Below are 63,810 nucleotides of genomic sequence, written 5' to 3' on the forward strand. Positions count from 1 at the left end.
GTGCTTCTCATGCGTGCTTGTTTTACATCAGAGCGCATGCGCATCTTTCAAGCAGCATACAGGTGTTGTGCATTTTGAGCAGGAGCTGATGGGAATACTCTTAAAATGCATTCCAAATTCTGAATAATTTGTAATGTATATTTATTCACGGTATTTAGAAGTGCCCACGATAACAATATTGTACATATTAATCACCGCAATATATAGCGCATTACCAAATACCGCACATGTTTAATGGCAACCAGTGAGGGACACTGCCAAACCGCGCTTTACATTTTCTTCCCATTTTTATAATAATATAAATGAACCGTTTAATCTTAAAGTTTTAGTGGTCAGATTCAGACTCGACGCAGAGCAGAGAGCACAGAGATGATAGCAAATAAATAACGTCAGCGGCCATGGCACTGAACGAGCAATCGTTATTATAGTTCAAAAGGGCAAACAGTCGAATTTTATTATGCGAGTTAACTCGAGGCCAGAATGTACATGTGCACAGCTGCATTTTGTCATCCGTCACCATGATATCAAGTTGACTTTTGAAGCTGAAATAATGAGTGGATTAAGCTTGGACTTGGAATAACGAGGAATAACATGGATAACTTTCTTGTCGGAGGATTGTAATGCATCACAGGCAGTCAGGTAACGTTACAAGGAAGAGAGACTACGGCTCCTTAAATTAGGGAAGACAAAAAGTTTTTCGCAACAGGTTTTTATTGACTTGTAATAGCAATTTAAGGTGGAATATTTGACAATCGGGTCCCAGTCGGGTCCGTGAAATAACAGCGGGTTCGGGTCCAGCTTTCAAATAATAGACGGGTCCGGGTAGACATTTCTCGGATCTACACGGGTCCAGCTTTTGAAATTACAGACGGGTCCGGATCGGTTCGGTGTAGTACATTACTGGTCTCTTTCGGGTTCGGGCACAAATTTTTGGACCCGTGAAGACCTCTACTTCAGGCCTGTTTCATAAAACAAGTCTCAAGTACGAGTTCGACCAAGTAGCAGAAAGGTAATCTTATTTTGGATTCAATTTAGACTAATCTCCAATTTAATATAACGGAATGAAAAAAAAAGAATGTCCAGTCTTAAAGGTGGGGTGTGTAATTTTTCAAAATCGCTTTAGAAACTGAATCGGGGCGAACAGCAAAACAAACTTGTAGCCAGTTAGCAGTAAGAGGCGTATCTACTTAAGATGTGGAGGAAAGAGCCTTCTAGAGCTGCAACTTACGATTATTTTTTCTGTCGACTAATCTAGCGATTATTTCCCATAATACTACAAAAATAAAAATATTTATATTATTTAATTATTTATTAATAAACTAATCATCTTTTTATTATCAGCAATTTAATCCTTTGGATACTTCACAAAAAAATGACAAGTACAACTTCTAACATAATATTTCAACTTTTATTACATTTTTTCCAAAAAAAACAAAAAAAAAAAAAAAAACAAAAAAAAAACACTTCAATGTGGTTGAAGTTTTTACAGTACACAAAAATAAAGTGCCAAAAATAAAATGCAAACAGCACTTTAGCATCAGGCAATGATGGCATATAAATTCAAAAGCATTCAAAATGCCATTTAAATTCAAGTAAAGCACTGCTCAACACTGTGCAAAAATACATGAAAGACATATTCAAAAAATAAAGTGCCAAAAATAAAATGTAAACAACACTTTAGGGCATTTGGGGCGTGCAAACAGTGACATCCTTTTTATGAAAGAAATCTTGTACACAGCCTCTTCCTGAGAAAAAAACAAACACAATAATAAACATTGGGAACAAATTTAAACATGAAATCTATGAATGCTAACAATATATAAACTGTGCTGTATTTCAAAGAGGGTAGTAAATCTGTATATTTTTTTAAATGAACTGAATGGGATTAATTACAATGTTTAATATGATTACTTTGATTACAATATTAATTGTATTTCAGAGAGTGTAGTGAATTTGTCATTTTATTATGAAGACAGAAAGCATATTACAGAAATCATTTTAAACTTTTTAACTAATGAGATAATTTGTTATTAATCACGTACTTATGATTGTGATTTATTTAATTGTTTGTGCCAAAAGTAAACAAAAATGCACTAGTAAGTTAGCCTATTTATCTATATGTTCATGTACACTACTAAATTACAGCGTACTGTTAATGTAAATCTAGTAGTTAATTTTAACCCCAAGTGTGCAAAAACAACTTCTAACAACCGGTAAATGTAAATTAAAAGTTAAAGTTTGCTTTACTGTCGCCAAAGTAACCTATACAGTAACGTATATGTTTACAGTTTATACCGTTAGCATTACCATTATTACCTAGCATATATTAATTAATTTTTGCCCAAAACACAGCAGGTAAGAAGCAACAATGGCTTCCAAAACTAATTGTAATAATAAATACTTACACAGATGGCTGGTCCTTTTGGGGTCGGAGAGCGCCAGGATGTTTTCTTCTGAGGTGCTTGTGCCTCGCAGTTGTGCTGCCATGGTACGCCATTTCGGTTTTGCAAAGGGAACAAAGGACCGTTTTATTTGGCCTCTGTTTAAAGTATTCCCATACTTATCTTTTTGTGATAGACTGGACCTAACTTCCTCCATTCCAGAAGCCGCCATTACACGAGATGAATGTAAACAAACAGTGTGACGCGTCGACGCTTTTCACGCATGTCGACGTATTTTTCGTATTGGTTTTGCTTGTAGTCGACGTAATCGATGACGTCGATGCGTCGTTGATAGGGGCAAGGCTCTTTTGGCGTAGCTACCAAAATAATTGGTTTTGCTTTGTTTCACAGAACTAATCGTTGCCTGGGTTACATACATATGTGTGGGGCGGAGCTATCAAAATAGGGGCAAGGCTCTTTTGGGGTAGGGGCGTGTTTGTTTTGGTGATTTTAAATATCAACATTGGCTACCAGAAATCGCTTACCCTGCCTTTAAGGAAAAAAGTGGATGACAAGCTTGTAAGGCTAGTCTAAACCTTTTATGCAACCAGACCAAGTTTACCAGATAAGCCAGGCTTATTTTGGTTAGTCTGACTCCTTGTCAAATGATTTGGTTTCATAAAGTAAATTTAACATAGCTCAAGCTCAGTCACTGTGGCAACTTATGCTGGGAAACTAACCTGGTCCGAGGCAGGCTAAAGGTGCGTTCCCGCCATATCATTCACGTCCTCGTAGAATAAATGCTATCCATGTAATAACCTAAAAAAAATTATAAAGTGTAATAATAACGTATTTGCTTAGCTGCCAGTAACAACTTTCACGTTGGGTTAATTTTGTTGACTGTCGCTATAGAAACAGATAATCCCCAGTCCGAGGACGTGAACAGCAGCGAATTGAACGTCACGTGTTGTCATCTTGAGTTACAGTAATCACAACATGGCACAAATATTTGCTGTTTTCCATGGTGTATCGATTTGATCCCTGATCTACATTAAAGGGGTTGTATGATGCGATTTCAAGTTTTCCTTTCTCTTTGGAGTGTCACAATCTCTTGGTGCATAAAGAAGATCTGTGAAGTTGCAAAGACTAAAGTCTCAAATCAAGAGATATTCTTTTTAAAATTTAAGAGTCAACCACGCCCCCCTAAAATGGCTCATTCTAACACACCCCCACATCTCTACGTCACGAAGTGGGAAGATTTGCATGACGCCGCCCAGATGTTCACATAAAGAAATAAGGCGTGACTTTTATTCTCTCTGTTGCCGCCAGCGCCATGTTGTGGAGACGCTGTGTGTTTCGTTGAAGTGAAACTTTGTTTGTTCTTTCCAAAGTACGCAAGACTAGAAAATCAGTGGTCAAGTTGTATTTCAAACACTGTTTCTCAGAACAGTTCAACCCAAATATTCAGATGTGTGCTGCGCATTTTATGGAGGATGAGGAACTGTTTCCTGAACCAGTAGCCTGCAATGCGTCTGTGGCACAACGGCTGTTTCTATAAAGTTGGGCAGTTCAAACTTTGCAAGGACAGTCTAGCGCTTCTGATTCGCAGCCTGTAAGTACGTTTTTTTTATATTTAAATAATTTGCCAAAGATGATTCAAACATGAGAGTAGCGTTTGTTTGGGGGTAATGCATTACAAGTAACGCGAGTTACACAATCAGATTACTTTTTTTCAAGTAACTAGTAAAGTAACGCATTACTTTTTAATTTTACAAGAAAATATCTGAGTTACTTTTTCAAAAAAGTAACGCCAGTTACTTTGTATTCCCATTTTTTGACTGACAAGCCTCCTGTTCCCATATTGGGAGAAATCGGAAGTATGGAGGCGTTGTGTGCGCTGTGTGAACATGATGTTACTGTAGTTCTAGACTAAATGTGAATGTGCATTAATTCATCCCACTCACAAAAAAAAACCTTTAATGATCCAGTTCAACCATACTAATAATCAAAAATGACTTTAGATAAAACTTGTGCTTCATTGTGCTTTTGTGCAATTGTGCTTCATTGTTTTTTTTTTTTTTTATTGCTGAAGAGTGTTGAACCTTCTTCTCCTGTGTTCCTACTGTACAGACGTGAATTTTACTTTTCCTTCAGCCTGAGGTTTATTCATTACACTTTTTGGTGTGAAAGGGCTTTTACATTTGCTATAAATAGAACTTCTTATATTAAAAACAATCAAGCCCTGCTCATATTTAAAAAGTAACGTGAAATTAATGCAAAAGTAATGTAACACATTACTTTCCATAAAAAGTAACTAAGTAACGTATTTAGTTACTTTTTTAGGGAGTAATGCAATATTGTAAGGCATTACTTTTAAAAGAAACTTTATAAGTCATTATTCTTGAGCAGTGTAGAGTAGCGTTTGTTGTTTGTTTCTCCGATCACAAATGCAGACATGGTTTTATGTTTACGCAGCGCAACGCATAAAAACATGGTATAAGTCATTATAATCAGTAATTATGTCCCCACTGGATGCAACAAATGCCTCATTTGTAATGGGTTTTATTTGTTTTGTCTCGTCTAGAAAGATTTGCAAACGAATCTTTCTATTTAATCGGATCTTCTTAGTGAACAGGTCTGAATTGAAATCTGAATTGTTTGAAACGGTTTGCGTCTCCAGTAAGCACTAATCCACAAAAAACTTAAGTTATTTGGTTTATAAACGTGCCTGACACTAACCTCTGACGTGAAATAAACCAATATCCTGAGTTATTCAGTTACTCCTAACAGTACATTTACTGAACTACTAAAAGAAAGCGATGATGGGATGTGCACGAGCAGAGCAGCTGGACTGAGTCTCGTGCTGCTGGACTGGGAGACGGCATCACAATATGTTAAGAGGCATAACATTTCCGTTGCACACTTGAGGCATTTGGCCAATCACCACGCACTGGATAGCTGACCAATCAGAGCACACCTCGCTTTTTCAGACGGATGAGCTTTGTAAAAATCGATGCCTTTCAGAAGGCGGGGCATAGAGGAGAAACAATAATGTACAGTATGTGTTTTTTTTAACTTTAAACTGCATAAACAAATTGCATTACACCCAATACACAAAATAACACAAAATAAAGCAACTTCAAACAACCCCATAAAAAACAAATTAAGAGCTGCTTAAGAATAAGTGTGCACATCAAATTATCTTGACTCACTGACCCTGGATCAGATTAGTGGGATTGTGTGAACTTAAATTGTTGTTTATGGAACCGGTTTTGCCCTGACTGATGTGTTAGGTTTGTCAAGTCAGGTGTTGGACTTTAATCCTTGCTTTTCTTAGCTTCTAAAAACAAAAAAATACTACAATAACAAAAAAAAAAAATAACAAAACAACAACAAACAAAATCTACAAACCAATTACAAAAAAAATAATCAAAGTATAATCTAATGAATGTTATCTATAGATCATTCAGTACCTAAATAAATGCATATGAAGTCTGTTTATTATTGCTCATAGGCTGTTTTAGTCATTTATATAACATTGTCAGTGCTGGCTTGTTTAGCTTAATATTGACCGTTATGAAAAGTGAATAGTGTAGCCTGCATAAAAGCATTGAACATAAAAGAACAGGACAAAAAATATAGTTGATGACTAGACATGTTCATTTCATGTCTCTAGACACTTCTTTGTGAAGACAGTAATATAATACAGTGAAATATATGTTCTTTAGCCATATAAAAACAGTTGTCATGTGCGTGGGTAAAATTACAGCAACCTCTGGTGGTTCTAGTGTTAAGGCTATTAACTCTCACTCTGACTGACTCTCTTAGCAGTGCGCTGACTGCTAAACTAGGGAGCTGATTTGATTTGAGATTATTATTTTTCCTGTTCATTCACACTATTATAGAGATGGCGTTTATTAAAGAGGAGAGTGAAGACTGGAAGATTGAAGAAACATTCAGAGTGAAACAAGAAGATACCAAACAACAAACATTTCATTCTCAATTCTCACTTATTAAAAATTAAAACTCTAAATAACTAAAAAATAAAAATGAATAATTTAATAATTTCACCAAATTCCTAATTTAAGTGCTTTTGTTTGACATGAAGCCTTCATGTTGAGACATGTTGAGAACACATGACCAGATAAATACTATTTCATTTGTTTACCATTCAAAATGAAACGGTGACTCATTCATCCAGCAGATCGCTGGTTAATGTTTTTTGTTTTCACCATAGTTTGCTACAGTCAGAAAAGTGATGAGTCATCTGTCAGTATTTACCTGCACTCGTGTGAGTTCTGTGCGAGTTAGTTAAAACTACAAAACAACATTGTGACTGAGTGATTTATTAGTGAAGTTGTCTTCTGCACACAAAGAAGAAAAGCCCTGCATGAACACAGCGTAATGAAGCGAGAGGTTTTTCCTGATGGATCTCATACCTATAAGATGAATTTCTGTGTGCGAGGTTGCAAACGTTTGTTCCTGTCCTATGCGCGTTTCTTAAAAATGCACTTAACACAAACGCGCAAGTTTGCATCCGGGATAGTTTAAAAGAATTTGTGTCTTCGAGTCCATTTGGAAAAAGCACATTTATTTTAAAGTACCTGAGACCCGAGGCTGCTAATACCGAACCTGACCCTTGTCCGAGGCACTCGTAGAAGTTTTGGACCCGAACCCACTTGGGTTGGACCTCGGGTTTTCGGATCCAAGTGCCCAGAGAAGACCTCTACACTGCAGGTCTTGATGCCCAATTCTGATTTGTTGCCTGTATCAGATTTTTTTTAAACCATCCGTTTACACGTTCTTTCAAATGTGACCCATATCAGATTAATCAGTTTACACTTGCCATAGCTTCACTTTTCCTGCGTTGTTGTCATTTCTACTACCTCCCAGGGTTGCTAGGTTTTTCACAACAAAAAACCTGCCCAATTTCTACTCAAAACTAGCCCAGTTGTGTTTCGAGGGGTCCCCTGGCGTTCCGGGCAGTAAATATCTTGTTATAGGAGTCGCTTTAACTAGCGGACATGAAAAACAACCCATGGCTACAGTGTGAAATATAACTAGATTACAAGTTTAAACTGAAAAACATATTGTTGATATGTTGATTCACATTAACGTATAAGGGCATTTCATGGTTAACTTTATTTTCAAATCGGTGGGATTAGGAGAGGTTACTAGTTTTATTTAGTTGAGAGACTCCTATTCGAACCTGAGCACCCTCCCTAAGTGTTCATGTAAGCCGGCCTGAGAGGGAAGAGGGTGCTAGTACTAGGGCTGCCCTCAACTAAAGATTTTTCTTGTCGACTAGAAGTCGGGTAATTTAAAGCATTAGTCGCCTAATTGCACGTTTATAATGGTTAATAAACCATTTAAATCATAATAATGATCCTTTAATTGCCTACATTGCAATAAGCACTCAAGCACATGCATAAAGCACACCGTGGCACCACCGGCAGAAGTAATGATTATGATTGTGTCAGAAAAACAAGTACTGGAGGCTGCATTAACATTTAAATAATTCATTGAGAAACTAGTGCTTTCTTTGTTTTCAGCTTAAGAGATGAAGTCGGCGACACTGACTCATCTCCGCAGTAGTGGATGCTCCTGTATGCATGTTTCATATGGATTACATAATCGGAGAATATTTATCTTCTATTTGAATTGGTTTATTTAAAAGTAGACATTTCACTCTCTCTCTTTATATATATATATATATATTTATTTTCTTTTCTTTTTTTTGTTTTTCATATCTGCCAAACATAGGCAACACACAGAGAACACGGAGTTTCACGCTCAAGTTCACAGAGACTGAGACAGTGTTGAAGATTTTTATATGAATTAATAAAGTATAATCAAGATGAATCTAGCCATTTATATATCCAATTTTTATTCCATTATAATAATATAAGCCTGTGTGTAAAAAAGAAAAAGCTTGCATAGCTGAAATATAAAGACCCCCAGATAAGAAACATATGGAAAAATACAAGTGGGCCTTGTTCCTTACCTTAACAAGTCTTGGGGTCCCCTTCTCTCTAGGGAGGAATAGAATTGTATGCATAAGGGAAACTCTATGAAATGTTATAGAAACATACCTTACCCTGTATAAACAGAAAAACTGTATAAAAGGAAAAAAAACAAATAACATTCGAGAGATTTCCTCTGCAGAGAAAACTCTCGGCTTTAATTCTCTTTGAAATAAAGTCTATCTTCTGGAAACAAAACCCCAGCAGACTGAGTTTTCGATTCTTCAGAGCCACGGCAGATGACACTTCAACAGCAGAAAGCGCATCCTTTTTTGTTTTCATTATTTTTACAAAAACACAATATTTTGTTGTTATTGTGAGTGCACCAAAATAAATGTAGGTTTTTTGCCCCCATTTTTCATGAGCTGAACTCAAAAGATCTAAGACTTTTTCTATGTACACAAAAGGCTTATTTCTCTCAAATTTTGTTCACAAATCTGTCTAAATCGGTGTTAGTGAGCACTTCTTCTTTGCTGAGATAATCCATCCACCTCACAGGTGTGGCATAGATGCTTATTAGACAGCATGATTAATGCACAGGTGTGCCTTAGGCTGACCACAATAAAAGGCCACTCTAAAATGTGCAGTTTTATCACACAGCACAATGCCACAGATGTTGCAAGTTTTGAGGGAGCATGCAACTGGCATGCTGACTGCAGGAATGTCCACCAGAGCTGTTGCCCGTGAACTGAATGTTCATTTCTCTGCCATAAGCCATCTCCAAAGGCATTTCAGAGAATTTGGCAGTACATCCAGTACATCCTGACTGCAGTTCGTCGACGTAACTGAAATTGAGTGGGCAAATGCTCACAAAATGCTCACATTCGATGGCATCTGGCACTTTGGAGAGGTGTTCTCTTCACGGATGAATCTCGGTTTCCACTGTACAGGGCAGATGGCAACACAGTGTGTATGGTGTCGTGTGGGTGAGTGGTTTGCTGATGTCAACGTTGTGGCTCGGTTTTACTGGCCCAGATGGTGGCGGTGGGTTTATGGTGAGGGCAGGCGTATGTTATGGACAACGAACACTGTGCATTCAAAAATGCCATCAATAAAATGCACCTGAGATACTGTGACGAGATCCTGAGGCCCCATTGTTGTGGCATTCATCCATGACCATCACCTCATGTTGCAGACATGATAATGCACGGCCCCATGTTGCATGCAAGGATCTGTACACAATTCCTGGAAGCTGAAAACATCCCAGTTCTTGCATGGTCAGCATACTCACAGGACATGTCACCCATTAAGTATGTTTGGGATGCTCTGGATCAAAGTGTACGACAGCGTTCCTGTTTCTGCCAATATCCAGCAAACTTCACACAGCCATTGAAGAGGACCAACATTCCACAGGCCACAGTCAACAACCTGATCAACTCTATGTGAAGGAGATGTGTTGCACTGCGTGAGTCAAATGGAGGTCACACCACATACTGACTGGTTTTCAGACCCCCCAATACAGTAAAAACTGCACGTTTTAGAGTGGCCTTTTATTGTGGCCAGCCTAAGGCACACCCGTGCAATAATCATGCGGTCTAATCAGCATCTTGATATGCCACACCTGTGAGGTGGATGGATTAACTCGGCAAAGGAGAAGTGCTCACTAACACAGATTTAGACAGATTTGTGTGAACAATATTTGAGGAAAAATAGACCTTTTGTGTACATAGAAAAAATCATAGATCTTTGAGTTCAATTCATGAAAAATGGGGGCAAAAACAAAAGTGTTGCCGTTTATAATTTTGTCTCGGTGTATATGACAAAAAATGAGGGATTATTTAAGATCAAGTGAGTGCAACCATGCCTCCATCTGTCCTGCATCGAGCGCTACTGTTCACGTCCACTCTTCACAAAGACACTGAATAGCACACACATTTCTCTAGGTTAACCTTAGACTTGAGCATCCATGTAAAGTTGCTAATACCTATATATGAAATGAAAGGTGAGCATTTGGATGTCCTGTCCGATGTACTACCACATAGACTAGCCGTAAAAAAAGGTCTGCGTGACTTCCCAATGTGGATTTTTTTTTTTTTTTCTGCGAGTATTAAAATTTTGGTCGACGAAGCCGTTCTGGTTGATTAACGGTTTAGTCGACTAATAGGGGGAAGCAGCCCTAGCTAGTACATATGTATATTTGTTATGATACTGAAGATTATATGATTTTGTACGTTATTATTTAAGTTGTGTTAATACTCTGTTAATCATAGAGTGGTGGGGAATCCAGTTTAAAAGCCAAACCTGTGTATCTGTTCAGTGTAGGGACTGCATTGATCCGATACTTGGGGATGGGATCGGCTTCAATACTGGCATTTTTTGCTGATCGGGTATCGAAACAAACGAGACCGATCCAAATCTGATATTGTGCGTTATACTATTGCGTGTTATTGTTGAGCCACATGAAAAGCACAAACACATTATAAAGCACCAAAACATTTTCGTGCACATATTTCAAGTGTTCTAAAAACGTTCCATAGTTCAGTGGCAAATGTACAGATTAATATTGAAGACATTCTGAAAAAATGGTATCGTTGCATCCCTAGTTCATTGTGGGTTGTAGTTGGAGGCAAATATTTGAGTTTCTTGTGCAGTACCTTTTTGTGGAAGGTTTTAAAAGCAAAGTGCTGTGTTATATATTTTAGTAAAATTTCCCCCTTTTCTGTCTATTTTTACATATTTTGTCCACTTTTGATGCAAACTATACAGAGAACTTGAATAGGAATGGACATTGTCAATAAAACCCACCTTTGAACAAGAAGAGCTGTTGCGGCCTTGCCATCATTTCTTGTGACCAATTTTTCCAATCATGCCCTCATCACACTCGTGATTTTCCTCATGGATTTGCTCCTGAAGGTCATAAGGTGTCTCTTCGATCATTAATCTTGGTTTGCTTGCCCCAAATTTGACAGTGGCCTTTCTGAGTTAAAATTATCTCTTTTGTTTTAATGTTGCAAGCTGTTCAAAGCTGTAATAAAGTTGATTAGGCTTAATTCAGGCTGGCTGGTGTTAGGATCTGATTTATGATATCCATGTTGTCTTGGGCCTCTTTGTGGAATTCAGCTTTGTGGTTCAACACTGTTCTGATCGAATCTTAAATTGTCTGACTCTCTCTGATACACTACATCATGCTGTCCAAGAGAATGTTGTGCTGGAAAATAAACCAGCTCTCCTTTGAACAAGCTGTTTTGCATAGCATTTGATAACTACCAGGTTGAAAGTTTGAAAGCAAAGTGTTTCTGAGATTATAGAAAACACCTTTTTTCAGTAGATTTAGATGCATTACATCTTGTTTTGATGTCTCCTGTTTCTATGTGCCATTAAACTGGTTTTGTATGTTTTTTTTTTTTTTTTTCACTTTAGACCTTAGTTGAGGAGAGTCAAGAGCAGAAGGATATGGAAGAGAAAGAGCAGAATGAGAAAGATCATGATTTCAAAATTGGAGAAAAATCCATACAGACTAAAAAGTGCTCTTCTCAAAAAAGTGACCAGAAGTTTGAATCTAAGAACTTTTTTACCTGTCAGCAGTGTGGGAAGAGTTTCACTACCAATAAAAGCCTTAAAATACACATGAGAATTCACACTGGAGAAAACCTTTACATCTGTCAACAGTGTGGAAAGAGTTTTCAATCAAAAAGGAAACCTTGAAAATCCACATGAGAGTTCACTCTGGAGAGAAGCCTTACACTTGCACTCAGTGTGGAAAGAGTTTTACTCATGAAAGCACCTTTAAGGTCCACATGAGGATTCACTCTGGAAAGAAGCCTTACACTTGCACTCAATGCAGAAAGGGTTTTACTCACAAAAACACCTTTAATTACCACATGAGAACTCACACAGGAGAGAAGCTGTTCACATGTGATCAATGTGGAAAGAGCTTCATGACAGAACAAACCCGTAGATATCACATGACCATTCACACCGGAGAGAAACAGTTTATATGTAGTCAGTGTGGAAAAAGTTTCGCACACAAAGTAGGCCTAAATTACCACATGAGAATTCACACAGGAGAGAACTGTTTTATATGTCAGCTATGTGGAAAGAGTTTTAGTCAAAAATATAGCCTAAAAATTCACATGAGAGTTCACACTGAAGAGAATTCCTTCACCTGCAAACCTGAGTGAACGTTCACTACTGCTGAGTGTGGGACAAATCAGACTGTACACCTTCATACCCACTTCTTTTATTTTCATCATTCACCTCTATTTACATTATCCACCTACATTATCTAGAGGCTACATCTGACCATCTCCTTTGCTGTAGTTTCAAGTAATAAGCATTTATATTTACATCCAGTGTTGCCAAATTCTTTTAATGGAAAGTAGCTAAAGCCATCTTGAAAAGTCGCCAGATGACATCATGTGCTAATTAGCATATTCATTACATCATTGCATTGTAGTGCCTTTTACATTTGTTTGCCTCTCTGTGCTCGTACTGTATTTTAATGCAGCCAAATTTTCAAAACTGTTTTCATTTGTATGCTTTACTGTTTCTGTTGTCAGACAACGGGACGAATATGAAATAGTGACTGAAATGCGGCCCTTTAAGACTACACAGCTCTCCCTTTCAAGACGTTAATCTGCACAAAAATCCTGATTTATAATTGAATCATCGTCTGATAAAATCAAATACACATAAGACGTGAAAAAGGCATATACTATAGTAATTTATAGTAAATACTGTAGTGTTTTTGAACCATACTAGAGTAAAGTGTATTATACTAAATATATTATAGTATTCACAACACTTAATGAATGCTACACAGCATACTGTTGTATTAACTATAGTGAACTGATAAACTGTAATAAGTACTGTAGTATACTTTAGTTTTTACTACTGCAATAAACTACAGTTTACAGTATAATATACTCTATAGTTGTAGAAAACGTCATACAGTATTCAAAGTAATTTGTTTATATTACTATAGTTGTTATACCACAGCAACTATAGAATTACCACACCAAATTAATTTAAGTACTTTACTATAGTATTGTTCAAAAACACTATTTTATTTACTATAAATTAATATAGTATTTTTTCATGTGGGCTGTGCTGTGATTTCGGCTATATGTGCATGTTAAATGACTAAGGTTTGTCCATTAGACAAAGAACATTTTACATTGATGTGAAAGTATTCAAGGCGGAATGTAAGAGTCGCCAGAAGTCTCCAATAACACCAGAAAAAGTCATTAGATTTGTCGCAAGTCGCTTTTTCGAAAATGTGTCGCTAGATGGGTCTGAAAACTCGCCAAAAATATCGACAAATTCACCAAGTTGGCAACACTTTTTACATCTAGTCATTTAACAGACCCTTTTTTCCAAATCAACTTCGAAATTTTGTAAGAAACATTTTTTTAAATAAATAAAAATAAAAGTGAATAGAATAGAAAAGAAAAGGAATATAGAACATATTTGTGGTAGACTGCCCTATAACTTTGATTGTATAAAGCAGGCACATTGAAATGGCGGACCGAAGTGTTTTGTTTTTTGTTTGTTTTTTTTAATTTAGAGTGCAGCATGCTTCATAAGCGTTACAATACATACAAGTGTTGAGATACTTTTGTTTTGATCGCTACTGTAGAGAAGATGTGTTTATACCCAATCTGTAAACTTTTATCCCAGTACTTGTTGCTTAAATGTCTGTAACACAGAAATAATAATGTGTGGTAGAAAAGACGGTGTTGCTCTTTCTGGATCAGCAGCAGCATGAATGATGCATTAACATGGGCAGCGACAAAACGTGCTTCTCATGCTCCTCTGCCACTCGCGATGTGAAAGTCATAATAGACATGACTGAATCATTGTCATTCAGGAATAAGATCGTGTGGGTGTTTGAATTGAGATTGTGATCTTTAAATGATTAATTGTTCAGCTCTAATGTAAACACTGCAAAATGTTTTGCTAGGATATCATCACGTTCTCACGAGACCAGTCTGATCTCACGAGACACATCGGATCTCGCGCCACAAGATCTCATCACATCCCTAGTAATTATTGATTAACACTTAACTCACTACTGCTAACTACAAAGGAATATGTTAACTAATCAGTATGTTATACAATTTTATGATAGTTATTGATTGGCTAATATATTCTGGTGTACCTCCTGAAGAACTACTATTAATTATCTGCAAGTTAAGGTTCAAGAAAAATAACTATGAAATAACTACTAATGAAAAGGTTTATGCAAATAGTCACTATAATAATCAGGCTGTTGCCCTCAAAATAAAGTACTTGAGTAAAAGTATAGATACCCCAATAAATATTACTCCAGTAAAATTAAAAGTAAGCCTATTCATTTTTAAAATTACTTGACTAAAAGGACAAGTACAAAGTACTACTACAGTAGCAACTTTGTTACAGTCCACTACTACTATTATTAGCCTATAATGGAAATGAAATATGCATTTTGTTTGCTTTTAATTGTTTTACTTTTATAAAATGTTTGTTAATTTAGTTTAAATGTGGGCAGTATACATGTTAAAATGGAATAAAATATGCTGTATTAAGAAATTTTTCATCTGAAATAAAGATCATAAACAAGTTGTGTTGTGTATTTTACAAAGATTATGATTAGTTTTATAGGTTTTTTTAGAGTGCAAATTTGATTTGAGTCAAAATGATGTAGTAATTATTATTTACTAATAGGTTCACTTTAGAATACTGTTTAGGTTCTAAGAAAACCAATCAAAATCACAAAATAATACTACAATAACTACTAATGGGTTACCTGTATTTTCACTTTCCCTCAGTCCATGCATTACACTGATGAATTGAATTAATGATAATGTGGTATATGCTGAGGAGGCACACATACAGTACTGTATATAAAATATAAAAACTAAGGTAAGTTATCGCAAGGCACAGGAGTGATATTGGGGTTCCTATCGGAATCTGATTTCCTACAAAACACACAAAAGAATTCACTACACAGGCAAAACCTCTATAAAATGTATTGCATTAATTAATATTGCATTTTCATGCTACTACTGCTAATAACATTTATATGAAAGGGTCACAACTCAATGTAATTGTAATTAGTAGTCAGTTATTTAACTTGAACCTTAACTAGTAGACAATTAACAGTAGTTCTCCAGGAGGTATGACAATACTTTAATTATTGATTAGCTAACTGTTACTTAACACTATCATAAAGTTGTATTACATACTGATTAGTTAACACATCTTCCTTAGTAGTTAAGATTTCTATAAATTTCTCATTATAATGCTGTTTATGGCAGATTTGTGCTATATTTTCATCTACATTATCAAGTGATTCCTAAAATCGCCTGCGCGTTTTCGAAGCCATATAAAGTATGAAAACAATTTTAATTGAAGTATGCTAACTGGTGAACAAATATGACAAAAAAAAGCACTGCTGCATTATTATAACATCGGTATTTTTAAACATTTAAAAATAATATGACCATCTCAAATAACGGGCATAGCATTTTAGCATGAAATTGAACACTGGTAATTTGCAGCACATTCAGCATGTTAATAAATGTTAAAGGGGTCATATGATGCTTTTGTATTTGGTGTAACAATATGCTGACATGCTTTAATGTTCAAAAAACACAATATTTTTCAAATACTGTACTGTACATTATTGTAGGTCTTCTACTGTTGGGCTGTCAAAACTGTTTTGAAGATTCGTCAAATTTAAAAATGCAAAAATGTTGCATTAAAAAAAAAAATTGCATTAAAAATTTAAAGCTGCCACTTGACTCTACCCCAGGTGATCCACAGTGCAAAGTTGATGTATTTTCTCAGCGACCAGCACGGATCAGCCCCAGGCATGACGAAGCGGATTTATCCTCTTTTGGAAGGCCAAACAAAGTAGTTTCTTTCACAGTGAAACACAGTGTCTATACGACATGGCAGCGGCGGCAACAACAATACTACAACGAGAATAAAAGGTACGCCTTATTTCTTTGTGTGAACATCTGTGCAGCATTATCTTCCCACATACTGATGTATAGATGTGGGGGCGTGTTAAAACGAGGCGTTTTAGGGGGGCGTGGACGAGTGTTAACTTTTATAAAGAATATCTCTGGATTTGAGACTTAAGTCTTTGCAACTTCACAGATCTTTTTTATTCACCAAGAGCTTGTAACACTCCAAAGAGAAAGGAAAATTTTGAAATCGCATCATATGACCCCTTTAAGTGTGCGTTAAGGAGGCAGCCTTTTCAGTGGTGCAAGAGATGCAATGACGATGTAAGTGTCGCTGCATTATAATGAATTTATCTTGTCCAGTTGAAGCTACTAGATGCGGTGCTGCTGCGTTATTGATTACAAACATTGCAGGGAAAGAACATCAATGCGGAGAAGATATTGTTTACATCAAAACTGAAACCAAGCCATTCACACAGAGGGTCTTCTACTGTTACACTGGCATCTCGCACAAGAGAACCGCATGTTTAGAAAGCCATGTTAAATGAATGCAACTTTGAAAAGACATATCTCGACACTTAATGGCGTTTTTTTCCCCTGAATCCCACTGCAATTCATGTTTTTAAATTAAAAATGTACTCTGTGTGATAGGCTTTCGGCCCTTTGTATTAAACTATGAATACATACGTGATGCAGTTTTGTTTATAGTTGTTTAAGCAACTTAATTATAATTGATATGTAAACATTATTTTAAACATTATACACTTTTTTTTCACAGATAGTCATGTTATCTTATGTTTGATTTGCCCTCTTATGGCCTCAGGAGAAAAGCCAAAAGCTTTTCTTTACCCTAACTGAAATTATGCATTAAAAATTGAATATAATTCGAATTTTGATAATGTTAAAGCATAAAATTCAAATGTAGTTTTTCAGTCATTTTGACAGCCCTAATGCCCCGCCTCTCTCAAAGGCGTCGTTTTCTACAAAGTCCCTCCTTCTGACAAGCGCAGTCTGCTCTGATTGGCCAACTGACCCAGTGCATTGTGATTGGCTGAACACCACAAGCACTCATCGGAAATATACAAGTGTGCATGCAGCATCATGCAAAAATAAAGGTTTACAGAGGCGACTGTTAATGCGGTATTCTTAGCGACCCGTTATAGATTTATTTCACGTGAATACTAGGATGGGCAGATCAGTGAATAAGCCATTGATGAAAATGAAACTGTTAAGGATGGGGGTAATGGAGAATAATTAATCAATATATAAAACAAATTGGATTTAGTTAGAAAATAAAGATTATTTTAATTGTTTTTGGCTCAGACTTTTACGGAGTGCATTGACGCGGCTCTCTCCCCTCTGAGACAGATGGGAGTATGAAGTACCTCGGCGACTGGCTCATTTTGGCCCAGTCGGAGGTAGAGCTGGTGGCTCACAGATCCCTGTTCTCATTGCCCAATCTATTTTTCAAAAGTCAAGGATGCTCTGGCCCAAGACTGGCCCAGTCTCCTCCTCTATGCTTTTCCCTTGATTGCTCTGATTCCCCAGGTCATCAGATGAATCAAGGAGGGCTTCTTGTCTTCAGTTGGGCCTGGCAACTCCAAGGTTGTCCTGAAGCCAAGGCACTGGTATGTCCCGAAGGTTCTCTCCACTCCATACAGAGACCAGATTATTGTTCTCTCTGCACTTCCTCCTTCTCAGGATGATCAGGATTTGAACTTACTCTGCCCTGTCAGGGCCTTAAGAGCCTACATTGACCGTTTCGCTTCATTTAGACAGTCGGAACAGCTCTTTGTGTGCTTCGGAGGCCGCAGCAAAGGTCATTCGGTCTCGAAGCCCAGGCTATCCAGATGGACAGTGGATGTGATAGCTCTTGCCTACTCATCCTCCGGGCTCCAATGTCCGATAAGAGTTAGAGCACACTCCACAAGGAGCATGGCGTCCTTGTGGGTGTGGTCTAGTGGCATGTCTATCTCAGAAATCTGTGCGGCAGCTGGCTGAGCCTCGCCGTCCACATTTGCCAGGTTCTACAACCTGGATGTTCCTGTGCTACAAACGCAGGTCCTGTTGGCATAAGCCCACCGTCATGGTCGGCTTTTGCTTCTTGTCCAGCCTAGAATCCCGACTGCGTCCGGGTCCCTGGTGTTAGTCTCATCCTCTATATGTTCTCAGGCCCCTTGGCACCTGAACTGTAGGAGGTCAACAAGATGGCTGATGTAGCTACATCCCTGACTGGTTTGTGATACTTTACGTATTCGTTAATAGCCCTTCTCAGTGCTCTGGGCAAACACCCGGTCATCCTTCCTGATAGCACGGCGTGATTGTATTGTCCCAGTAGCATCTAGCCTAATGTCATACGACGCAGTATGAATGTAGTACCCATTGGTTCGTTTCATCGAAATCCACTAACCAAATCTAACTCAACTAAACAACGTTAATGAAAAATAACTCAGTGATTGAAAAAGACTTCAGTTATTTTCCCTGTAGCGTCTAGCCTAACGGCATACGACGCAGTACGAGTGTAGTATCTAAGGGAACCGAGGTTACGTTAATAACAGAGTACGTTTTACATTATAATCCTATGTAAAAAAGTCCATAGCGCTTTTTAAAATGCCACCACCAGAGTCTTTTTCTGCAGCTCAGAGCATCTTGGTTTGAGCCCCTTTAATTTGCATTTGGGAATGCAACATTCGTCATTAGAAACGTTTATAAATCTGTTGTTGTTTACAAAGAGAAGTTTCACTGTCACATAATCCTTCAGAAAACATTCTGATATTTAGATTTTCTGCTAAAGAAACATTTGATTATTATCAATGTTAAAAACAGCTTTGCCGCTTAATATATTTGTGGAAACAATGATACAACTCAGACATTTGTATAAGATTTAAAAAAAAATTTCAACATGCATGAAAGCGATAAAAAGTGAGTGAAGACATTTAAAATGATTTATATATAATTATTATTTTTCCTGTTGGATTTTAATATTGAAGAGTTCATTTGCAAAAAGAGATAACTCAGTTTTTAACCATTTTCAAAAATCATGTTTTTCATAGTGCACTCCAATGAATCTCAATCAAACTGCAGTTGGGTTATTTTGATTAGGTTAAAAATACAAAACACAGCTAGCTAACACAATAAAAACATGATAAAAAAAAAACATGATTTTTGAAAATGTAAAATAACTTGAGTTATCCGTTTTTACAAATAAACTCTACACATGTAGACTTTTAGTATTTTCTTTCATATTATCCCAAACACTGCTTTATATTATTAGAAACACTCTTTTATAAGTGTGTTGGGACAAGTTTGATTTAAACAGATTCCATGTTTAATGTTTAATTTGATTAGAATTTGATTATTTTAAATTGTGATTTCTGGTGTTCACGATTCATTTATAAAGTCAAATTTATAATTTTGCACAACTAATAATAACTCATTATCTTATTGTTTCACTTGTTTATTTTTGTTTTTGAATAATCTGTGGCCCTAACAAAGATTTAATTGAATTGACAAAGCTTGCTATAAATGGTTTCCACATTTAAACTTGACCGTTTTGCCCTTAAGAGAGAATCTTAAATGATGTGCTGCACAATGTTCTTTCATTAGCAGTTATTTTTTAGATAACATGTTTTTTATATATGTATTTCAAAAAGAATAAAACTCTGAAAACGTTTTATTTTTTTGAATGGTTTACTTTTGTAAAATTTCCAGCACTTCTGACATTTGCGTTTGAACAGGATTTTATTATTATTATTATTATTATTAGAAACTACAACAAAACAGAAAATTGTGTCTGAACGGGACTTTTATTTTGGTGTGGTGATCTGACGTCATAAGGCTGCGCCGCGCTCCTGCATCGGTGAATCGGCTGAAGAAAGGTTTGTTTAACTTTCAAAGTTTTTAAGTCAAGGCTAATGATGTAAAATTGCTTTATTTAGTTATTTATTTTATTTAATGTAAGTCTGTAATGTTTCATCTAATATTAGTGCACGTTATTTGTGTTGCCAACTCTCACGCTTTTGGTGTAAGACACGCTCACGCGGCACATTCAAATCTCACACCTGCAACCCTGCTTGCGATATAAAAACTAGGTCTTTTTGTAAGTTTTAACACTAAATTCAAACAATAAATACCGTGTTGGCGCACTTAATGTAGCGTAAATCGTAAAATGTAGCTCTTCAGTTGAAGCCAGAGCCACTGAAAAACAGCTGCGACAAGCTTGGATCTCGACGCGTGAGAAGGGTATTCCTGCACAACTGGACGCAGTTCTAGGACCCTAGTTTTTTTGTGACAGCGCCACCTACCGTACTGGATCAACACTAATTAAAGCTGGACGACGTGGACCGTAATCAGACGGTGAGTACCGATATTTAATTAAGTTATATTTTATAACGTTTAAACTGTGCGAAGTTTACATAGTGAGAACTGGTAACTATGAATTAATAATTAATTCCCACCTAATTAAGAATTCGTGAGCTAGTTTTATTAATTACTACGACGTTAATTCGTGGCCATGATTTCATAAATCCTGACGAAGTATTATAAGTGAATCTAGCCAGCACATTAATTAAACTTATCAGATGACAAGAGCATGGTTGATGTAAGGTTTGTAAGATTTACCTGCAGCTTAATGTATCAGTGTGAATACTGGCTAAATACTCGTTTTACCATATTTAAGTATAAAATATCTTTCATAATTAAACTGCACTGACTGCCTGTTGTTTTGGCATTGTTTTGCAATGATGAATGAGTCCATTGTTATCGTGTGTTAGGTTCTGTCATGTTCTGCATGGTCAATATGAAGTGATTTTATGGATTTGGTTAGGCTCATTGGAGGACAGATGATTAAAAAAGGCAATAGGGATATTTTCATGATCTCAGAATATTCTAACAAGTCTTCCTTTCTGGTCCAGATTATCATTTCAGGTCAGAGTACAATATTAATTATTTTTGCACAATGCCTAGTGCACCATTTTGCTACTGATATTTCTGTTATCACAAAAGTGATTGTTCTCTGATAACTATTTCAGTGAAGTGGAAGAATTTAATAGATTTAATGGTGGGTATTGCTCTTATGTACTTACACATTTGAAGTTTGTAATTAGATGTCAGTAACATGAATATTCTGTCTGGCTTTCTCTCTAAAACTCCAACAATGCGTAAGTGTTAAATCAGATATATATCAGTTGAATATGTTAAACAAATATTTCTTATTTATCTCTCTCTCTCTGTCTCTCGCTCTCTCTTTCTCTAGAGTTGAAGCCTACAGCCATTCTATCCATGCAGCAACTGATGGAAAAGGGGTTCGCTTTTGGTGCTGTTGTCGCAAAAATTATATATATATATACACACACACACATATACGCTACCGTTCAAAAGTTTGGGATCAGCAAGACTTGTAATGTTTTTTAAAGAAGTCTCTTCTGCTCATCAAGGCTGCATTTATTTGATCAAAAATGCAGGGAAAAAAATTTGTAATCTTGCAAAATGTTTGAATATAAAATAATGGTTTCTATTTAAATATCCTTTAAAATATAATTTATTTTTGTGATGCAAAGTTGAATTTCCATCACCCATGACTCCAGTATAAAGTGTCACATGATCCTTTAGAAATCATTCTAATATGATGATTTATTATTAGAATTATCAACAGTTGTGCTGCCAAACATTTTTTTGGAAGCTGCGATGCGATACTTTTTTCAGGATTCTTTGATGAACAAAAAGTTAAAAGGAACAGCATTTATTCAAAATATAAATCTTTTCTAACAATATAAATCTTTGCTATCACTTCTTAACAATTTAACACATCCTTGCTGAATAAAAGGTTTAATTTCTTTCAAAAAAAGAAAATAGAAATTTACCGACCCAAAACATTTGAACAGTAGTGTATATTGTTAGAAAAGATTTCTATATTAAATAAATGCTCTTCTTTTTAACTTTTTGTTCATCAAAGAATCCTGAAAAAAAAGTATCACAGCTTCCAAAAAAATGTTTGGCAGCACAACTGTTGATAATTCTAAATAATAAATCATAATATTAGAATGATTTCTGAAGGATCATGTGACACTTTATACTGGAGTCATGGGTGATGGAAATTCAGCTTTGCATCACAGATATAAATAATACTTTAAAGGATATTTAAATAGAAACCATTATTTTATATTCTAATAACATTTTGCAAGATTACAGTTTTTTTCTGCATGATTTTTGTTTTGCCATTTCTATCGTTTATTGTTCGCTTTTGTGTTGCTATTTATTCTAGTCTGCCTGTTTCCTGAAGAAGAAAAATCCGATCTGATGTAATGAATAAAACTTTTTTTGATTACCCAAAGTTTATTGGTGTTCTTCTTGTGTAATTCAAATTATAAATGATTTAACTAAACAAAATAATTAATTAGGTGAAGCTGTGGACTTTGTCATGCATCATCCTATGCAATGTGGTGAGTTATTATTATTGCTCATAGGCTGTTTTAGTCATTTATATAACATAGGTTATCTTAATATATTGATTAATGACATTGTATTATAATAGCCTATTACACCACCCAAATATGTATTTACTTCCTTCTAATTCTCTTTGTCAGTGCTGGCTTGTTTAGCTTAATATTGACCGTTATGAAAAGTGAATAATGTAGCCTGCATAAAAAAAGCCTTGAACAGGACAAAAAATATAGTTGATGACTAGACATGTTCATTTCATGACTCTAGACACTTCTTTGAGAAGACAGTAATATAATACAGTGAAATAATATGTTCTTTAGCCATATAAAAACAGTTGTCATGTGCGTGGGTAAAATTACAGCGACCTCTGGCGGTTCTAGTGTTACAAGATGAATTTCTGTGTGCGAGGTTGCAAACGTTTGTTCCTGTCCTATGCGCGTCTTAAAAATGCACTTAACACAAATGCGCAAGTTTGCATCCGGGATAGTTTAAAAGAATTTGTGTCTTCGAGTCCATTTGGAAAAAGCACATTTATTTTAAAGTACCTGAGACCTGACGCTGCTAATAACGAACCTGACCCTTGTCCGAGGCACTCGTAGAAGTTTTGGACCCGAACCCACTTGGGTTGGACCTCGGGTTTTCTGATCCAAGTGGACCAGAGAAGACCTCTACACTGCAGGTCTTGATGCCGAATTCTGATTTGTTGCCTATATCAGATTTTTTTTAACCATCCATTTACACGTTCTTTCAAATGTGACCCATATCAGATTCATCTGTTTACACTTGCCATAGCTTCACTTTTCCTGCGTTGTTGTAATTTCTACTACCTCCCAGGGTTGCTAGGTTTTCACAACAAAACCTCCCCAATTTCTACTCAAAACTAGCCCAGTTGTGTTTCGAGGGGGTCCCCTGACGTTCCGGGCAGTAAATATCTCGTTATAGGAGTCGCTTTAACTAGCGGACATGAAAAACAACCCATGACTACAGTGTTAAATATAACTAGATCACAAGTTTAAATTGAAAAACATATTGTTGATATGTTGATTCACATTGACATATTTTCATTTATTTTCAAATCGGTGGGATTAATAGAGGTTACTAGTTTTATTTAGTTGAGAAACTATCCTATTCGAACCCGAGCACCCTCCGTAAGTGTTCATGTAAGCTGCCCTGAGTGGGGAGAGGGTGCTAGTACTAGGGTTGCCTTCAACTAAAGATTTTTCTGGTCGACTAGAAGTCGGGTAATTTAAAGCATTAGTCGCCTAATTGCACGTTTATAATGGTTAATAAACCATTTAAATCATAATAATGAGCCTTTAATTGCCTACATTGCAATAAGCACTCAAGCAAATGCATAAAGTTTGCCACAGCACACCGGCAGAAGTAATGATTATGATTGTGTCAGAAAAACAGTAAGGAGGTTGCATTAACATTTTAATGATTCATTGAGAAACTAGTGCTTTCTTTGTTTTCTGCTAAAGAGGTGAAGGCTGCATGTTTCATATGGATTACATAATCTGAGAATATTTATCTTCTATTTGAATTGGTTTATTTAAAAGTAGACATTTCACTCTCTCTCTCTCTCTCTCTCAATCTCTCTCTCTCTCTCTCTATATATATATATATATATACATAGAGCAATGTGTAACATTTCACCAGATTTTAGACTTATTCACTTTTATTTGGAAATAAAATATTTCACTAGATTTTATACAATTCTTGTGCACCCGTGATTTTTCTAGAATCTAGATTGTATCTTTTGCTGCTGAATTATCCACTTACCTAGTTTATAATAGTATTTTTGTCATAGGTTATTTTTCATTAAAATAACACAGATTATTTTTCATTAAAATTAAGTTGTTTATACGTAATAGATTGTGTTTAACACACAAAAGAGTGGTGATCAAGTCAACACAGAGAAGTATAGAAATTCTACATTGATTAAAAAAAAAAAAACAGTGCGGGTATCGGACTGGATCGGTATCGGCAGATACTCAGAATTTTCGGTATCGGGTCGGTTCTAAAAAAAATGGTATCGTTGCATCCCTAGTTCAGTGTGGGTTGTAGTTGGAGGCAAACATTTGAGTTTCTTGTGCAGTACCTTTTTAAAATATAACAAAGTGCTGTTATATATTTTAGTAAAATTTCCCCCTTTTCTGTCTATTTTTACATATTTTGTCAACTTTTGATGCACTATACATAGACTGTGAATAGGAATGGACATTGTCAATAAAACCACCTTTGAACAAGAAGAGCTGTTGCGGCCTTGCCATCATTTCTTGTGACCAATTTTCCATCATGCCTCATCACACTCGTGATTTTCCTCATGGATTTGCTCCTGAAGGTCATAAGGTGTCTCTTCGATCATTAATCTTGGTTTGCTTGCCCCAAATTTGACAGTGGCCTTTCTGAGTTAAAATGATCTCTTTTGTTTTAATGTTGCAAGCTGTTCAAAGCTGTAATAAAGTTGATTAGGCTTAATTCAGGATTAGGGATGGTATCCAGGATCTGATTTTGTGATAAAAACATTTGTGGTTCAACACTGTTCTGATCAAATCCTAAATTGTCTGATTCGCTCTGATACGCTACATCATGCTGTCCAAAAGAATGTTGTGCTGGAAAATAAACCAGCTCTCCTTTGAACAAGCTGTTTTGCATAGCATTTGATAACTACAAGGTTGAAAGTTTGAAAGCAAAGTGTTTTTTCTGAGATTACAGAAAACACCTTTTTTTCAGTAGATTTTGATGCCTTCTTTTGGTTTTGATGTCTGTTTCTATGTGCCATTAAACTGAATAAAAAAATTTTTTTCACTTTAGACCTGATTGAGGAGAGTCAAGAGCAGAAGGATATGGAAGAAAAAGAGCAGAAAGAGAAAGATCGCGATTTCAAAATTGGAGAAAAATCCACACAGAGTAAAAATTGCTCTTCTCAAAAAAGTGTCCAGAAGATTGAATCTAAGAGCTTTTTTACCTGTCAGCAGTGTGGAAAGAGTTTCACTACCAATAAAAGCCTTAAAATACACATGAGAATTCACACTGGAGAAAACCTTTACATCTGTCAACAGTGTGGAAAGAGTTTCAATCGAAAAGGAAACCTTGAAATCCACATGAGACTTCACTCTGGAGAGAAGCCTTACACTTGCACTCAGTGTGGAGGGAGTTTTACACATAAAAGCAATCTTAATTACCACATGAGAACTCACAGTAAAGACAGATTCACCTGCCAACAGTGTGGAAAGAATTTCATTCATAAACATATCCTGGCAGTCCACATGAAGAGTCACATCGGAGAGAAACATTTTATCTGTAAACAGTGTGGAAAGTGTTTCACTCGAAAAGGAAACCTTAAAATTCACATGAGAAGTCACACCGGAGAAAAGCCTTATACCTGCTCTCAGTGTGGACAGAGATTTGCACATAAATGCAACCTTAATTCCCACATGAGAACTCACAGTAAAGACAGCTCCTTCACCTGCCAACAATGTGGGAAGAATTTCCCTCAAAAACAAAACCTCGAAGTACACATGAGGATTCACACCGGAGAGAGACATTTTATCTGTAAACAGTGTGGAAAGAGTTTCAATCAAAAAGGAAACCTTGAAATCCACATGAGAGTTCACTCTGGAGAGAAGCCTTACACTTGCTCTCAGTGTGGAAAGAGTTTTAGTCATGAAAGCACCTTTAAGGTCCACATGAGGATTCACTCTGGAAAGAAGCCTTACACTTGCACTCAATGCAGAAAGGGTTTTACTCACAAAAACACCTTTAATTACCACATGAGAACTCACACAGGAGAGAAGCTGTTCGCATGTGATCAATGTGGAAAGAGCTTCACACAGAACTAAGCCGTAGATATCACATGACCATTCACACCGGAGAGAAACAGTTCATATGTGGTCAGTGTGGAAAAAGCTTCGCACATCTAGCAGGCCTAAATTACCACATGAGAATTCACACAGGAGAGAACTGTTTTATATGTCAGCTATGTGGAAAGAGTTTTAGTCAAAAATATAGCCTAAAAATTCACATGAGAGATTCACACTGAAGAGAATTTCTTCACCTGCAAATCTGAGTGAACGTCCACTGCTGCTGAGTGTGGGCCAAATCTGATTGTACCTTCATACCCACTTCTTTTATTTTCATCATTTACTTCTTTATACATTAAACACCTACATTATCTCCTTTGCTGTAGTTTCAAGTAATAAGCATTTATATTTAAATCCAGTGTTGCAAAATTCTTTTAATGGAAAGTAGCTAAAGCCACCTTGAAAAGTCGCTAGATGACGTCATGTGCTAATTAGCATATTCATTACATCATTGCGTCATATTGCCTTTTACATTTGTTTGCCTCTCTGTGCTCTTACTGTATTTTAGTGCAGCCAAATTCTCAAAACTGTTTTCATTTTTATATTTTACTGTTTCTGTTTGTCACAGTTATGGACTTCTGTTCTCCTGTTCTTTCTGAGTTTCCTTATTTGGTCATGTTCCTTTTCTTGTTTAGTTAATTGATTACTCCCCACCTGTTTCTGTTCTCCCTGATTACGTTCCATGTGTTTATAAGTCCTGTCTGTTTGGTTTTTCTTGGTCAGTTCTTAAAGTTATGTACGTGATTGTTCTTTGTTGTTGTTATCATTAAAATCTACTTTGGAATTCTGTTGGGTCTCTCTTAGTAGACATGTATGGTTACATAAGAACCGACCGCTTACAGAAGATGAAGGCTGAGGGCGCGCTGAGGTGTTTGCGGCATAGCGGTTGGAGGTTGGAGCGATATACGGAGGATTTCCTCGAGCTTGCTAACCGGGTGAGCTGTCACAACTCGTTACTGGGTGCTTGTTTTCTGCTGGGGCTGGACGAGGATACAATTCGCTGCGATCTTCCCGATTGTGATTTCCCCTTGATCGAGCTGATTAATCTTGTCCTTTGGTTAAACAGTTAAGACTTCGAAGTGGACGACGTCTATGAGCAACCTAAATTTCCTCGTCCAGTCCCCTCAGAAACGGGCCGTGTTTTGCCCACTCACCCTGCGCCGGGAACCTCCACATACTGCTCCAACAGCTCCTCTCGCCTGCCCAAACCCAACCACCCCAGTATCCTCCCGAGCTCCACTGTTTCCCTCAGTGCGGCAGCCTGTGTCGAGGTCAAGGCCGCCGCATGCAGCTAAGCCAAGGCTGCCGTCCACGAGCCCCACTCCCACATACCGAAGACACGAGCACCTGCGACACTTATGGCAAGCCATATATATATTAAACTGCCCGCTCCTCCAGAGCACCCTCCATTGCCAGTCCGCAGCTCAGATATCATGGACATGGCATTACCCACAGATTTCTCGGCACCCATCCTCTCCCCAGATTCCACTCTAGGGCACTTCACTGAGCCTCCTTCATCTCCTAAGTCTCCTTCGCCTCCGCTGGTCCCGTCCAGCCCTTTTCGTCTCCTGAGCACTCCAAGTTAAGCCCACGGCGGGCTCCTGTTCCCGAGTCAAGCCCATGGTGGGCTCCCAATCCCCAGTCAAGCCCAGGATGGGCTCCCGATCCCCAGTCCCGATCCCCAGTCAAGCCCAGGATGGGCTCCCAATCTCCTGTTAAGCCCAGAAGAGGCTCCTGTTCCTGAGTTAAGGCCAGGATGGGCTCCCGATCCCCAGCTCAGCCCAGGAGGGGCTCCTGTTCCAGAGTGTAGCCCAGGAGGGGCTCCGTTTTCACAGTTAAGCCCAAGGAGGGCTCCTGATCCCCCGTTAAGCCCAGGGAGGGCTCCTGACCCCCAGTTAAGCCCAGGAAGGGCTCCATTTTCACTGTTCAGCCCAGGAAGGGCTCCTGATCCCCAGTTCAGCCCAGGAGGGGCTCTGGTGTCCCCGTTAAGCCCAGGGAGGGCTCCAGCCCCAGACCTCCCTCCAGTGTCTGCTCAAGGCCCCGAGAATCAGCCCCGTAAGTTTCCCCAAGTATTATTGGGGGGTTGGGGCAGTAGGGATCCAACCATAGAGACCAAGGCGAGGGCCGTGGCCTCAGAGGCTGCCCCGCCATGGCCTCCCATGTCTCCAGCGCCGCCATGGCCGCCTGAGTCTCCAGATCCGGCATGGCCGCCCGAACTGCCTGCTCCACCATGGTTGTCCGAGCTCCCTGTGCCGCCGTAACACCTGGGAGGGGGGGGTAATGTTACAGTTATGGACTTTTGTTCTCCTGTTTCCTTATTTGGTTATGTTCCTTTTCTTGTTTAGTTAACTGATTACTCCCTACCTGTTTCTGTTCTCCCTGATTACGTTCCATGTGTTTATAAGTCCTGTCTGTTTGGTTTTTCTTGGTCAGTTCTTAAAGTTATGTACGTGATTGTTCTTTGTTGTTGTTTTATCATTAAAATCTACTTCTTTGGAATTCCGTGTGAGTCTCTCTCAGTAGACATGTACGGTTACACTGTTTGTCAGACAACGGGACGAATATGAAATAGTGACTAAAATGCAGCCCTTTAAGACTACACAGCTCTCCCTTTCAAAACGTTAATCTGCACAAAAATCCTGATTTATAATTGAATCATCGTCTGATAAAATCAAATACACATTGAAGACATGAAAAAGCCAGTACCTCCTACATAAAAATACTATAGTTATTTATAGTAAATAGTGTTTTTTGAAGTGTTTTAGAGTAAAGTGTATTATACTGTGTATATATTATAGTATTTACTTCACTAATGAATGCTACAGCATACTGTTGTATTAACTATAGTGAACTGATAAACTGTAATAAGTACTGTAGTATACTTTTGTAGTATAAACAGTAAACTGTAGTGTATTGTAGTATAATATACCCTATAGTTGTAGAAAACTTAGTACAGTATTCGGTGAAGTAATTTGTTTATATTACTATAGTTGTTATGTTACCACAGCAACTATAGAATTACCACAACAAATTAATTCAAGTACTTTACTATATAGTATGATTCAAAATTTACGCTTTTTCAAAATGTGTCGCTAGATGGGTCTGAAAACTCGCCAAAAATATCGACAAATTCACTAAGTTGGCAACACTTTTTACATCTATTCATTTAGCAGACCCTTTTTTTTTTCCAAATCAACTTTTTGAAATTTTTTAAGCAATTTTTTTTTTTTTAATAAACAAAAATAAAACAAGTGAATAGCATAGAAAAGGAATATAGAACATATTTGCTCAATACCATACAAAGCAAGTTATTGTATAAAGCAAGCACATTGAAATGGCGGACCATAGTTTTTGTTTTTTAAAATTTAGAGTGCTTTATTCAAGCCCATCCTCTGTGCGTTAATTCTCTATAAAGACGCTAAAGCACCAACAAGAGCAGCAGATGATGCAGTTATTTTAAAAACAGCAGAAACAAAGTGGGGAGCAAAAATTTACACTGTTGCTAAAAATGCAGAAAACAACCATGCTGCAAATATAATTATTTTTACCTATCATATGACTGTTCAAACAATTTTTTTTTTCAAATGTCAGTGAATTTTACTCTCTATAGCGAGAGATTGAGTGAGAGAGAGCTCCCGCCCTGATGTGCTTTCATGACAATGTGCTGAAACACGGTCAAGTAAAGAAGACCGAATTTACTATAGATTTGATGTTCTACAAAGTTCTAATTATAATTCTATGTTTATGAAATGCTAGAGAACTTTAAGCTATGTGCTATAGTGAGATAGAGAGAGAGCTCTGCGTTTTAATGACAATGCGCTGAAACACGGTCAAGTAAAGAAGACATAATTTTACTATAGATTTCACGTTGACACTTTAGAATACTGTTTCTTACTGCATAGCTAATAAGGAATTATTGAAGAACTAACAGATAATTATTAACACTTAATTCACTACTGCTAACTACAAAGGAAGATGTGTTAACTAATCAGTATGTAATACAACTTTATGATAGTGTTAAGTAACAGTTAGCTAATCAATAACTAATATATACTGTTGTACCTCCTGAAGAATTACTATTAATTATCTGCAAGTTAAGGTTCAAGAAATATAACTATGAAATAACTACTAATGAAAAGGTTTAAGCAAATAGTCACTATAATAATCAGGCTGTTGCCCACAAAATCAAATACTTGAGTAAAAGTATAGATACCCCAATAAATATTACTCCAGTAAAATTAAAAGTAAGCCTATTCATTTTTAAAATTACTTGACTAAAAGGACAAGTACAAAGTACTACTACAGTAGCAACTTTGTTACAGTCCACTACTACTATTATTAGCCTATAATGGAAATGAAATATGCATTTTGTTTGCTTTTAAATGTTTTACTTTTGATTATAAAATGTTTGTTAATTTAGTTTAAATGTGGGCAGTATACATGTTAAAATGGAATGAAATGTGCTGTATTAAGAAATGTCTTCATCTGAAATAAAGATCGCAAACAAGTTGTGTTGTGTATTTTTACAAAGGTTATGATTAGTTTTATAGGTTTTGTTAGAGTGCAAATTTGATTTGAGTCAAAAGATGAGGTATCATTATTATTTACTAATAGGTTCACTTTAGAATACTGTTTTAGGTTCCAAGTATCTGATAATTCTTTATTAATTACTAAAGGGTTCACTATATTTTCACTTTATAATAGGTCTCCTGTTTCAGGTTCGTAATAGGTCATGCAGAATTATTTGATAATTGTTTATTAATTACTAATGGTTTCCCTACATTTTCAATTTAGAATACTGTTTAGGTTCTAAGTAATTCTTGCAGAATTATCTAATAATTCTTGATTAATTACTAATAGGTTTCCAATATTTTCACTTTAGAATAGGTCTCCTGTTTCAGGTTCGAAATAAGTCCTGCAGAATTATTTGATAATTATAAATTAATTTATTATTAATTACTAATTGGTTCCCTATATTTTCACTTCAGAATACTGTTTCAGGTTCGTAATAGGTCCTGCAGAATTATTTGATAATTATTTATTATTTACTAATGGGTTCCCTATATTTTAACTTTAGAATAGGCCTCCTGTTTCCGGTTCGAAATAGGTCCTGCAAAATTATTTAATAATTATTTATTAATTACTAATTGGTTACCTGTATTTTCACTTACCCTCAGTCCTTGCCTTACATAGATGAATTGAATTAATGATAATGTGGTATATGCTGAGGAGGCACACATACAGTACTGTATATAAAATATAAAAACTAAGGTAAGTTATCGCAAGGCACAGGAGTGATGGTGGGGTTCCTATCGGAATCTAATTTCTTACAAAACACACTCACAAAAGAATTCACTACACAGGCAAAACCTTGATAAAATGTATTGCATTCATTAATATTGCATTTTCATACTACTACTGCTAATAACATTTATATGAAAGGGTCACAACTCAATGTAATTGCGTATAACTGTTCATTAGTAGTCAGTTATTTTACTTGAACCTTAACTTGTAGATAATTAATAGTGGTTCTTCAGGAGGTATGACAATACATTAGTTATTGATTAGCTAACTGTTACTTAACACGGTCATAAAATTGTATTACATACTGATTAGTTAACACATCTTCCTTAGTAGTTAACAGTAGTGAATTAAATTAGTTCTTCCATAATTCCTTATCAGTTATGCAGTAAGAAACCGTATTCTAAAGTGTTACCAATTTCACATTCTACAAAGTTCTAATTATAATTCTGTTTATGAAATGCCAGTGAACTTTAAGTTATGTGCTATGTCATGAAAGCGCAGAGCTTTCTCTCTGGCTAATGCGCTGAAACATGGTCAAGTAAAGAAGACAGAATTTACTATAGAATTCCCCATTCTACAAAGTTCTAATTATAATTCTGTTTATGGAATGCCAGTGAACTTTGTTATGTGCTATAGCGAGAGAGAAAGCTCTGCGCTTTCATGACAATGCGCTGAAACATGGTCAAGTAAAGAAGACAGAAATTACTATAGAATTCCCATTCTACAAAGTTCTAATTATAATTCTGTTTATGGAATGCCAGTGAACTTTGTTATGTGCTATAGCGAGAGAGAAAGCTCTGCGCTTTCATGACAATGCGCTGAAACATGGTCAAGTAAAGAAGACAGAAATTACTATAGAATTCCCATTCTACAAAGTTCTAATTATAATTCTGTTTATGAAATGCCAGTGAACTTTAAGTTATGTGCTATAGCGAGAGAGCAATCTGTGCTTTCATGACAGCGAGCTGAAACACGGGCAAGGACAGAATTTACTATAGGCTAGATTTCTATAAATTTCTCATTATAATGCTGTTTACGGCAGATTTGTGCGATATTTTCATCTACATTATCAAGTGATTCCTGAAATCGCCTGTGCGTTTTCAAAGCCATATAAAGTATTAAAACAGTTTTAATTGAAGTATGCCAACTATTAAATATGACAAAATATAGCACTGCTGCATTATTATAACATCAGTATTTTAAAAAAGAAACATCTAAAAGTAATAATAATAATAATAATGCATTTTATTTATCATGTGCTTTTCTTAACCCAAAGTGCTACAATTACGGGCATGAGTAACAACAACAAGCATAGGTTTCATAACCCATAGCATAACAACTTGCATAATAAAATAACAATAAAAAAAAACAGTATAAACATACTCAGTTACTGTAAGCAACTTTAAAAAGATAAGTCTTTAAAGATTTCTTAAAGCAATTCAAAGTTGGAGAATCTTGGAGCTGAGACAGAGAAAGCTCTATGACCCATAGTTTTTAATTTATATGCAGGCTGCTGGAGGATACACAACCCTGCTGAGCACAAAGTGCGAGCAGGAGTATAAGGAGCAACTAAACTGGATATATAGTCAGGGGCAGTTCGATGAATAGCTTTATAAGTTTAGATCAGAATTTTAAAATCAATACACGCTTGAATAGGAAGCCAATGCAAGTTATGCAATACCGGAGTAATATGTTGCCGGGTAGTTGTATATGTTAAGTACCCGAGGACCTGAATTCTGAATATATATTAATTTCTTAAGGATTTATCAGGGAGACCAATATAAATTGCATTGCAGTAATCAAGCCTTGATGTGATAAATGCATGAATGAGCCTTTCAGCATCAGGCAGTGATAGAGAAGGACGGAGTCTTGCAATGTTTCTTAAGTGGAAAAATGCAGTTTTTGAAACCATTTTTAATATGGGCATCAAACAATAGTTCAGGGTCAAAAATAACGCCATGATTTCGTACTTGGGTGGACGGAGTAGCGAAGCCACAATCAGTAATCACATTAGAATTATTTAATTTATGTAAAGCCGCTGGCATACCAATACATAAAAGTTCTGTTTTTGACTCATTGAGCTTGAGAAAATTCTTATGCAACCAGGCTTTTTATCTCGCTCAAGCAAGCAGTAAGTGTTGTGACAGCAAGATGAGGATTAAGGTGTGTGCTGAGATAGATCTGGTATCATCTGCATAAAAATGAAACCCTAACCCATACTTATGAATGATCTGACCCAGAGGCAGCATATAAAAAATATTATAATGGCCTGGTTGGTTACTGCATGATTATTTAAATCCATCAAAATTCAAAAAGCAAATATATTATAATGGCCTGGTTGGTTACTGCATGATGATTGAAATCGTGCAAATGGCCCTAAAACTTAATGGATGAAATGGTACTGATTTCTAAAAACTAACTCACGAAACCATCCTGAGGGTGCTGCACGAGCTCGCGGTGCCATCTGCAGGACAGCTTAAATCTTTTTGATCATACAAAAAACTAAATCAGAACAGTACATCCTATTTTATGAATGGCGGAGAGAATTTGAGATTGCTAGTGCTATCATAAAATTCGCAACAGTTGTTCGTACAATGATGTAGCGCATAAGACTACAGCCTATTATATAATTACATGTCTGCTGTTACAGTGCTGTTTTCAGTTCCCTTTCAATTTGGTCACTCTACATTGCTATGGGAATTACCCTTTTCTTCAAATACTACTGAAGAATTATTGAATCACGCAACTAAAACTAAAAAAAAGGACCCACCCGCTAAATATGAGGAACCCCCCTGTACCTTATAAACACAGAAAGAGATGTTCACAGAGTGCTTCATTGAAGCGTGGCTTACTCTGACCGAGTTAAAGGACTCGAGACCAAGACAGCCTTAGCTGAAGCGCCATCAGGGCCAGAGACCCTGCTCTGACAGACACAGCAGGCCACCGGCACAAGAATCAAAGCCGCGTTCCTGATGCTGTCAAGGGGCGGGTAATCCGCGGAGAGTGGAGATTACACCCTTTTAAAGTCAATATAATTTGGACTGTATTCAGCAGGGTGGAGGTGGATCTCTTCGCATCAGCGGAGAACACTCACTGACCACTGTTTTATTCACTGACACACTGTCCACTGGGAGTGGATCTCACAGCTGGTTGAAAGTAAGCAATTATGCTTTTCCTTCAGTGAAACTTCTGCCTCTTGTGCTTTGCAAAATCAGAGAGGAAAGTAAATCTGTTCTGTTAGTGGCACCGAAATGGCCCAATCAGCCGTGGTTCCCAGAACTGGTGGAGATGCTTGTAGCCCCCCTGTGGACTATCCCACTGAAGAGAGACTCAACGATAATGATATAGCATCCAAATCCAGAGTGATGGAGCCTTCTTCGTGTCTGGCTGCTCGACGGAGCTTGCCTGTAATGGATGCACTTCCTAAGCGTGTGTTGAATACTATGTCTGGTCTCCTTCCACTAGATGCCTTTATGCACATAAATGGAAAGTTTTCACAAATTGGTGCGGGTTGCGGGGCGAAAGCCCATTCAACTACCCAATACCAATGATTCTTGCCTTCCTTCAAGAAAAAAAAAGAAGAAGAAGAACAGGCCCGTTCGAGCCCATACAATCAGCGAGCTTGCATGTGCTCTCTTTCAAGACAGCACTCCTGCTCACATTGTCCTTTGTTAAGCGAGCTGGGGACCTGCAGACACTGTCAATTTACAATTCGGGACAGGTGATTGCAGACTCAACTTAATGCCTAGGAAAGGTTATGTGCCTAAAGTGCTTTCGGCTCTATTTAAAGCGCAGGACATAACACTATCTGCTTTCCGCCCAGAAACACTGGCTGGGCCGGAGCTGCTCAATACACTCTTACACTGCCCTGTACGTGCAGTGCGCATTTATACCGAGCGCTCTAGACAGTTCAGGCTCTTGGAGCAGCTAGTTGTATGTATGCTTGGAGGGCGCACAAAAGGCCTGTCTGTGTCCAAGCAAAGGCTGTCACACTGGATCATCAACGCAATTGCTTTGGCTTTTAACTCTAAGGGCGTGAAATGTCCTATAGGGGTTCGGGTCCATTTAACCCGCCGACTCGCGTCATCGTGGGCCTGGGCAAAATGGCATATCTATTTAGTACATTTGCATGGCGGCAGGCTGGTCGTCACCCAGCACTTTCGCAAGGTTTTTATTACTTAGATGTGTCGTCACTTACCTCATTGGGTTGAGTGCGTGCAGCGCACGTGCCTATTCAACCACAGTTATGATCTGAGCTGCTTGCCTCAGTGGTTTCTACTAGGTCATATACACCCCTGTATTGACGTACCACTAATTCAATGCTGTCCCTATCAGCTGATCACATTGTTATGATATTGTTCATGACGTCTTTTAGGACATGATCACCATCATACTCTACTTATTTGAGCACCGGTACGGCCATTGAATCATAACACATAATTTAATTGAAATTAAACAAACTTCAACTAATCTATATGTGATGGCGCCGGAGACGCCACCATTTCACATTTGTTCCACCGGCGTTAACTCCGCCCCTAGTGTGACGCGGCATCGTCTAGTTGCCGAGCCCCCCTTGACTTTTACATGGTTTCGACTAAGTCCTGTAGACCTAATCCTTCTCCAACAATACTGCCAACATCATTGCCGCTCTCATTACGGATCCGTATGTGAAACTTGAAATACTTTGTCGAGCCAGTCTCCATCACTGTGACACGACGGGATTTTATACGTTCCCACAGCAATGTAGAGTGACCGAATCGAAAGGGAATGCTCGAGGTTACGTTCCCTGAGATGAGGGAACGAGACATTGCTCTTATTGCCATGTCACCAAGCTCAGGTTCTTAGAATGCCAAATGCTTCAGTCAAAATTCTGAATGGATGACATACAAGCGCTGCTTATTATAGAGTGGGGGGGGGGCTCATATTTCACGCTCTTGAACACCATTGGCCAGTTTCACTGGCGTGATTCAATGAGGCTTCAGTAGTATTTGGACAAATGGATAATTCCCATAGCAATGTCTCGTTCCCTAATCTCAGGGAACCGAGGTTACGTGAGTAACCGAGAGCGTTTATCAATGAATATTATAATGTTAAGGCAGTCTTCTGGCTGTTTTTTCCCTGAAGCATTCATAATCATTTCTTCTGTAGTGTGCTGTGGCAAGCTTTACATGTGCACTTCAGCACTGATAGGCTGTAGGTAATTAAAGGCTCATTATTATGAATTATATGATTCATTAATATAAACATGCAATTACTTGACTAATTGCTTAAAATGAACAACTACTAGTCAACCAGAAAAATCTTTAGTCGAGGGCAGCCCTGCGTGGATTTACGCATGTGGCCAAGTGGGTAAGTTCCCTCCCCTCTATTTAGAATGACAACTTATCAGAACATGGTACTGGTGATATATTAAGGCTGCGATTAAGCTACCTGGGATGTATCATTGCTAGCTCCGCCCATTGGCGTGTGTGGGTTTCTGCTTAAAAGGTATGTTGTTAGCTGTTTGGCTAATGTTGCAGGAGCTCGGGCATATCAATTAACTATATTTATTTATTGTAGCTGGAATATCATCTGCTTCGAGGTGGTGTGTAAGGCTGTCATTATTTTTGAAGTTCAGTGTCATTATTATTTTGTTCAGCTTTACTATACAGAATTTGCATATCTATTTTTTCCTTTTTTTATGACTTGTCTAGCTAATCGGTCTGCTTCATCATTCCCTGCCACTCCTGTATTTGCCGGAACCCACAAGAATTGAACCATCCTATTTATCTGCTGCCAACATATATATAACTGAAGGATCTCCAAGACAGTATCTTGTCTAGTTTCAAACTGTTGAGCTTCCAGGCATAATAAAGCTGAACTTGAATCTGAGCATACTACTGTTTTATTTATCCCCCATTTCATATATTTTATTCACTGCTATCAAAATTGCTAGCAACTCTCCTGTAAATACTGACACATGATTTGATATTCTTTTCCCTCCTGACACTTTCAACCTTGGAATAACATACGCTACTCCCACCTGACCATTCTGTGGATTCTTAGATGCATCTGTAAAAACTTTAACATAATGTTCATAATTAGTCCCAAAATATTGTTTTGTAAATTCTGCCTCTAGTAACTCCTGCTCTTTATCTTGTCTTGCTTCCAATAAGAATAAGTAAATTTTTGGTTGTGGTAAAATTCATAAAGGTATCGTTGGTAAAATTACCATTGGAATAACTCTGTACTCATTTAGTTCCATCTCCCGCACTAAATCTTCAATGATCCAACCAAAACTATTAACTTTCCTTTTTCCATGTTTCCAACAAGTCGCAAGTAATCCTTTTATTGGATGATTATCCTGTTGGCCTTTTAAGCTTGCCAAATATGTCAAAATCAGTTGTTTCCTTCTTAGATGAACCGGCATTTCTCCCATGTCCACCTGTATCGCTGGAACTGTGGAGGAAGGATAAGCTCCACAACAAATTCTCAAAGCTTGTGATTGTATTCTTTCTAACTTTTCTAACTGTGACTTGTGACATTAAACCACATAGCTAAAAATCTTATCACTTTAACTATTTCTAACTCTTTATTATATAACTTCAACTTTAAATATATACTTCTTTTATTTGTAAAGAAAATATATTTAGTTTATTTAAAACTGTTTGCATTTTATTAACAATATACTCAACATTCCTACCTCTAAGCCACAAAGCTCCATCATCTACAAACAAAGATTTATTTATATTTTCCCCTATTGTTGAAAAAACATAATTAATCATAATTATAAATAACAAAGAGCTTTTGACACTTCCTTGCGGATTGCCATTCTCAATACTTCCCTCCCTTGAAATATAATCTTCAACCTTTATTTTAATATTTCTTTCAATTAAAGAGTCTTTGATCCTTATATATATTCTTCCACCTATTCCTATTTGCACGCCCCTCAGCCTTTTGCCAGTCAAGACGAGACACAAGATAGAACAACGCAAGCTAGTAAGTTTGCACTCCAAACCAACAAAGTACTAAACTAAATATTTTTATATATATTTAATATTAATATATATTATTACAAGTATTACAAATGTCAACAAAATCTGTGTAGTGTTTTCATTGCATATATCAAACTAAATCTATATTAGGAACGTAAAAAGTAAATAGAGTACAAAGCAACCAATGTATGACTCGCTAAGCAGGTAAATTAATATATAAAGAAATATGAGGAAAAGAGTTCAGTATGGATGAATGAGTGCGGAGTTACCATCATCAATGTGTGGCCTTAAGTTCGGCCATCACAGTCATCATTAATAAATTCTTAAGGTTTTGGTATTCATAGTGTAATTTATCCCTTCGTAGCTACATTACACGCAGATAGACTCGCAGGTTTTTACCCGGTCGGTCTTCATACAAAGAGGCTGAACGGATACAAGTATACACATATGTAGACTTTTAGTATTTTCTTTCATATTATTTAACGCTGTAATATAAGTACTGTAATAACATCTGAATTTAATACCTAGAAAAACAATCTATCTAGCTATCTAACTAAAAATGTGTGAGTGTGTGTGTGTGTGAATCATTTATAAATTCAAATTTACAATTTAAACTAATAATAACTCATGATCTAGTTATTGTTGCATTTGTTTATTTTTGTTTTTGAATAATCTGTGGCCCTAACAAAGATTTAATTTTATTGACTAAGCTTGCTATAAATGGTTTCCACATTTAAATCTGACCGTTTTGCCCTTAAGAGAGAATCTTAAATGATGTGCTGCACAATCTTTCATTGGCAGTTTTTTTTTTCAGCAAACAACTAGATAACATGTTTTTAAATATTTTTCAAAAATAATAAAACCCTGAAAACATTTTTTATTTTTTTGAATGGTTCACTTATGTAAATTGTCCACCACTTTTGACATTTGCGTTTAAACAGGTTTTTACTTTACTTTTTTAGAAACTAAAACAAAACAGAAAATTGCATTTGAACGGGACTTTTATTTTGGTGTGGTGATGTGACGTCATTAGGCTGCGCCGCGCTCCTGCATCGGTGTTTCGGCTGAAGAAAGGTTTGTGTTTTAACTTTTTAATGTTTTTAAGTCACTGCTAACGATGTAAAATGGCTTAATTGTTTTGTAATGTAATGCTTCATCTAACGTTAGTGCACGGTATTTGTGAGAGTGAAGCTGCTTCTCAGTTCTCTGGATATCGTGAATCATTTAAAAGAAAACAAGAATCAGTCACTGGCAAAAAGTGATGGAGGATCTTCTGAAAGACACATTAGAGCGTTTTCATCTAGACTACAGCTGCTCTTTCTGTGAAAAGAAACCATTGCACATTTTGTTTCTCTGTTCTTCTCTCTTCTGACATGAGATGTTAACATTTCTGAAATTCAGAATAGCTTTAAACCAATTAACGTTTTTTTTAACTTAAAAACAACAACAAAATGTTTATATCTACCAGTGTACATGGAGTGTTGTCCATTTTCAAAAAGCCCTTGAAAAAAAAAGATCAAATAAATAAATACAAATCGCAAACTTATTTCACTGATTTAATCCTTCAAATCACCACATTAGCAACACTTCAGTCCTGTTTCATAAAACAAGTCTTAAATATGAGTTCCACCAGATAGCAGAGACATCTGGATTCAACTTAGACTAATATACAATTTAATGTAACTGAGAAAAAAAAAATATATATATATATGACAAACTTGTAAGGCTAGTCTAAAACTTTTATGCAACCAGACCAAGTTTACCAAATGAGCCAGGCTTATTTCAGTTAAGGTCATTTCACACAGAGTTCGAAATTTTCAAATGCATTTTTTTTTTAATATTCATTATCCTATAAATTTGTTATGCACAGAAAACCTTGAAAACCGACAACCTTCTTCAAAAATCACTCTAAATATTCAAAAAAAACAAAATCAAAACCCATCAAAATTATTTTTAATGACGGACGAAAGTTTCGGAATCCAAATTTTTTTAATGACGGACGAAAGTTTCGGAGGCAGTGTGTAAACGTCATTGACACAGAGTGAGGTTGTATTTCAGACACCGTGTGCAATGGCCTTTAGTCTGACTCATTGTCAAATGATTTGGTTTCATAAAGTAAATTTATCATAGCTCAAGCTCAGACACTGGCAACTTATGCCTGGTCCGTGTGTGAAAACGAAGCGTCGGACGTCACAGATCATGTGGTTATGACAAAATGAATCAAGCTCCTGTAAGGTGAGATGTTTTTTTTTTTTTTTTTTTTTTTTTTTTTTTTGTTTTTTTATTATATACAAGCCTTGGTGTCGAATGTCACATCACTAGTAAAATGTAATTAAGCAATTATATCGTAATAGTTTGTTTTAAAATTTGTTTAATTTACTTTTGCCAATGTAGATGTTTTTCATACGAATGTAATTTGAAACATACACGAAAGACATGCAGTTAGATATCTAGCTAATCCATGTAATAACAACCTAAAGAAATAATTATCATTGTAATATGCATTTGCATAGCTGCCAGTAATCTTTCACGTGGGTTCATTTTGGTGACTGTCGGTATAGAAATGGATAATCCCCAGTCCGAGGACGTGAACAGCAGCGAATTGAACGTCACGTGTTGTCATCTTGAGTTACAGTAATCACAACATGGTGTGAATTTAAAAAATGCGATATTGCCACTGACTCTCTCATGTAACCCTGTGATATTACCACTGACTCTCTCACGTACTATTATATGACTTTATTATCAGTCCAAAGATAAAAGTATGGCAGAAAATGTGACTTAAATAATAAATAAAAATATAGGCTACAACCAGCTGTATTTAAGTATATTGTACCCAAAATTAATTGACATTGTTTTAAGATGTATGAAAACATTTTAAACGTGGCTGCTACCTACACATTTCGTTGATCGGCAGTTTGTAGCCAAGCAGCCTTTCTTTCTTGTTCTTAGACAACTGTCCTTTTAGTAGAACATTAAAATATTATAATCTAAAATTGCTCTTAAAAGGATTAAAATCGCTAAAGTAAAAGTTAAAATCTCTGAATTAAAAAAGAAAATAAAATGATAAAAACCAGACAGATATGATAACATTTTCTAGGTACGAACACGTTTTGAGCTGAATTAGGACTGTACTAGATTACATTTGATTTACTGTTACCGCTATGTTATTAAAATTTCTTCATGGGGCATATTTAATGTCCGACAACAAATATTTTGCAATGTACATTTTTATATTGTTGTGCTTTTTATTCTGTTGTTTTTACTCAGAATTATTGCGTTCAATCTGTTTAGCGCACAGCAGTGATCATTCACTCACGTAAGCCTCGTCTCGTCTAATATATAAAAGATATATTAGCATGACTTTTTAACATTTACAGATGAAAAATGTTAAACTGAAAACTGTTATGCTCTGAGGAAAACACATCTCAAATGCATTAAACGGCACAAATATATTTGCTGTTTGTCATGCTGGATTGATTTGATCCCTGATCGACATTAAAGGTCACCTGAAGTGCCTTGAAACACGCAGCATTATTCTATGTGGTGACGTAATTTCAACTGAAACAGGAAGTAAGAGAGGGGCGGCGGCCCATATCGAAAAATATGGCTTTTAAAAATAGCCAATAGCATTTTGCTTTTATCTGCTCGGAACAGAGCCGTTGAGCTGTAAAGCCAATCTCAGCTGGCGCTTCAGCGTCTATTTATAGTGCAGGAGGCGGGCGCTTCGAACACTAGATAGCTCATAAGATTTGACAAAAAAATTAATTATAAAATGAAGTAAAAAAAAACTTCAAAAAAAATTTTTAACACGTTTTTACCGGAAGTGAGGATATGCAAGATTTTATATCTTCTAAATGTGAATTCATAAGAAAAAACTGCCTTATAGATAACCTTAAGACTAACATATTGATACTAATATCCAAAAAACTTTAATTTTGATTTTATGGGGGCTTTAAGGGCTGCTTAAGAATAAGGCGTTTAAGCAGATAAAATTATCCTGACTCATTGAACCTGGATCAAATAAGTGAGATTGTGTGAACTTAAATAGAGTTTTTTATGGAACCGCTTTTGCCCCGCCGGGTTTGTTAGTTATTTTTCAAGTCAGGTGTTGGGACTTTAATCCTCGCTTTTCTTAGTTGTCTTTTTTGAACCAGGCCTCTGCTGCTAAACCGTAAATGCTACAAGAACAACAAACAACTTTTACAAAACCAACCGCCAAATAAAATCATTAAAGTAGAATCTAATAAATGTAATCTATAGATCATTCATTTACCTAAACAAATGCATATGAAGTCTGTTTTTTGTTTTTTGATAGTCAGCTTATTTAAGGCTACTAACTCTCACTCTGACTGACTCTCTTAGCAGTGCGCTGACTTCTGAACTAGAGAGCTGATTTTGATTTTTTTTTTTCTGTTCATTCACACTGTTATAGAGATGGCGTTTATTAAAGAAGAGAGTGAAGACTGGAAGATTGAAGATGCATTCAGAGTGAAACAAGAAGATACTGAGGAACAAACAGGTTGGTTTTCATCCTCATTTGGTTCTTATTAAAATGTCCGTCTTCTAGAGAACATTGTCATGAGTTTGACAGATGTCATGAGTTTCCTAATTTGGTTATTAGTAGTGTTGCTTTAGTCGATGAAAATTATGACTAAATATCATCGTCAATGAACCTTTATCATGTGACGAAAACTTCACATTAAACTGCTTCTGTTTCACACAAACGCCGGCACAGATGTGCATGTTCGGCTAGAATCGCCCTGAACTCGTGCATGTTCGGATGCGGAGCTATGCGTAAAGTTACAAAAAATGCCGTGCGCAAATCAACCTTGACACAGAGAAAGGGACCGATGGCCGGCCATCTCATATCTATAAGATGAATTTCTGTGTGCGAGGTTGCAAATGTTTGTTCCTTTCCAATGCACGTTTCTTAAAAATGCACTTAACACAAACGCGCAAGTTTGCATCCGGGATAGTTTAAAAGAATTTGGGTCCTAGAGTCCATTTGGAAAAATTCAATTCTGATTTGAATTTTTTTTGACCATCTGTTTACACGTTCTTTCAACTGTGACCCATATCAGATTCATCTGTTTTTCTGCTACCTCCCAGGGTTGCTAGGTTTTTGCAACATATCCCGCCCAATTTTCCAATCAAAACATCAACCAAATCCCACCCAATTTGTACTATGGGTACTGGGGAACCGCACCCAAAAAATTGCATTTTACCCTCAGGAAAAAAAATCTACTCAAAACAAACACGTTTTGAGTAGATTTTTTTTTCCTGAGGGGTAAAATGCTGTTTTTTGGTGCGGTTCCCCAGTACAATTCGGATTCTAGGGGCTAAATATCTTATTATAAGGGTCGCTTCAACCTGTGGACATGGAAAAACAACCCGTGGCAACTGTGTTAATGTTTAATTACTGTAAAATTTGCAAATTGTGGTTGGTTATTTTATATTTTCTCTTTTCGTTTTCTTTTGTTAAATAAATATTGTAATTGTTGCATTAAGTGATTTCAGTAAGTTTATTTCATGGTTGAGAGAAAGTATCTATATAACCAGAGTAATACTTTAAACTGAAAAACATTGTTGATATGTTGATTCTCACTGACATATAAGGGCATTTTATAGTTAACTTTGTTGTCTTTAAATCGGTGGGATTAGGAGAGGTTGCTAGTTTTATTTAGATGAGAGACTATCCTATTCGAACCCGAGTGCCCACCCTAAGTGTTCAGGTAAGCCGCCCTGAGAGGGAAGAGGGTGCTAGTACTACGGCTGCCCTCAACTAAAGATTTTTCTGGTCGACTAGTAGTCGTTCTTTTGAAGCATTAGGGAAGTAATCGCACTAACGTTTATAATGGTTAATAAACCATTTAAATCATAATAATGAGTCTTTAATTGCCTACATTGCCTAATAATCACTTAAGCACAGACATAAAGCTTTTCACGGCACACCGGCAGAAGTAATGATTATGAATGTGTCAGAGAAAAACCGTAAGGAGGCTGCATTTGAATAATTAATTGATAAACTAGTGCTTTCTTTGTTTTTGGCTTAAGAGATCCATCCTTTTGTTTTCATTATTTTACAAAAGCGCAATATTTTGTTATTGTTAGTGCACACAAATAAACATAGGGTCTTTACAGATTTGAAAGATGTATTACTCTTATCTGTATGAGCATAAATTAGGGAGTATTTTAAGATCAAGTTAGTGCGTTGGCACCTCAATCTGTCCTGCAAAGAGTGCTAATGTTCAGTGTCCACACTCCTCAAAGATGCTGAATAGTACACATTTCTCTAGGTTAACATTAGATTAAGCGGCCATGTAAAGTTGCTTACACCTACGTATTTCAGATGATAAGCCATATGTGAGGTCAATGAATGATAGGCGAGCGTTTGGATGTCCATGTCCTGTCCTACCACATACAGGTGCATCACAATAAATTAGAATGTTGTGGAAAAGTTCATTTCAGTATTTCAACTCAAATTGTGAAACTCGTGTATTAAATAAATTCAGTGCACACAGACTGAAGTAGTTTAAGTCTTTGGTTCTTTTAATTGTGATGATTTTGGCTCACATTTAACAAAAACCCACCAATTCACTATCTGAACAAATTAGAATACTTCATAAGACCGATAAAAAAAATGTTTTTAGTGAATTGTTTGCCTTCTGGAAAGTATGTTCATTTACTGTACATGTACTCAATACATGGTAGGGGCTCCTTTTGCTTTAATTACTGCCTCAATTTGGCGTGGCATGGAGGTGTTCAGTTTATGGCACTGCTGAGGTGGTGTGGAAGCCCAGGTTTCTTTGACTGTGGCCTTCAGCTCATCTGCATTTTTTGGTCTCTTGTTTCTCATTTTCCTCTTGACAATACCCCATAGATTCTCTCTGGGGTTCAGGTTTGGTGAGTTTGCTGGCCAGTCAAGCACACCAACACCATGGTCATTTAACCAAATTTTGATGCTTTTGGCAGTGTGGGCAGGTTCCAAATCCTGCTGGAAAATGAAATCAGCATCTTAAAAAGCTGGTCAGCAGAAGGAAGCATGAAGTGCTCCATAATTTCTTGGTAATAAGGTGTAGTGACTTTGGTTCAGCAAAAAAACACAATGGACCAGCACAGAGCAGATGACATTGCACCCCAAATCATCACAGACTGTGGAAACTTAACACTGGACTTCAAGCAACTTTGAATATATCTTTGTGTGGTGGCTCTTGATGCCTTGACCCCAGCCTCAGTCCATTCCTTGTGAAGTTACCTCAAATACTTGAATTGATTTTGCTTGACAATCTTCATATGGCTGCAGTTCTCTCGGTTGGTTGTGCATCTTTTTCTTCCACACTTTTTCCTTTTACTCAACTTTCTGTTAACATGCTTGGATACAGCACTCTGTGAACAGCCAGCTTCTTTGGCAATGAATGTTTGTGGCTTACCCTCCTTGTGAAGGATGTCAATGAATGTCTTCTGGACAACTGTCAGATCAGCAGTCTTCCCCATGATTGTGTAGCCTAGTGAACCAAACTGAGAGACCATTTTGACCATTTTGGCTCAGGAAACATTTGCAGGTGTTTTGAGTTGATTAGCTGATTGGCATGTCACCATATTCTAATTTGTTGAGAGAATATGGTGTTTTTTTTTGGTGGGTTTTTGTTAAATGTGAGCCAAAATCATCACAATTAAAAGAACCAAAGACTTAAACTACTACAGTCTGTGTGCATTGAATTTATTTAATACACGAGTTTCACAATTTGAGTTGAATTACTGAAATAAATAAACTTTTCCATGACATCCTAATTTATTGAGATGCACGTGTAGACCAGCTGTTAACGATCTGCGTGACTTCCCCAAGGTGGATTTTTATTTATTTAATTTTTTTCTGCGACTAATAAAATTTTGGTCGATTCTTCTGGTCTACTAACAGTTAGTCAACTATTAGGGGGCAGCCCTAGCTAGTACAGTCATGGCCAAAAGTTTTGGCAGTGACACAAATTTTGTGTTTTTGCAAGGTTGTGGTGTTCATTCACATTGTTTGTTGATTATTGTGTAGAGTGATCAGATGCATTTTAAGTAATTGCTAAAAGCTCTATTGGCCAAAAAATAAACTTTTCACAAAAAAAAAAGAAGAAAAAACACCTTTCACGGTTTTTTGATCCTGACACAAAATGACCAGCTAACATCAACTGACTAATATCAGCAGCACTTGTGAAAGTGTGAATGAGTACTTGTAAGGTGAAATCACTATCCTACTAAATAGATTGTAAGAACAGATTGATTGCTATAAAAGGAGGGAAGAAGCGCTTCCAATCATTGTGTTCTTGTTAGTGATGGTTACCTCCAAAGAAACACGTGCAGCCATCATCGCTTTGCATCAAAATGGCCTCACATGCAAGGAAACCACTACAAAGAATATTGCACCTGAAAGAACCATTTACCGGATCATCAAGAACTTCAAGGAGAAAGGTTTGACTGCAGTGAAGAAGTCTTCAGGACGTCCCAGAGTGTTCAGCAAGCGCCAAGACCATCTACTCCTGAGGAGTCAGCTACAGAATCGTGTCTCCACGAGCTTGCTCAGGAATAACAGCAGGTTGGTGTAAGAGCATCTGAATGCACAGTGAGGCCCTTTGGACAATGGCCTGGTGTCAAGAAGAGCAGCAAAGAAGCCACTTCTCTCCAAGAAAAACTGAAATTCTGCAGGAAGTACAAGGATTGGACAGCAGAAGACTGGTGCAACCTTCCGACTGTTTGGGACATCTTGAAAAACGATTGTTCGGAGAAGAAAAGGTGTGTTGTGCCAATAGTGAAGCATCCTGAGACCATCCATGTGTGGGGTTGCTTTTCAAACAAGGGAGTGGGCTCTCTCATAATTCTGCCCAAAACATTCTGCAAGAGCGACTTCTTCCAACGATCCATGAGCAATTTGGTTATGATCCGTGCATTTTCCAGCATGATGGAGCATCATGCTACAAAGTAAGAGTGGTAAAGAATGGCTCAAAGATCATTACATTGAAATTTTGGATCCGTGGCCAGGCAACTCCCCGGATCTCAATCACATAGAGAACCTGTGGTCAGTCCTCAAAAGGCGAGTGGACAAGCAGAAGCCCACAAATTGTGATCAACTTTGAGAACTAATAAGGCAAGAATGGATCCCCATCAGTCAGAATTTGGCCCTGAAACTAATATCCAAAATGCCATAGCGGATTGCAGAGGTTATGAAGAACAAGGGTGAACACTGTAAATATTGACTTATTATATATTTTTTGCCAATAAAAGCATTTAAAACTTATGGTATGCTTATTATTGTTTTTCAGTATACCATAGAAACATGTAGAAAAATAATTTACAAATATTGAAACAGCAAAACAAAATTTGTCACTGCCAAAAATTTTGGCCATGACTGTACATATGTATTATCTGTTATGATACTGAAGATTATATGATTATTTTGTATGTTTGTATCTATGTAAGTGCATTGCATTGTGTTAGTACTCACCCTTTGAAATACATAATAGAGTCCATGTGGAGTGGGGAATCCAGTTTAAAAGCCAAACCTGTGTATCTGTTCAGTGTGGGTTGTAGTTGGAGGCAAACGTTTGAGGGTCTAGTGCAGTACCTTTTTGTGGAAGGTTTTAACAGCAAAGTGTTGTGTTATATATATTTTTGTAAATATTTCCTAAATTTTTCCCTATTTCTGTCTATTTTACAGATAATGTTCATACATATTTTGTGCATTTTTGGTGTACTATAAATAGACTGTGAATAGGAATGGACACTGTCAATAAAACCACCTTTGCACAAGAAGTGCTTGCCATCATTTCTTGTGACTAATTTATCATCACGCCTCATCACACTCACGATTTTCCTCATGGATTTGCATGTGAAGGTCATAAGGTGTCTCTTCGATCATTAATCTGCCTTAAATTTGTCAATATCCTTCCTGAGTGAAGCTTTGGTCAAGCTGTTTCACAAAGCATTTGATAACTACCAGGTTGAAGGTTTAGAAGGCAAAGAGTTTCTGAGATTACATAAAACCCCTTTTTTTCAGTAGATTTTGATGCCTTATCTTGGTTTTGATGTCTGTTTCTTTGTGCCATTAAACTGAATTTGTATTTGTATGTTTTTTTCACTTTAGACCTGATTGAGGAGAGTCAAGAGCTGAAGGATATGGAAGAAAAAGAGCAGAAAGAGAAAGATCGCAATTTCAAAATTGGAGAAAAATCTACACAGACTAAAAAGTGCTCCCCTCAAAAAAGTGTCCAGAAGATCGAATCTAAGAGTTTTTTTACCTGCCATCAGTGTGGAAAGAGTTTCAATCGAAAAGGACACCTTAAGGTCCACGTGAGAATTCACACTGGAAAGAAACCTTACACTTGCCAACAGTGTGGAAAAAGTTTTACTCAAAAAGGAAGCCTTGGAGTCCACATGAAAATTCACAGTGGAGAGAGACATTTTATCTGTAAACAGTGTGGAAAGAGTTTCATTCGAAAAGAACACCTTAAGGTCCACATGAGCATTCACTCTGGAAAAAAACCTTACACTTGCCAACAGTGTGGAAACAGTTTTTCTCAAAAAGTAAGCCTTGAAGTCCACATGAGGATTCACACTGGAGAGAGAAATTTTATCTGTAAACAGTGTGGAAAGAGTTTCATTCGAAAAGAACACCTTAAGGTCCACATGAGTGTTCATACTGGAAAGAAACCTTACACTTTACAAAAGAATGCAAAAAAACACACAAAAAAAAAAAGACACATAACCCACACCAGAAAACACAATAGAAACAGTTTCATCACCAACCAACAAATTAAAACACACTTGACTACCAATTAGGGCTGCATGATTAATTGACATGAAATCGTCAAAGAGACGTTATGAAGTGAGTTAGGAGTAAAAACATGTTATTAAATGTGGTATTTTCACTTTTTTTCTTTTAGATAAAGCAGCATTTACTACACAGAGCCATAGTTCACTAACAAGCTACGCCACCAACTTTCATTATCGCGAACAATTTCTTTGAGTTCATAATCGCACGATTAAATCGTCTGCGATTATGAATGCGATTTTGCTTAGCTTGTCAGTGAACTATGGCTCTGTGTAGTAAATGCTGCTCCACCTGAAAACAAATCATGCAGACCTACTACCAATCAAAAAACCAAAATTAACAACAAAATTCACACAACAGGGAAATTAATTGTGTTCGATTAATCGTGCAGCCCTACTACCAATGAAAACATTAAAATTCACATTAGAGTTCACACTGGAGGGAAGCCTTACACCTGCCAACAGTGTGGAAAGAATTTCATTTAAAAAAGATACCTTGCAGTCCACATGAGAAGTTGCACAGGAGAGAAGCTGTTCACATGTGATCTATGTGGAAAGAGCTTTGTGAAAGAACTTAGCCGTAGATACCACATGACCATTAACACTGGAGAAAACCGTTCATATGTTGTCAGTCTGGAAAGAGTTTTACTCATCGACACTACTTTAATTACCACATAAGGACTCACTCAGGAGAATACTGTTTTATATGTCATCTATGTGGAGAGTTTTAGTCATAAATATAGCCTCAAAATTCACGAGAGTTCACAAACCTGAGTGAACATTCACACTGCAACGTTCACACTTTGGCCCACAAAATTATGGGGAAATTATATTTAGATTTTAATAAAACACACCATTAAAACGTTTAGATAGCTTTAATCACTCAGTTATCAAAACAAAAAAATCAATTAATTAACCAACATGGTCCAAACTTTAAGAGGAAACCCCCATACAGTATCTTTTGTCTCATCTTTGATTTGATTTGTTTTTTTCTGTTACAAAGCGCATTTTATATATATATATATATATATATATATATATATATATATATATACTATATATATATATACACACAGGTCCTTTCTCAAAAAATTAGCATATTGTGAAAAAGTTCATTATTTTCCATAATGTAATGATAAAAATTAAACTTTCTTATATTTTAGATTCATTGCACACCAACTGAAATATTTCTGCTCTTTTATTGTTTTAATACTGATGAATCTGGCATACAGCTCATGAAAACCCAAAATTCCTATCTCAAAAAATTAGCATATCATGAAAAGGTTCTCTAAACGAGCTATTAACCTAATCATCTGAATCAACTAATTAACTCTAAACACCTGCAAAAGATTCCTGAGGCTTTTAAAAACTCCCAGCCTGGTTCATTACTTAAAACCGCAATCATGGGTAAGACTGCCGACCTGACTGCTGGTCCAGAAGGCCATCAATGACACCCTCAAGCGAGAGGGTAAGACACAGAAAGAAATTTCTGAACGAATAGGCTGTACCCAGAGTGCTGTATCAAGGCACCTCAGTGGGAAGTCTGTGGGAAGGAAAAAGTGTGGCAAAAAACGCTGCACAACGAGAAGAGGTGAACGCGGACCCTGAGGAAGATTGTGGAGAGAAGACCGATTCCAGACCTTGGGGGACCTGCGGAAGCAGTGGACTGAGTCTGGAGTAGAAACATCCAGAGCCACCGTGCACAGGCGTGTGCTTTTGAACCAGAAACAGCGGCAGAAGCGCCTGACCTGGGCTACAGAGAAGCAGCACTGGACTGTTGCTCAGTGGTCCAAAGTACTTTTTTCGGATGAAAGCAAATTTTGCATGTCATTCGGAAATCAAGGTGCCAGAGTCTGGAGGAAGACTGCGGAGAAGGAAATGCCAAAATGCCTGAAGTCCAGTGTCAAGTACTCACAGTCAGTGATGGTCTGGGGTGCCATGTCAGCTGCTGGTGTTGGTCCACTGTGTTTTATCAAGGGCAGGGTCAATGCAGCTAGCTATCAGGAGATTTTGGAGCACTTCATGCTTCCATCTGCTGAAAAGCTTTATGGAGATGAAGATTTCGTTTTTCAGCACGACCTGGCACCTGCTCACAGTGCCAAAACCACTGGTAAATGGTTTACTGACCATGGTATTACTGTGCTCAATTGGCCTGCCAACTCTCCTGACCTGAACCCCATAGAGAATCTGTGGGATATTGTGAAGAGAAAGTTGAGAGACGCAAGACCCAACACTCTGGATGAGCTTAAGGCCACTATCGAAGCATCTTGGGCCTCCATAACACCTCAGCAGTGCCACAGGCCGATATACCCAACAACACAACCAAGCTCAACTAATCACTAAAAAAGGATCCCCGACCAAGTAGGGCTGGGCGATATATCTAACAATATAATCATGCGCATCTAGTCAGTAAATCTGGTTCCCTGATTAGCGCTAAATCACCATCACCTGCTTTCAAATGGACCGGCATTTAATAGACAGAGCCGTAGATCACTGACAAGCTACGCAATATCGCGTTCATTATCGAAGGCGATACATCTGCGATAATGAACGCGATATTGCGTAGCTTGTTAGTGATCTACGGCTCTGTCTATTAAATGCCGCTCCATTTGAAAGCAGGTGATGGCGATTTAGCGCTAATCAGGGAACCAGATGCGCATGATTATATCGTTAGATATATCGCCCAGCCCTACGACCAAGTATTGAGTGCATAACTGAACATAATTATTTGAAGGTTGACTTTTTTTTTGTATTAAAAACACTTTTCTTTTATTGGTCGGATGAAATATGCTAATTTTTTGAGATAGGAATTTGGGGTTTTCATGAGCTGTATGCCAAAATCATCAGTATTAAAACAATAAAAGACCTGAAATATTTCAGTTGGTGTGCAATGAATCTAAAATATATGAAAGTTTAATTTTTATCATTACATTATGGAAAATAATGAACTTTTTCACAATATGCTAATTTTTTGAGAAGGACCTGTATATACACACACACACACACACACACATATACATGTTTTAGTACTTCAGACCAGTTGTGGTTTCAAGCCCGGTCTTAAGACCATTTTTTGAAGGTCTTGGTCTTCTCTCGGTATCATCTGTACTCTGTCTCGTCTTGGTTTTACACTGAACAAAATTATAAACACAACATTATTTTTTGTTTGCCCCCATTTTTCATGAGCTGAAATTAAAAGATCTAAGACTTTTTCTATGTACACAAAAGGCCTATTTTTCTCAAATATTGTTCACAAATCTGTATAAATCTGTGTTAGTGAGCACTTCTCCTTTGGCGAGATAATCCATCCACCTCACAGTTGTGGCATATCAAGATGCTGATTAGACCGCATGATTATTGCACAGGTGTGCCTTAGGCTGGCCACAATAAAAGGACACTCTAAAATGTGTAGTTTTACTGTATTGGGGGGTCTGAAAACCAGTCAGTATCTGGTGTGACCACCATTTGACTCACACAGTGCAACACATCTCCTTCGCATAGAGTTGATCAGGTTGTTGACTGTGGCCTGTGGAATGTTGGTCCACTCCTCTTCAATGGCTGTGTGAAGTTGCTGGATATTGGCAGGAACTGGAACACGCTGTCGTATATGACGATCCAGAGCATCCCAAACATGCTCAATGGGTGACATGTCCGGTGAGTATGCTGGCCATGCAAGAACTGGGATGTTTTCAGCTTCCAGGAATTGTGTACAGATCCTTGCAACACGGGGCCATGCATTATCATGCTGCAACATGAGGTGATGGTCGTGGACGAATGGCACAACAATGGGCCTCAGGATCTTGTCACGGTATCTCTGTGCATTCAAAATGCCACCAATAATATGCACCTGTGTTTGTTTGTCCATAACGTACACCTGGCCATACCATACCGTTGACATCAGCAAACCGTTCACCCACACGACGCCATACACGCTGTCTGCCCTCTGCCCTGTACAGTGAAAACCGGGATTCATCCATAAAGAGAACACTTCTCTGAACTTATGAAATTTTGACAGGAACAGAAACAGAAACAAAATCACATTTTATAGTTCCGAACAGAATGAAAACTTGAAATGGCCATTAACCGGTTAATAACGTTATTTTATCGTTCCATTTAATATTTGAAATTTGCTATCAACCAACCACAAATACCAGTAGTACAGCCTATGCAAATGTCACGCTGACACCAATGGGTAAAATGCCTGCTCAGCTGTGAACTCGTCATAGGTAAGTCGCAATAGCAATGCACCAGCGTTGAGTTTATCCGAGGATAGTGTAAGAAGGATTCAATCGATCACACGCACCTACAGCGCTTCTGTGAACGGAGAAAACAGAATAAAACTATAGGCTTACATAAAAAGTAATATAGGCATAGACACAAAATATATTTCACTTAAATCATTGACAGATTAACAAAACAAAAGAAGGAAAAGTGCTGACTTACTGTTCACTGTGATGCATTCCAAAGTTCTCGGAAAGGAAAACAAGACAGCAGAAAGCAGTTTTCTTTATTTTGCAACAGCTTTAGAGTTTAATTTATTTTGCAAAAGCTTGACAGTTTTGAATAATGTCTTGCTTCTATCTGTATAACCATGCTGGTATGACCATCGTGCCTCGTGCACACACAACATATTTTTGCGACATTGCAGCCTGTTCATTATCAAAATAAAATAAAGTAAAATAAATAAAAAGTTACACTGCTCTGTTGTACAAAATCTGTTGTGTTCAGCGTGACCACCGCCTCACTGTGCTGATATAGCCGATGTAAAGATTGATGTTTTACGTCGATGAAAGTACAAAGCCTATCCTATAATAAATAATAATAATAAATGCATACCCTTAACTTTAGAAGATTTGTTGTGGAGAGAAACTACTAACTGTGTTTATAATGTTTGTAAACATTTTGCTTTACCGGCATTTTAGCCTACATTATTTCTGAATGTAGGCTAATAATAAAATGTGATTTGAGCCTACTCGACCTATGTTTTTTTTTTTTTTTTTTTTTTTTTTATACTCTCGAAACGCAATCTTATACAAGTAGCTTTTTTTTTAACAATGCAGCAAACATTTTTAAATATCTTAACAATACTTTAATGTCTTTAAAGTGTTGATAGATTTTTTCTTTTGTTTAGTAGCCTACATTTGGCCAAAATCTAGAAAAGATGATGCTGAATTGGCTGTGACTAAGCGCACGCAGCAAATTATAGGCTGTTACCAGATCTCTTCCTGTTTCTTTTTCTTTTTTCGTTTTCAATCACTGGTTTGTTGTTTGCGCTGTACCGTCAAAATTCTTGTCTAATGTATTTGTTAATATGATGATGTAAAACTTCCTGCTTTAAATTCAATCAATAATTTATTTCTAATCTCACTCCTTTTAATATTGCTGTTCCCGGTCAGAATTTAATGGCGAATTGTCATAAATTGCACCAAGATGAATACAAATACCTAAAAATTTCAAGATATGATTGGGTCAAAGACAAAAAGGGTGTTTCAAGCATCAAAAAAAGTAATACAGCTTTAATTTTAATTTTTTAACACATACATTAGAATGTATCCTATTTAACATTTTTCTGAACAAAAAATGACTTTCATGCATTTTTTTTTACGATTCACAGAAGATGCCGGCTAAAATGTCATTCAGTGTAAAAAGATTTATATACCAAAATATCTTAAGCATATTGTAAACATGAATCATTTAATGACATTAAAAACTATATTTAAGCATCACAGTGCAGTCTTCAAATACCAATTAACTTACATTTTTAAAAATGTATAGTTGCTAATGTCCTTGAAACCACTAGGTTTTACCCATTTTGTCAGCAAGTTTTTGTAGGTAAGTATGCATTGGGGATGAATTGGGATGCATTGATTGACTTCCGGTTCCTATCTGTGTGCTGCTGAGTGGTTTGTGATTGTAGCTCCATGTAGCTTCACTTTTCTGTTTAATTCTACTATCACTCTCTGTTGTCTAAAGTGATAAAATATCAATTTAATTCCCACCATATATCCAATATTATCTATTGCACACAGAGCGTTAGCATTTGTTAGCTGGTTAGCTTGCCGTTCACACACGTACAGCGTGTTAGTGTAAAAAAAAAAAGTGAAAACTGACGTGACATACAGCCAAGCATGGTGACCCATACTCAGAATTTGTGCTCTGCATTTAATCCATCCAAAGTGCACACACACAACAGTGAACACACACACACACCTGGAGCAGTGGGCAGCCATTTATGCTGCGGCGCCCGGGGAGCAGTTGGGGGTTCAGTGCCTTGCTCAAGGGCACCTCAGTCATGGTATTGTCGGCCGAAGACTCAAACCCACAACCTTAGGGTTAGGAGTCAAACTCTCTAACCTTTAGGCTCTGACTTTGCTGCAGCCTGGAATTGAACTGCTGGTTTCGTCTGGTCAGAGGAGAACTGGCTCCCCGACTGAGCCTGGTTTCTCCCAAGGTTTTTTCTCCATTCTGTCACTCATGGATTTTTGGTTTCTTGCCGCTGTCGCCTCTGGCTTGCTTAGTTGGGGACACTTCATTTACAGCGATACCGTTGACTTGATTGCACAGATACTATTTAAACTGAAACGAGCTGGATGATGACATCACTGAATTTAATGATGAACTGCCTTTAACTGAAAATTGAGTGTTTACTATTGTCATTTTGCATTATTGACACACTATTTTTCCTAATTAATGCTGTTAAGTGCTTTGACACAATCTGTGCTGTTAAAAGCGCTATATAAATAGAGGTGACTTGACTTGAAGTGAAAATAATTTAAAATACAATTTAGTATGATCACATATCACATATTCTTTTTTGTATATTAAAAAGGTCAGAATAAGCATATTGTTTAATTTTTTTACATAAATATATCTGTTACGCTGAATGACCATGGTTTGTTACACTGAATGACAATTTGCCAAAAAGGGAGATAATACTGCCATTGTTCCCATAACTGAAATGTTTTTAGTATTAGTCTGTGTAATTAAATTCCAACTCAAAAATCTCAATTCAATATCAATTCATGTGTATATACTGTAAAAATAAGGGGATAAATCTTTTTTTAGCGCCATTTTAAACTTGGTTTAAATTCAGTATTTGCTTGCATTCTTTGTGTAGAATTATGCGAGTATCATGCAAGAATCATTTAAAAAGGATGTAGGCCTAAGTTATTAACTTTTTTTAATTTCTCATTTAAAAATCTAGTGTTTAATCATGTCTAAATATTTCTTCAAATGAAGAACTTAAAAATTACCTAGATAGCAGTGTGACATTAATTCAATGTTGAAATTCCATCAGAATCATCATTTTGGTTGAGTTTGAAAATTCAATGCTTTTTAAGTGTTGAAAAGACAAATATTGAATCAATGTTGATTTTTGGTCTGTATTTCCCCCATGATGAAATTTAGACTGTCAATCCCTCATTCAACACTTGAATGCAAATGCAAATAAATTTGGTACATTTTTGTGAAATGTAGTGAGCACATGCTCATCAGAGGATGAATCATGTTAATTTTGTGAACTCATCACCACTAGCACCAATAAATAAATAAAATAAAAATCTGCCTGCATAGACAAAAAAAAAAAACTGTGACTAGAAAAAAAAACTGTGACTAGTGAGATGAAACCAGCTGGACATTATTGTTATGATTAGTAATAGTAGTAGTAGTAATGTTTTTAGTAATGAATGGTTTCATTAACTGTTTTTGGATTGCTAGAGGAGCACATTCAGCCAGAGACTGATAATGATGCTCCACTGAATATCACAGAATCCTTCTGATTCTTGTGGTCATACAGTTATATCATTAACTTAAAAAATATCAATTATGATGAATATATAAATAATAAATACTATAAATAATAATTACAAAAAATATTTATTTTAAGTCATGTATAATTTACGTACATTTAACAATTCACCTAAAGAATACATGTTAATAGTGAGAATTCAGGTTTCTTCATGCGCCTCAATCCAGTCCATTAGGGGGCAGTAATGTAACTTCAAGATGGCTGCCAACCGCCAATCAAATCAAAGCGTGCCGTAACAGATTTCAAATGCGCGCAACAGACAGAGACAAGGCCTAAGGGCAGCAACAAAGTAGTTTTTAGAGGTAAGTAATAAAAGATTACTTTCAAAAAGCGGCATGAGATATAACGCCTAGAAATAATAATAATATAAAAATCTGTTTACTTTCTTCACAGAGAGTTCCCTTTATTTGATGAAAGTTGACAGATGTTAATTATTTTGGAAGCGACAAACGTAACAGATTCAGAGAAAAGAAGCAGATCGATTGTATTTCATTTCACGTGTATTTCATTATTCATCTTCCTTACAACTTGTGTGTTTTCTGGACTTCATCCGAGTTATCTGCCACGCTAAGAGTCACATGAACGCGCGCCGCACAGACTAACGGCAAAGGTAAGGACTTTCCTTAAATGTATTACATTTTGGTTTGTTTTTCCACCAAACCCTAACAGATATGATCGTGAGAGTGTAATGTTTGTATTTGAACACTGTGTGTGACAGCACGAGCATGCTGATCACGCTTTTTTTTTTTTTTCTGAAAAAAAAAAACATATTTAAAATATTGATATGTAATAAATATTTGTACAAAAATTATTATTTGTGCTCCTGCTTTGAGTTTGATATTAAAGGAAAACCTAGCATTGTTTGATTTTATGTTATTTGTATGTTCTATGTGACCAGTTTTATAGATTACTTTTGTTTTACTTTACACTTTTGACACATCTTAAGTCAGTACGTCACAAAACGAATTACAACCAATGTTTGGTTGACCAATGGTTATGTTTTTCACCCTTTATTTTTGCCTTTTCGTAGGCCCAGCAGAGGGATATTCCCACGTTTGCTTGCATAAGGTAAGAATTAATTCATGTAAATTGTTACCTGTGTCAGGTGTTTCATACTCTTCATTTTTACGTTGTTTTTTAAATCTAGGTCAGTGGGTGGGGGGTGGGTTTCACTTTCAGGACATTGTTTATTGTAAAATGATTGTAATACTGGCTGAACAAGTGTCCAAAGTGAAAGAACTCCATCTGGAGGTCTAGGGTTTCATGAGACGGCAGCTACCAATCTCTAATGTTACTCATTACCTTTCACTCCCTCTAAAGGATTTGACCGAGGAGAACCAAAGCGGATTCTTCAATGTGCACTTTTTTTCCACCTGGGATGCTAAATGTGGCTCAGTTTTCCTTCATATCCCTCTTAAGTTTGTCTGTGATCATGGGCATCATTGCAGTTATTTTTTCACTAATAACAGAACCTTCATGTAATTTTGTCAAATTGGTGACAAAATGATTGTAAAAAGCTGTAAAACAAGTACTTATGCTACTGCAATAAAACTTATGTATATAGCACTCAAAACATAATTTTTCTGATTCTGGAAAGACACTGGTTGGATTCCATTTCTACCACAACTTCACCTCAATCTCTCTAACATTCTTCCATTTTAAAATCATTAAAAATAGCAGTGATATGTAACAAGACTTCATGATGTCATGAGAAACTAATCTGAGGGGCAATATCAAGTAAATTCCAAAATCTGAACTGTAACAAGAAAGGTTTTCAGACTTTTAAGACTTTTTCTGTAGTTTGTTGTTCCTGTTTGTAGGGCTGCAAAATTTGGCCATAAATGTTGTTTTTATACATTAAAGGAACACTCCACTATTTTTTGAAAATAGGCTAATTTTCCAACTCCCCTAGAGTTAAATAGTTGAGTTTTACCATTTTTGAATCCATTCAGCCGATCTCCGGGTCTAGTGGTAGCACTTTTAGCTTAGCATAGATCATTGAATCTGATTAGACCGTTAGTATCTCGCTCAAAAATGACCAAAGAGTTTCTATATTTTTCCTATTTAAAACTTGACTTTTCTGTAGTTACATTGTGTACTAAGAATGAAGGAAAATGAAAAGTTGGTACTATACTCTCGCTCCGGCGTAATAATCAAGAACTTTGCTGCCATACCATGGGTGCACTGCATAATATGCCTACATTCAGGCACTGCTTAATATCATTGTGCCTGCTGCACCCATGGTACGGCAGCAAAGTAGACATGCAGCCCCCCGTGGTACGGCTAGCAAAGTTCTTGATTATTACACCGGATTGAGAGTATAGTTCCTAGACATATCAGCCTAGAAAAATTCTGGGCCCTCATGGAAAACACAAACTTTTTATTTTCCATTGGTTTTAGTACACGGTGTAACTACAAAAACAAGAAGAGTCAAGTTTTAAATAGGAAAAAATATAGAAACGCTTTGGTAACTTTTTGAGCGAGGATGCTCAGTCCAGGAATAAAACTAGTGGAATGTTCCTTTATATGACTACTAATAATTGTTGATTATTGTTATTACTAAATAAAAACATTAAACAAAAGCTAAGTAATTATTGATACAAAGTGGTTTATTAGTAATAGGCCTATATTTGACAGAACACACAGTAAAATGCAGAGTGACATGAGGGTTGCCCGTATAACTATAAATCGTTTACTTACCGAGTCTATTTTTGTTTAGAAAAGTGTAAAACAATGGATTTATAAAATAAAAAAAATTAAAAAAAAACCATTATTAAAAAAAAAAAATTCAGGAAATCTTAATCCACTTAGAAAGAAAAAAACTCCTCCACAATGGACAAAAACTCTCCCTCGCTAAAAACTTAGAAAGAAGCATACTATTATTCCTACCTATATTCAACCAAAATAAGGTGTTGTGAGCATTAGTGAATGAACACATGTAATGAAAAGTCGGTTTCATTCTTACTGCTAGCCGGAGGGCTCCCTCGCTCAGTAAATCCATACGTGAAACTCACAGAAGTCATAGGATCATATATATGATGTTCCAGGAAATCCCTAATATGGTCAAAGGCATACAGTACACTATCACTGTAGCTGAATAAAACACATATAGAGATGTGAAACATGAAGACAATAAACATACGATTGTTACTAAATGGTTTATCTGTTATACAAACCATCTTGTGTATTTTTATATGAATAAACAATAATTATAATGCAGTAGTAATCAACATAGCATTTATCACTGTATAGAATAGGTCTACTATATAAAAATAACGATTTTGCTTCATTTTGTGATATGAAACCACGTCAGATCACAAAAGGAAGTTATTTCAAACACTCGAATGATGTTATGAAATAAATTTGGAGCAAAAACATCATATAGCCCTGGTGCATCATCCGTAGAAGCTTGAAGCGGCGCTGTGCAGACCAATCAGTGTTTGACATCAAAGTCAAAGCATGCACTTGTCTGCGCTCTATAGCTCTCGTGGTAATTTTGACTTAAAGTCGAACACACCTAGAAATTCAAGTGACAATCTTGCGGCCGCAGGGCCCTAGCTTTGCTGCAAACTAAATTCAATCCCAGACAATGGGAAGAAGTAACTCAAGGCATATATACAAACAACTAAACAAGACATGGGTAGTGATGATCTAGGGGAAAAAACTAGTAAAAGGAACCAAAAGTAAAAGAAAACAGGAACAACAAACTAAAAGTCAATAAAAACCAAACAGAAACTAAATATGACTGTTCAGTCATTTAAGTTACTTGAAATTTTAATGAAGAAATATTGTAATACAGTTTTTAAATATCATACAATAATAATTATTATTAATTAGAAACATTAACATACAATTCTAAAGGGTTTATTAAATGCATTTTAAAACAAATAGTTTGTATTTGCTATAAAGTGTAGATGTGTATAACATTTAAACAGTGTTTCATTCTGTGTTTCTACTGACGATGTAGCTTCTTCCATTTCCAAATAAGCTGTATTCATCACATCTTTGAACCCACCTTAGCACATCGCTTGAACATGGATTCATATTTCCATCTGTGAATATGAAAATGATAATGTGAGGGGCAGAAAATGTCATCTTGGACAGGAAATAAGTTTTATTTTACACTTTATAAACATTAAGATCGATCGAATTTTCCAAGAAAACGTATTCTTAGAAAGCTAAATAGCTCACCAGGTGCTTCATCATTCTTAATGTTCAAGAGGGAGTCCATTAAAGTTACTTCCCATCTGCATCCTTCTCTCCTAATCTTCTCCATGAGTTTCTCATCAGCAGAGACTGAAAGAAGAAAGTGTGCACAGGGTGTGCTCAAATACATCTTAAGACGTTACCATTTAAGAATGTCCTCTGAGAAGTAAATTAATTGCTGAGTTAAATATAGTTCTTTAGTTTCTTTTGCATGAAAGAAAAATAGTGCAAAATCATATTAAAACGGCAATGGGATTAATAAGCTGTAATGAGGATGCACTAATTGTTGCTTAAAGCTTATATTACGAGTAGACAGGTAAACTGCAAGTAATTTTAACAGTGACAACTTACAGTTTATATCTGCTACCATGCTGCTGTGGCTTTTGGTCTCCATACACCCGGTGAAATCTATTCCCCAGCGTTTTAGTTTACTTTTGATCCCCTTACACCTGTTGATAATCTCCTTCTGTAGTAATTCCATCACACGGTCAGCATCCAGAGTTATTTCCTCGTCTTGTTGTGTGTCAGTATCACAAATGTTTTTTTCCGCAGCACTTTGAGTGTTGAAGCAGAACAGACTGTTTTCTGCCACCACCTCATCAATCTTCTGGAGCAACTCTGTGACTTGATCTCGGTTGTTCTTGTTTGAGTTGTCAAAGGTGTGAAATCTGTTCCTGCATTTCTCAATCAGCCACTGGAGGGCGTCACCTTCACTCTCAATGTGCTGCTCGATTGAGATGTCTGGAAATCTGTCACCCCATGTGAACAGAACTATGGTGTGTCTCCAGGCGTCTTCTCCTAGAGTGGCCATATGCTCTTCAATAATCCTTTTTTGTTCATTCTTAAATGAAGTATCACCAGGAATCACCAAGATCATGGCATGAGGGAATTGCATTTGTTGCGAGTGACCTATGCACTCCACGATTGCAGCCCGTGTAAATTCTGGGTTGAATTTAGATGAGAAATACTTCCACCAGCTTGGAGTGTCCAACACAGTTACTGATCTGCCATTTACATCACCAGTATGGCTTGTACAGTTCTGTGTTTTTTTTCCTATCGGAAATATTTCATGATTGAAGATGGTGTTTCCTGTTGAACTCTTTCCAGACACAATCCAACCCAGCAGAACAATTCTCAGTTCTGAGAGTGGAGCCACAGCGTCTTCAAGAAAAAACAAACAACTGCAATGTTTGCAATGTGGACTACAAGTAAGACAATTATAACAATTTAATTCATCTTTATTGTGACAGTCATAATAAAGTAAGAGTAAATGTGTCCAAACTCTAAATTGTATGATAACAGTTAAGTGAGGAAAACTCTGAAATTACACAAATGGAAGTACGGGAATTATGTTTGATTTGAGCTTCGCTTTCAAATCTCCATCTCTACACATTAGTGAATTAACATAAATCCAGTCTAAACTGTTTAATGGTAGTTAAACCTGTACTACTTACTTATTTTTTTAAGTAGGTCTCTTTTGCCCTGAACAGTTTCTTGTCTGGCTTTTGCCCTCTTTTCATTTCCATCCCTCTTTCTTTGAATGTCAAGCAGCACATCATCATGTGTTTCACAATGCTTGCCATTGTTTGCTGCCACAACATCATCAATCTTGTCAAGTAGACCTTTGACTCCATCACTTTTGTTTTTGAAATCAAAAGCATGATATCTTCCTCCACATCTCTGTATGATCAGCTGAAGATCCTCATCCTTTACTGAATCGGCTTGTGTAAGCAACACAATGGTGTGTCTCCAGATTTTCTCACCAAAGAGACTAAGGTGCTCCTCAATGGCGAGTCTGTTTTCTTCAGTGAAAGCCAAGCTGAGATTAACGACCAGCAGAAAGACGTGAGGTCCTGGTGGACACAGGAAAACACTGCAAACCAGCTCTTGTTTAACAACCTCTGGTGAGTCTTGCAAATCAAAATTCTCCCACCAACATGGAGTGTTGATCAGAGTTATCTTCCTTCCATTCACTTCACCGTCTTTCCTCACAGATTTCACAAATAATTTGTCCGACTCAACTTCAACACCTAAAATGCTGTTTATCACCGAGGCTTTGTCAGACTTCTGCCACCCAAGAACAACAGCTCTTATTTCTGTC

At 36.8% G+C, this 63,810-nt stretch overlaps 3 protein-coding genes across 3 annotated transcripts in view; 2 read left to right on the forward strand and 1 right to left on the reverse strand.

The window, feature by feature from the left end:
• The first annotated feature begins 25,035 nt into the window (after window positions 1-25,035).
• Window positions 25,036-26,847, forward strand: LOC109064385 (gastrula zinc finger protein XlCGF8.2DB-like). The gene is made up of 2 exons (XM_042721437.1): window positions 25,036-25,081; window positions 25,555-26,847. The coding sequence occupies exons 1-2, from the start codon at window positions 25,036-25,038 to the stop codon at window positions 26,580-26,582; spliced, it is 1,074 nt and encodes a 357-aa protein (XP_042577371.1). The 3' UTR covers window positions 26,583-26,847.
• Window positions 26,848-39,841: 12,994 nt separating this feature from the next.
• LOC122136853 (gastrula zinc finger protein XlCGF49.1-like) lies at window positions 39,842-49,705 on the forward strand. The gene is made up of 3 exons (XM_042721438.1): window positions 39,842-39,955; window positions 43,317-43,403; window positions 49,011-49,705. The coding sequence occupies exons 2-3, from the start codon at window positions 43,319-43,321 to the stop codon at window positions 49,703-49,705; spliced, it is 780 nt and encodes a 259-aa protein (XP_042577372.1). The 5' UTR covers window positions 39,842-39,955; window positions 43,317-43,318.
• Window positions 49,706-61,279: 11,574 nt separating this feature from the next.
• LOC109084033 (GTPase IMAP family member 8-like) overlaps window positions 61,280-63,810 on the reverse strand; it is a 3,017-nt gene continuing 486 nt past the window's right edge. Inside the window, exons 2-5 of the mRNA XM_019098753.2 lie at window positions 63,164-63,805; window positions 62,061-62,870; window positions 61,695-61,799; window positions 61,280-61,555 (exon numbers count right to left, since the gene is read on the reverse strand). Of these exons, the coding sequence (XP_018954298.2) occupies window positions 61,443-61,555; window positions 61,695-61,799; window positions 62,061-62,870; window positions 63,164-63,805 (1,670 nt within the window). The 3' untranslated portion in view covers window positions 61,280-61,442. The remainder of the gene's footprint in view (window positions 61,556-61,694; window positions 61,800-62,060; window positions 62,871-63,163; window positions 63,806-63,810) is intronic.

Source organism: Cyprinus carpio, chromosome B3 (genome assembly GCF_018340385.1).
Source record: "Cyprinus carpio isolate SPL01 chromosome B3, ASM1834038v1, whole genome shotgun sequence".
In the NCBI taxonomy this organism is placed as follows: domain Eukaryota; kingdom Metazoa; phylum Chordata; class Actinopteri; order Cypriniformes; family Cyprinidae; genus Cyprinus; species Cyprinus carpio.

Excerpts from the sequence above, each read along its gene's own strand:
- LOC122136853 (XM_042721438.1), top strand. The coding sequence starts at position 43,319 with ATGGCGTTTATTAAAGAAGAGAGTGAAGACTGGAAGATTGAAGATGCA. Across the intron at positions 43,404-49,010 it reads AGATACTGAGGAACAAACAG|ACCTGATTGAGGAGAGTCAA; the intron begins GTTGGTTTTCAT and ends TTTTCACTTTAG.
- LOC109064385 (XM_042721437.1), top strand. The coding sequence starts at position 25,036 with ATGCCTCATCACACTCGTGATTTTCCTCATGGATTTGCTCCTGAAG. Across the intron at positions 25,082-25,554 it reads TCATGGATTTGCTCCTGAAG|ACCTGATTGAGGAGAGTCAA; the intron begins GTCATAAGGTGT and ends TTTTCACTTTAG.